We start from the raw sequence: 70,957 nt of genomic DNA on the forward strand, positions 1-70,957 counted from the left end.
CAACTCAAAAACTCACAGTATATGCCCATCCCTGCTCAAATTAATGATACGTAAATAAATCTGATGAAAATCACTCACTCTGCCATCTACTGAGCCCTATCATACCAGAAAAACGTCACCTTTCGATGTCGTTTCGAGCTCGAATTTCGACGTCGAATGGACACTGCGTGTCGAAAATCGACACTAAATTCTACCTGGGTTCAATCCAGGTTTTAACTTATAACGCATCAATCAGTTTTTCTAGATCACAAGATGCCCAAGAGTGTAAACAAAGTAATGCTGTGATTGATTTATCACTCAAACGGCCTCGAAGATGAGTAATAACCAGAGCAGCAAGAGAAAACAGGCGTTATATAGAGAGGGCAGCATTTTTTTTTGTTGTCAGTAAAAAAAAAATAGAGGGCAGCACCATTTTTGTGGAAGACTAAAAATGACGAGACTCTCGCCGAGATTCTCGGGCTATAAGAGTCTCGTCTCGGTCTCGTCTCGTTCCGTGAAATCACAGTCTCGCCTCGGTCTCGTCTCGTGCGCAATTCTAATGTTTTGAGATCATATAAACTATTAATAATTAAAGATAATTCACGTAAAAGTAATGTGTCTAAACTGTCAATAAAATTTTTTAATATTTTATTATCGTACTTGATGGTTCATATTATAATTAGGGGTTCTGTAATATTAATTTTAATTTGCTCTGTGATAGCTATTGATTCGTTCTTGTAAAAGCGCCAAAATCATTCTATAGTAGCTAATGAATTGCTCTTGTGTCTTCCACCAGGGTTGCCAGACGTCCAGAATTGTCTGGATTCTTCCAGACATTTTAGTGGCTGTCCAGAATCCAGATTCTGTATCATTTTTTTCCAGATTTTCTAGATTTTTTAAATTTTTCATTTTATTTATTTATATTTTAATCTTTCGCTAAACTTTTACAGATACCGATAAAAGATAACAACTAAAAGTTACCTACAAATCAATTTGGACCAATCACAATCATTATTATGGATTCCATGTTTGTGGCGGGATATTAAATGACCAGAAATTTTTTGTCGAAAACCATATTTTATTATTCATATGGCATCTAAAAATTTCAAAGGTTAATTTTGAATTGAAATTTTATAATATATATTCATTTAAATTTCTTATCTAGGATAGCTATAATATGTATGATTCTTTTTTATTAACCTTATCTACTTTACCATGTGGACTATATACCTATATTAAATATTAAGTAGCAATATTAATATTAATGTTAAAAAAAAAAATTAATATATTTTTTTTTACATATTAATAAATATCTTTAAAAAATTAATAGGAGAAAATTTTGCACTAATAGGTATATTCCGTGTTTTACACAATAAAAAATTTAATAAAATGCTAGGGTTTTTAATTTTTTCTAAGCCATCCAGATAAATCCAGACTTTTGCTCAGCCCCCTCCAGACTTCTCTTTTAGACTGTCTGGCAACCCTGTCTTCCACCAGGGTGCACCATATCGGCACGCACTCAGGTTGACCTGTTTTTGCTTTAGGTTTTCTACAATGTGTTGACCCAACAACCGATGCATTTGGAAAACTCGAAGCCAAGTTAAATAAAGTAAAATTTCTAGGAACTACAACGAGTCTGACGTGAATCTTTCTAGATTTTCACACTTTTCCACGTAGACCAAGGTGCCAAGGGCTCTGCCAGTACCTTGGACCTGTGGTCAAGTTTAATTGCGTTGGCGACATAGTTACATCTCTTGTCACTTAATATAATAAAATCAAATTTTTGTATAATTTATAAAATTACATAATACAATAATAATATAGGATTTAATTAACTTTGATATATTCAATTTAATAAATTAATATTTTGAATAATTAAATAATAAAATAAAAGAACGACTTAAGTAAAATTTAATAAATTGTTTTGAATAATATCAATAATCATTCAACCTTATATACCTTATTATCTATATATACAAACGTATGTATATAAACAACCGTTGGCAATAGCCCAGAAAAACCAAATTTTCGAAATTTTTATTTTTACTCTTAAAGCCACCGCGATATGTTCTAGCGAATATAACTACCGATGACGACAGTCGGTTCGTTCACTGATCTCACACAAAACCGACACACAAACGACAAACAAATGGCAAAATAGACAAGTCATAAATCTTGATGGTAAAAAGCATTTGAAGAATAAAGCTATATGTTAAATGATTTATAAATAATATTTAAATATTTTTCCCGGATCAGGACTTAATCAAGATAAAAATATCAAATTCATTCAGTCTCTAAATATTTTTACCTTGATCGAGTCCTGATTCGGATAGAATCAAGCTATCACTTGTGGTTTGGCTAGCTTGATTTAAATCGATTAAGCCAGCTCTGTCACATCCTTAAAAGCGATAACCTGATCCAATCTGGATCGGGACTTAATCAAGATGAAAATATGAAAATTTATTTGTTTTACAAATATTTTTAGTTCCATCAAATCCTGGTGCGGATTGGATCAGGCTATTTTCATTAAGAATGTAATGCAAAAATATATTTCAACATGAATTTTATATAAAAGTTCTAATTATTTTTTTTTTACAATTGACAATGTAATTTCTATAATTCTAAATAAAATTTTTATGTTAACGATTATAATTTCCTTAATGAAATTTCCAACTTAAAAAGTATATAAAAATATAAAACAAATTTTAATTCTTCACTTTGTCTCATTTAATATTTAAATCTCGTTTCAATTCAATGAGTGTTACTGAAAGATTGATGTGATAATCATTCAACTGTCGTAACATTGAAATTTTTTTTTTTTCAGTTTTCATCAATAGTCGACAATAATTTGTTGCTTCCGTTAAAATTAAAACTTTTGTTGCGTTTTTATTTGATTTAATAGCCGGCAGGAGACATCTCAACTTCTGAAATGCCATCATCAATTCATTTCGGCGTTGACGTTCTTTCAAACATTTCCCTCTATTATGCTGGTCAATGAATCTATATTTATATTGTTTTTGAGTTGAATTAATATTATCACAAGTACTCAGAGGGTCTTCATCATCGGAAGTAAGAGAAGCAATTTCAATCAACGATGGCATTGGCTTTAAAAAAATTTTAGTAATTTCCGGTATTGGCACTTTTTGAGGTGACAAAGTCAAATTTTTTTTTGTTTTTTTTTTGGTAGTTGCCCTTTTTTTTTTATGCTTGTTAGGAATATTCAGCGGTGGACTATAACGAAATAGAGGGCTTTTTATTCTACTTGAAAAACTCCCAGTCTTATGTGGTGTGATTTTTTTTTCTGCAGCAGAAGATGATATTCTTCCAGGTAATTCTTCCAATGTTTCTATGTCTATATCTATGTCCGTTTCCTCTGTAACAAAAAACATATTTTACATCATTAAAACTTTATGGCCACTAGAATATAAGAAAAGAAAAAAAAATTCTATATTTCAAACAGAAACGTTTTTCCCCAAGTCTTTTCTATTAATTTACAATTGGAATTTCGGCCTGCTTCAATTGTTAATCATTGAAGAACAATGAAAAAAAACTTACTTCGAAACTGCAAAATATCTTAAATCAAAACTTATTTCTCTGAAATCAAAAGTCTATTATCTTAATCCAATTATTTCCAAAACGATTTTATCTAACTTCAAAACTCAAAAATCTGAAATTTACAATGATTAAAAAAACGAGTAATAATTTTACACGTTAATCATCATCGATATTTTGTTTCTCAAACCAAAAAAACTTTGAAAAAAAATTGGGTTTTAAAAAAAAATTAACTATTGTGTACGCGATTTTTCAGGTTGCCTGATCTGGATTGGATTTAAAAACAGGTTTCCTGATCCGAACGTGACTTGAATTTTGACTCGGAATATAACTACTTAAAAATAAATACTATTTTTCCTTTTGATTTTTTGGTTAATGAATTTTGATAAATTGTAGATGGTACTTTATCATCAGGAATCAGAATCACTGTCGCTCTCTGGTATAATATTTAATATCTCTCCCTGAAGACCGGAGATAAAATTTTTCGGTCTCTGAACTGTCTCTGAGTCTCTGGGCAATATCTAAATAATCTCTATCACTCTCTAGCAGTATCTGAAGAATTTCTCACTATCTCTACGTTGTCTTGTGAGAGACGAATCATCTCTGAACGAGAGATCCGAACTTTAAAACAAATATTTGTTAATGGAAATAATAATTTCTTTGGGAATGGGTCGAAAACGAAGAAATGCCGGGGAATTTTTTCGACCAGGGTATGTATTCCAACTTGAAGATTGGACCGATGTCCTCTAGAATGTCATCGGTCAAACGCAACCCAAGTTTATTCTTCTGTCTAGTATTTTTTATCCATAATCTCTCTAGGGGGACCAATTTTCGACGTAGTCGAAAAAATTCTCCTACAACCCAGCTGCGTGAACCTGGCACCCCACTTTATCGTAGAGACTTGTAGTATGGCTCATTTTGAAGGTCTTAATTTGTAGTAATTTATAGTGAAAAGGGTTTAATTTGTAGTTCAAAAATTAAGGGTGAAAAAACGGTTAAAAAGTACTTTCTTCAAAAATTGACTTAGAGCGATGAGAGTAGGGCCAAAACGTTCGTTGGAATTTGTAGTAATTTGTAGTAAAAAGAGTTTAATTTGTAGTTCAAAAATTAGGTGTGAAAAAAGGGTTAAAATGTACTTTCGCAGAAAATTGAAGAAAAATAGTAATGAAGAGGTCAAATAGCTTTCTTAGAATTTGTAGTAATTTGTAGTGAACAAATTTTGATTTTGAGTTGAAAAATAATGACACAAAAAAAATTTTTTTTTTTGGAGCAATAATCATGATAAAATTGCATAACTTTTTTGTTGACAACCAGAAAAAAATTACGAGTAAAATAAATGGAGAAAAAATCGTGAAAAATATAAATATATTTTTCGCCACGTCGACATGGAAAACACTCGAAATCACACCGTCCACAGGGTCCCAAAATCCCTGTTTTTCTATCGATACGCAAAGGCAGTGGCCAAAGATAGAAATACCATGCGCAAAACATCTGCATCGATGAGCAAAATTTTTTCACATCGAAAGCCATCTAGCGTCAGACATTTTGCGCACAGGAAGTCATCTACCGGGAATACGTGAACTATATTTATGTATTATTATTATCATTATTATTATTATATTATCACTCATATACATATTATTTTTTTTAATATTGGGAAACGCACTGTGGGCGTGGCCAATCGCTGTAAGCAGTCGGCAAAAAAAGAAACTAAATACACACACCCAAGTATAACCCATTAACATTGAATTTTATTGTTTATTAAAAAAATGTTATTAACTATTGAGTATATACTTTCATGGGCACGAAAAACGAATTCCTCACGAAATTCCCTTGAAGAAAATCGTATTATATATGCGGAACATATTACGAGTATTGGTGTAAAAATTGATTCAAGTGATGAGTATCATGTGTTTGCCACTTGATATATTATCAAAATGTGATTTTACTTTGACAGGTTGTTGTTTGTCTAACCTCGAAAATGCATAGAAACTCAGATCTCTATTTCTCCTGGAATTACTGTTGCACCCAGAAACGTAAAGTCTTGTTTTTTATTTTTTTAAATCAATTTTGCGGAAAATTTTGTACCAGACCTTTTAAACATTTTGTAAAAATATTATTCGTTTATTAATTTAGCATATATACTGTGTATACCACATATGAATGGGTGTATGAAATAGTTTCCAGAAATTTACCACCAGACGTCGTGGTGAATTGTGCGTTTCCCAATATTCATGGTTAGGTTAGATACCATATGTCAACTGACCAAAAATAAAAAACAATTTATACATATGTGAAATTATCATTGACTTATTGTTTGAAAACTTGTTTTTAAAATTATTAAAAATGTGTAATGAATAAATAGAAATCTATAATTATTTACAAAAGTTAGTGGATGAAGCTGATACCACTGTCTTAGACATGTTGCCTGAAAAATCCAAATCAAAATGTCAAGTTTACATATAACAAATTTATTCAATGGACATATGACAAATTTATTCAATTTATTTATAATTTAATCAATCCCAGAAAATCACTGCACAACAAATGTGTGAAGATGACTTGTGTACTTAAAAAGATTATAACGTGCTGTTTGTTTTGAGCTAATGGCTATACATTGATTGACTGGTAATGTTGTTGATAATTATTTTGACTCTAAAGCTAGCACAGTCTTATGACGAAAATCTTAATTATTGTTAGTATCATTATTATTATTATTATTATTATTATTATTATCATCATCGTTACATGGTAGAATTTTTGAAGATAATTATTTCATAACAAAATGTCGTTTGACACTTGCTACATTTAATTTATATATATCATCAGTAACTGTCAATGATTCTATCAGTTTTTTTGTCGATTTTTTAATTAATTTTTTCAATGTTGGCTTTTTAACTTGAACATAAGCATTACTATTACTTGACATGATGTCTTCCACAACAAATAAAAAAAATAATAGTGTGAACCAAAAATTATTTTTAATAAAAAACAAAAAAAAAAAAAAGGTAAACGTAACCTAATTTATTAAACAACGTAAAAATGTCAAGGGGCGCAACGTTGATCGCTCAATATCGAGTATCGACGTTATTGTCTCGTGTTTTCCATGTCGTTTGTGACGAAAAATAGTGTTCGACACTCGGTGCCAAAACGGCGATCTGTGCATAGCGGATATAATCTTCTGGAACACTCGCCCAAAGTCTCAAAGGAATATGTCAGAAAAATAATTTTTCCGGACAAATGGTTCAATTAAAAATTCTAAATCCTCCACTACAAATTAGCTAGGATGTTTCCCTATCTACTCAATATTTTAGTTTGAATTTTGGTCAATAAATAAAAAAGTTACGCAATATTTTATTAAGGGAATATGTCAGAGAATTAATTTTTCCGGACAAATGGTTCAACTACAAATTCTAATTTTTTCACTACAAATTAGCTAGGATGTTTCCCTATCTATTTAATATTTTAGTTTGAATTTTGGTCAATAAATAAAAAAGTTACGCGATAATTTATGAAGGTATTATATGAGAGAATTAATTTTTCCGGACAAATAGTTCAACTACAAATTCTAATTTCTTCACTACAAATTAGCTAGGATGTTTTCCTATCTACTCAATATTTTAGTTTGAATTTTGGTCAATAAATAAAAAAGTTACGCAATATTTTATTAAGGGAATATGTCAGAGAATTAATTTTTCCGGACAAATGGTTCAACTACAAATTCTAATTTCTTCACTACAAATTAGCTAGGATGTTTCCCTATCTATTTAATATTTTAGTTTGAATTTTGGTCGATAAATAAGAAAGTTACGCAATATTTTATTAAGGGAATATGTCAGAGAAATAATTTTTCCGGACAAATGGTTCAACTACAAATTCTAATTTCTTCACTACAAATTAGCTAGGATGTTTCCCTATCTATTTAATATTTTAGTTTGAATTTTGGTCAATAAATAAAAAAGTTACGCAATAATTTTTTAAGGTATTATATGAGAGAAATAATTTTTCCGGACAAATGGTTCAACTACAAATTCTAATTTCTTCACTACAAATTAGCTAGGATGTTTCCCTATCTACTCAATATTTTAGTTTGAATTTTGGTCAATAAATAAAAAAGTTACGCAATAATTTTTTAAGGTATTATATGAGAGAAATAATTTTTCCGGACAAATGGTTCAACTACAAATTCTAATTTCTTCACTACAAATTAGCTAGGATGTTTTCCTATCTATCCAATATTTTAGTTTGTTTTTTGGTCAATAAATAAAAAAGTTATTTAGTATTCAATATTTTGGAGTAAAAAAAAAATTTTTTTTTCCACTTTTTTGACTTTTTTTTTTTTGGGAAACTGGTTTAATAAAAATATATTTATATTTTTCACGATTTTTTCTCCATTTATTTTACTCGTAATTTTTTTCTGGTTGTCAACAAAAAAGTTATGCAATTTTATCATGATTATTGCTCCAAAAAAAAAAATTTTTTTTTTGTGTCATTATTTTTCAACTCAAAATCAAAATTTGTTCACTACAAATTACTACAAATTCTAAGAAAGCTATTTGACCTCTTCATTACTATTTTTCTTCAATTTTCTGCGAAAGTACATTTTAACCCTTTTTTCACACCTAATTTTTGAACTACAAATTGAACTCTTTTTACTACAAATTACTACAAATTCCAACGAACGTTTTGGCCCTACTCTCATCGCTCTAAGTCAATTTTTGAAGAAAGTACCTTTTAACCCTTTTTTCACCCTTAATTTTTGAACTACAAATTAAACTATTTTTACTACAAATTACTACAAATTAAGACCTTCAAAATGAGCCATACTACAAGTCTCTACGATAAAGTGGGGTGCCAGGTTCTCGCAGCTCTACAACCCATAGAACATACTTTGGGTTGTAGGATTTTTTTCGCCCTGGTGGAAATAATTTCTCCGGAAATCCTCCGTAAAACTCCGAAATTGGCCAATTGAAATACCAGACAGCTCAAAAAGTGTATTATTCGTAATATTCATCAGTTTTTTGATACAACAATATTTAATTTTTGACGAAAATGTTTTATTCGTTTATTATCTTTCATTTAACCTAGTAACTAGTATTTTTGAAGTGCTACGAATTTCTCCATGTTTTTTCGAAGTGAGCCAATTCCGGAATAATCCGGAGCCATTCCGGAATACTCCGGAGTGGAGGAGTAATCCGGAGAAATACGGAATAATCTGGAGAAATCCGGAGAAATGATTTCCACTAAGGCGTCGAGAATTCACGCCCTGGGGTCCGTTCGTAATGGCAATTCAGCAGGGTTCGGGTTAGTAGAAATAAATTAACACCGAACCCAGTCTGTTCGTAATGGCCGGAGTAAATGTTTACTTAACCCTGGCATATAAACGAATCAGTTGATCATGTACAATTGTATCATGTTTACAACCCTTTGATATTCTTCGCATTTAACGATGGATAATAATAATATTATTTCATTTGTTTTTGTTTTATTTATTTATTTATCGATGTTGTTTACTCGTTGATGAGTGACAATTTCGTATTATTCTTTGATGTGGCATTAATATAAATTGAAATTAATAAATTCATTAAATTCCAATAAATGTAAAAAATTGCGCATTAATAAATAACTATTATTAAAAACATTTATAAATATTTAATATCTAGTAAAAATGTAGTATACGTTCACCTCCAATAACGGAATTAATTGTTTCGAAATTTGTTTGTTATACATGTTGACATGTTGTAAATATTATTTGAATAATATTAATAAGTATTGATGAAAAATGAAATACATATAAACGAATTGTGAGGAACTTTTTCTTTTAATTTTTTTTAAATAAATAATTGTCTCAATCCATAAATACTCATAAACATAAAATAAAATGCATCGCGAAACGGAGGAAAAAAAAAATCATTAAAAGGGTTAAAAAAATTATTAAAAATTAAATTGAATTGTAGAGCAATGCGGGGGCTGAGCGGTATGGGGAATACAGAGGGGCGTGAAAATAATAGAGTGATGGGAGTTTTTTATCTTTTTTTTCTCTATAGTTGTCCTCTTCTAATATAAACTCCAAGCTGACTGCCAAACTCCCCACCACTCTATTATTTTCACGCTCAGCCCCTGCATTACTCTACAATTCAATTTAATTTTGAATAATTTTTTTAACCCTTTTAATGATTTTTTTTTTGATTGGAATTTTTTTTTTTATATTTAAAATACATTAAAGAAAATTAACCTAGCTCGCCAATCAGTTTAGAGTTACGCTATAATTCATGTTTTTTTCAATTTTCAAAAATTAATATCTCGGCCGGATGATAACTTATTTGATTGGAATTTTAAAATTAACTTAATATAATAAAATTAAAAGTAATAAACAAATTCCAATCAATTCAGAGTCATATAAATTATCGATTTTTTACCTGGCTTACCTGTGGACGGCAGACAATAAAAATGATTGGAAATAGGTGCAACGTGTTCTGGGTCCTAAAGACTACCATTTAAAAGATATTTCGTTCAATTCAGTGTCACATCCTGTTTTTGCCTCTGTCTTACCGTCTAACTACTGTCAGAACAATACATGATTTCGGCTGATAACAATTCTAAAAAAGGCATAAAGTGAAACTGACAAAAGAAAATCACGAGGATCATTCAGTGCATGCGTGATAATCCAATAATACATATGATAGAAAGTTTGCCTGCGTATAGTCACACAAACATGTTATTGTCGTGATTTTTTTCTGCCAGCCTCACTCTAGCCGCAAACCATTTTAATGACCCAACCTAATATGAGCCTGGGTCGTGACTGAGAGCATAAGTCATAAGACCCACATCAGGTTGAAGAATTAAAAATATATCGAAATTAAAATGACAATAGATTGTAAAAAATTTATTATTAACTGTCTGAAACCCATAACACTCAAGCAATTGCATACTTCAAAAAAATTCTGAATTAACTTACCACGTTTGACTTTGATGATAAGAGAATCCGACATTTTTTTTTTTTTTTTTTTTTTTTAAGAGAAACTTGATATTTAGGTTAATAATTTTTAAAATCACTACTATCACAAAACTAGTAGTCACCACGTGTTAAAAAAAACAGATCTGTTCTTTTACTCAATCATAAAACCCATAGCTTATACACAATTTTGTTATTAGAAAAGTTGTGACTCAACAAATAAGAATTAACAAACTATCAACTTAAATTAGTATATGAATTAATTTTTATTGGAACTTTTATTGGCCCTACAAAGCCGACAAAGGCCACGTGGTCCAAACAAATACCAGTACCCCAATTCACAGGGCAATTCTTTTAGGATTTAGGGCTTTTTTTTGCCGCTGATAGCGCTTGTAAAAATTTTTTTTTAGAGTGGGTACAAGCACGCTGAAGCCATAGATGATTTTTACCTCGGAAGTGACGGAAATCTCTTATACCCACTCCATACGGCGAGCACAAAATGTCGGACTAATAAAACCTCTGTGGCTTCACTCTGCTTATACCCACTCTATTTCTTTTAATATAGACAAGAAGACTAGGAATACTTTTTAGTCTTCTTGAATATAGATGTCACATACGAAAGCTTCACAGGCGCCGCCAGTGGAAGAAAGAAGCCCTAAATTGTAAAAAATTTGCCCTGTGAATTGGACTGCAGCAGTCCAATTCACAGGGCAAATTTCTTACAATTTAGGGCTATTTTTTGCCGCTGATGGCGCTTGTAAAATTTTTTTTATATAGATTTTACATACAAAAGCCTCACAAGCACTGACAGTGGAGAAAAAAAGCCCTAAATTGTAATGCCCTGTGAATTGGACTGCTGCAGCAGTATTACAACTTCGGGCTTTTTTTCACCACTCACGGCGCTTGTGAAGCTTCTGTATGTAAAATCTATATAAAAAAAATTTTTACAAGCGCCATCAGCGACAAAAAAAAGCCCTAAATTGTAAAAAATTTGCCCTGTGAATTGGACTGCATGGGTGCATTCCTTTAATAAAAAATTTTTTTTCGTTTTGCAATTTCGCCCTGTAATACCGACTAAAAACTAGAAACAGAAAAAACGACAAAAGTGATAAATTTCTCTATGCAATATTCCAGGCTTTACAGTTTACGATAATGTGTGGTATGAGCTATGTGACAATAACAAACAATCAAAACAAGTCAATTTTCTATTTATTTCAGTTTGATATAAAGATTGAACAGTTATCCATCTAATAATTGGAAGCCAAAAAAAATAATGTCATGTGCCAGTACTGCCACTACACAAAACAGCTTTTTCCTATAAAATTTTGGCCGGTATTACAGGGCGAAATTGCAAAACGAAAAAAAATTTTTTATTAAAGGAATGCACCCCAGAGGATGTTCTCATTAGGGCTTTTTTTTCCGATGGCGGCGCTTCAAAAACTTTTTGTCAGAGTTCTGTATAAATCGTATTCTATGACAAGAGAGCTCATTTTCAATATATTTAATACTACTATATTGCGCATGGGGCTCGATTTTGCTGGTTCCTCAAACGGTGCAGACAATCTCTCTGTCGCAGTCCTTGGAAGATTTAAGCAATGACAAGAGTGGGGATTCGACAGAACTCGGAATAGCACAACACATATACAGCACCCGTATTCAGAGGATGTTCTCATTAGGGCGTTTTTTTTCCGATGGTGGCGTTTGTGAAGCTTTTCTATATGAAATCTATATAAAAAAAATTTTGTCAAGCGCCATCAGCGGAAAAAAAAAGCCCTAATGAGAACAATTTTGCCCCGTGAATACGGGTGCAGGTTTCCTCATATGTGAGATTAGCTGTGTATAAATAAACAATAGTCTGACCGAATTCATTTTTATTAATTACGTTTATTTATCAATATTTTAAAAGAATATTTTAAAAATAAAGAAACATGTGGGTGCATTCCTTTAATAAAAAATTTTTTTTCGTTTTGCAATTTCGCCCTGTAATACCGACTAAAAACTAGAAACAGAAAAAACGACAAAAGTGATAAATTTCTCTATGCAATATTCCAGGCTTTACAGTTTACGATAATGTCTGGTATGAGCTATGTGACAATAACAAACAATCACAACAAGTCAATTTTCTATTTATTTCAGTTTGATATAAACATTGAACAGTTATCCATCTAATAATTGGAAGCCAAAAAAAATAATGTCATGTGCCAGTACTGCCACTACACGAAACAGCTTTTTCCTATAAAATTTTGGCCGGTATTACAGGGCGAAATTGCAAAACGAGAAAAAATTTTTTATTAAAGGAATGCACCCTGTTAATAGTAATATTATATGCATCATATATTTAAAAACAAAAATAATACGCACACAAAAATTCATTGCGCATGCATGTAAGCCGAGTTCTGCCGAATCCCCACTCTTGTCATTGCCTAAATCTTCCAAGGATTGCGACAGAGAGATTGTCTGCACCGTTTGAGGAACCAGGGGTACGTTCCAAAAATCACTCGGAAGCCCGGAAGCGGCGCAGTAGACTCTAAAATATAGGGATAAAATAAACTGAAAAGTTACTAGAGATTACGGTAAATATTGTAAACTTTAAAAACAGTCATATTGCATATAAAAATTCATGAAAAAAAATCATATGTACCACAACGAAATATCAAAAAATTTCTATGATCACAATCTTGCACTTCCGGGCTTCCGAGTGATTTTTGGAACGTACCCCAGCGTTCCACTTATGGGAAAGCATAGGCGATGCGCAATATAGTAGTATAGGGATCTGACCTATGGGCGGGGTTTGGTCGCTCACATTTATTGTGTAAAAGCTTATCTGTGAGGCAATATGGCGCATTCCAGACCGTTTTACTATAGAGTGAAACCGGCAGAAGAAGTTCATGAGAAACCTTCTGCACATGCGCGAATATTGAAGCACACAGAGGCAAATTGTATATCTGTGTGTAAAAGAATTGTGAGTGGGAATGAATCTGTTCACACAGATATACAATTTGCCTATGTAGAAGGTTTCTCATGAACTTCTTCTGCCGGTTTCACTCTAGTATGCTATCGTCAACAAACTATACCATAAAAAATTTTTTCATGTAGTTTCAATGGTCTGGAAATAGTTCACTGTGCGCCAACAGATGCCATGGTGAATAGGTCAGATCCCTATTAAATATATGTCATTTTCATGCTGCCGGGCTAGGGTTCACATCGATGTATTGGGAAACGCACTGTGGGCGTGGCCAATCGCTGTAAGCAGTTGGCAAAAAAAGAAACTAATTACATTCAGTCAAGTATATCCCATTAGCATAGAATTTTATTGTTTATTAAAAAAATGTTATTAACTATTGAATATATGCTGTCATGGGCACGAAAAACGAATTCCTCACGAAATTTCCTTGAAGAAAATCGTATTATATATGCGGAACATATTACGAGTATTGGTGTCAAAATTGATTCAAGTGATGAGTATCATGTGTTTGCCACTTGTATACAAACAACTCATCCAAAAGAACCATGTCATGATATTGAAGGCCGATTTAAAAAAATTAATGGTGAAATATTATCAGTAACATGTTCATGCAAAGCTGGTCTAGGAGAAAAATGCAAACACATCCTTGCTTTTCTTATTTACTGTTCTTTGTAAGTTTTATTTTTATAAATATGTATTTCGTTTACACGAATGACAGCCCGAAGAACGAAATTTATATATAACTTTATATAATTGTATAAAATTTTATAAAGTTGTATAAAGTTATATATGGTTTTATATTGCCACTTTATTTATAAAGCTATATATAACATGTTGTATAAAACTTTATATAACTATATAAAACTTCATACAAAGTGTATAAAGGTATATAAAATTGTATAAATGTATATATAACTGTATTTTAAAATGGTCAAACGCAAAATTTGCTTTGTTGATAAACGCTCAAAAAAAATATTATAAAGAAATGTTCTTTTTTTTTTTTTTTTTTTTCTACATTAAATACGTAGACATTAAACTGTCCAGGCTCAGGGCTTGAACCCCATACCTTTCGGTTACCAACCCTACGCAGTATTCGATGCGCCACGATAACGCATGTGAAAATAAAAATTTATTTGTTTTACATCAACAAGCAAAAGTCACGCCTGCGCAGTCGACTAAAAAGTGGGGGCAGTTGACATTTCTGAGTCCGTCATCAATTTTGCTATGCCCCATTGTAATTTTAAATATTTTGCTTTGTATTTGTTAGTGACACGTACAGGAATGCCAAGAAAGTTATTAAAATTACTATGCTACATTGTAAATTATCAGAGGATCATTTTAATTTTGTCCACAACAGCAGAGTAAATTTTATAAATATACAAAGCAAAAAAAAAAAAAATATTTTTTGCTATGCTGCAATGTAATTTTTAGGCTGGATTATTTTAAATTTTAAATTTGGTTTCTGTAAAAATTTCTTTATGCGTTGTAATTTTTTCATCGGGAAATAGCAAAAAAAAAAACGTAAGAAAATTGCTATGGTACATTTTAATTTTTCAAGACTACAATTGTTTTTTTTCGTTAAAATGATAGTAAATTTTTTAATAGTCAAAAGATAGTTCTTTGGTAATGTGGCAGCATAGTAAAATTTGATGAAATTTTTTTTCCGTGTAAACTCTATTGACCTTATTATACCTTCTTTGCCCACCTCGAAATATCTAGCCGTACCTTATAGAGTCATATAGTTTTCATGTTACAGTGAGTTGAATGTTTATGTGATTCTATCAGGCGATAAAAAAGTTTCCTTGTTTTTATCGGACGCTATGAGATCGACAAAACGCTTGTTAGAAATCGATGAGAATGTATGGGAACTACTAACTGTTGAGATCTTATAAGTCCCAAAACTTATAAGTTTGAATAAGAAAATTCTCATTGCGCTATATTCCTATAAGACTGTAACAGAAAATATTCTTTTTCAAACAATAAGATTTTATGATGTTATGAGTATCAAGATTTTATAAGAGTGTATCAGACATTAAAATGATTTTAATGAGTTACAATAGGTTTTATTTAATTTCTCTATGAGGTTCTATGAGAAATTGATATCTCATATGAATATTTTTTCTATAAGATTGAATAAGGAAAAAACGACAAATTTCCATATTAAGTCTTATAAAAATTTGCTTGCATACTTAACATATTATACTTATTGACCTTTTTTTCGATAATAGCCTATCATTTTTCGTTCATGATGCTGTTGGAATCCGAATAGAACACATTATTCCAATTAAAGAAGCCAGCGAATATATGTTGATCAAATTCAGTATGGTACAGAACATAAGACTTGTCATACGGGTCGGTGACTATGTCTATAAAATACCACGTTTTATTAGAAAGAATATGTGATACATTTTTTATTAAAATAGTATTTATGGTGTAATGTGACTTACATTTTAATAAATAACAAAGAATCTTTGTTACACGGAGAAAAATTTACATTTTTTTTTAAGGTACATTCTCAGCTAGATTTTGTGGGCGTGTCCTAAATAAAATCCTATGCTTTTTACATTGGAGATTTTGTCCTACCAACCCCAAAAAACCAAAAGTTTGAACTTTTCGTGATCATTTTTTTTGTGTTAACAATTTATTTTTTCCATTATTAATTAATCTTATGCAATATATTCCAATAAAAACCAATTATATATTGATAAAAACAATTATTCTATAATATTTATTCATTTCAATATTGCACACAAAAATTTTTTTTTGTTAGTATGCATCACTGATTTGTATCAGTATGAAGTTTTTTATTTATATCCAATTAATATTAATATTTATTATCAATCTCAATTTTATATAGTTAATAAAAACATTTTTAATAATATTTTCATTATAATGTTTGCATTTATGATGCTCCATTATTTTGTAATCAAATTTCTTTTATGCAAGTTTAAATTTTCCCGCTTTTTCAATATTATGGCTCTTCATTAGAAAATCAGTAAAAAAACAACTTTTTACCACATATTTTTAATTAAAATAACGAAATCAGTTCTCTAACCCCATATAAACCAGGTATTAAAAAATTCCTTATTATTTTTACTATTATCTATCAGTTTTTCAATAAAATTTTATATTTAGAAATGTAATTTAGTTATGATCAAAAAAATTTCAAACATCCCCTCCCATAAGAGCCCATGTTTAACCTCTCTAAAAGTAGCTTTAATTAATTATTATAAAAAAATAAGTCTGTAACATAATATATATTTCACGAAATGATTTATCAATATTTCAATTACATACTGTATAAATTTCAAGAAATTTTTATATTCGGGTAGCTGAGAATGTACCTTAATATAATACCATAGCAATTTTTGCGTTGTGTTACAGTAAGCTGGAACCATAAGAGCATCATATTAAATTTTGAGACAGACCATAGCAATTTTCATTGAAAAACGCCACTTACTGGCCGTGAGACCTTCCGCAGTGTACCATAGTAATTCTTGCGATGGGCAAACGCAAAATTTATTATGTTCATAAACGCTCGTAAAAAAATATTGTAAAAAAACATTTCAAGCCTAGGATTTGAACCCCATATCATCGGGATACAAATCCTACGAGTTATCCGCTGCGCCACAACATCGTATCTGTAAGGGAAATATTATTTGTTTTACATTAACAATTTGAAAATAAGCAAAGTCACGCCTGCGCAGTCGACTAAAAAGTGGGGGCAGTTGACATTTCTGAGTCCTTCATCAATTTCGCTATGGCCCATTGTAGTTTTAAATATGTTGCTTTGTATTTGTTAGTGACACCTACAGGAAATCCAAGAAAGTTATTAAAATTACTATGGTACATTGTAAATTTTCAGAGGATCATTTTAATTTTGTCCATAACAACAAAGTAAAATTTTAGAAATAAACAAAACTAAAAAAAAACAAAAAAATATATATATTTTTTGCTATGGTGCAATGTAATTTTTAGACTGGATTATTTTAAATTTTAAATTTGGTTTCTGTAAAAATTTCTTTATGCGTTGTAATTTTTTTATCGGGGAATAGCAAAAAAAAAACACGACAAAATCGCTATGGTACATTTTAATTTTTCAAGACTACAACTGTTTTTTTTCGTTGAAATGACAGTAAATTTTTTAATAATCATAATATGGTTCTATGGTAATGTGGCACCATAGTAATCAGAGTTGCCAGATATGGCTCTTTAGAGCCAAATTGGCCCCTTGAGAACCATTTTGGCCCTCTCTATTTTCTGTTTGGCCCCAAGGGGCCATGTGGCTCTTTGACCGGTAGTCGATACAATACATACATTAAGAGGGTGCAATGTAAACATTAGGGGCCGGTTTTCGAGTCCACTAGAGGGCAGAGTCCACAGTTAAAGGGCCAAAGAGTTCTCTTGAATTTGGATACCGTATCAATTTGCGGTTAGAATTTGAACTAAAAAAATCGAAAAAATGTATCGTTATATCGAGGTTAGAGTCAGACAACGGGGATACTATTCATCACTTTACCGAACACTTAAATTTTAAATTTGAATGATAATTTTGAAAAAATTCTGAAAAAATTCAACAAAATAGATAATTATTCTGGCTTTTATATGAGACCAAAAATTCAAAAATCGTATAGTTAGAAATTCTATTTACATTCAACCTTAATGATGAGGCTGATGAGTAAAATATATCCATGTGATAAATTTATATAAATATTAAAAGTTAAAAAAATATATATATTCTATATTAATATTAAAAGTTTTTTATAATGAAAAAGATCAACAAATTAGCTTAAATATTATATAAATAAATATATTTAAGATTGTCATTAATTATAATAAAAATAAAACCAAAAAAATATTTCTTCTATATTATTTCTTGTAATTTGAATTTTGGCTCTTTTTATGGCTCTTTTGATTTTAAAGATGGCCCTTGTTGGCCCCTTCAGCGCCACTCGGTGGCTCTTTTACTGCTCAAGCATCTGGCAACTCTGATAGTAATATTGAGTGAAAATTTTTCTCCGTGTATAAATGAATTAACGCGTAGAACTCGCTCTATATTATTATTTGTAACTTTGGTTCACTAATTTATAAATATTATGTTCTATGAAGGTTAATATAATTATATAAAACTGTACATGTAGAAAATTTATTTATACTGCTATATATAGCTATATATAACCTTATAAAGGTATATAAAGTTATATATAGTTATATACAATTATATATAGCTTCATACAATTGTATATAACTATATATGACTTTATATACCTTTATAACGATCGTTCCTTGGGTAAAAATATCTTTGTATATTCATATACAAGTTTATATACTTTATCGCTTTACTTATATACTTGTATCGCTTTTTTTTTACAATGCGCACAATGCAAACATACTCTGACAAACACTAATAGAGCATTATACACATGATGTTTGTCAGAGTATGTTTGTATGCGCTAAAATACAAAATCACACCCACGTTACCGTGGTACTACTAGCGCCCCTCAATTATGCGGCGATCACATAGCGGAACGGTTTTTTGAGGCAAGTTCGTCCTCCTGTATTTTTAGTCTTCTTGGGTGCATTCCTATAATAAAAAATTTTTTTTCGTTTTGCAATTTCGCCCTGTAATACCGGCCAAAATTTTATAGGAAATAAAGCTGTTTCTTGTAGTAACAGTACTGGCACATGACATTATTTTTTTTGGCTCCCAATTATTAGATGGATAACTGTTCAATGTTTATAGGTGCGTTCTTTCGTCAATTTTTTGTTGGCGCATCATGACCACGCATTTGCGCAGAAGTCGAGGAATCAAGTAAAATTTTCAAAGTATGTATGTGTGCGTTACTCACACATAAAAACAATTAAAAACTTACGTGCTTTTTCAGCTTTGCGCAAATGCGCGGTCATGATGCGTCAACAAAAAATTGACGAAAGAACGCACCTTATATCAAACTGAAATGAATAAAAAATTGACTTGTTGTGATTGTTTGTTATTGTCACATAGGTCGTACCAAGGTCTGTAGATTAATAGACGGCTGGGATCAGGTCGTCGCACAAGGTTCAAACATGGCCGACTTTTAGGCGCGCATTATTTGAACCATATTTAGAGCTTACATCTGGTCTATAACAGAAACAGTATATAACAAGAAGTTAACACTTAATTTTTTTCAATTAATAATTAATTAAATATTCTGAAAAATTGACAAAGTTAGCAGACAGTTTAATATAAATAGTTGTAAAAAAGTGAAACAAAAGTTACTCGAAAAATATAATTTTTTCTTTTTTAATATAAGAATAACATAATCGAATACAATTTTTTATCCGACAACAAAATATATTTTTCTGGCTTCAGTAGGCTTTTACCTGTCGCATACTATAAATAAGTAAATAAAATAACTCAATTAAAAGGTTTTTTAAAAATGGACAATTTTTCGAATACATTAAGAAGCTTGTTAAACTTGTTTTTAATTTTTTCTCGTTGTCTTTCTGTATCCTTTTTTCTTATTCAAATCGTAATTCACAGTCTAAACTAATATTTATTTTCTTTAAGCTTTCTACTTCCTAGTTTAAACTCGAAATTTCTTGGTGATTAAGACGATGTTGATTTTAAAGCATGAAATTAAATTGAATAACTCCTTTATTATATTTTTTCATTATTTTTGCTTGTAATTCATCAGCAAGAATTGATGAAAAACTGTTGAAAGTGTCAGGATAAATATTATGAGTAAAAATTGATACTAAATGATCCTCATCCAAGTTTACTAGTGGCAATTCAATCTGCTGCTCATCACTTGGTAAAGATTTGGTATTATTAGACTTTGGTAACTTGAATAAACTCTTTTTGTTGTCAGTGGTATATTCATCTATAATTACATCAAGCAATGGTCTGGTAAAAGATTTACCTAAGTTTATTGTTGACAACTGCTTTAGTGATTCAAATGAAGTCCAACTAACATCATGTACTAAAAAAAAAATAACTATTAATATTTTTTTATCAAGACAACTTTAATATAAGTTAAAATTCAATGTTTATTCTTACACACGTTACTTTTATTTTGGTGGATTTTACTCGAATAATCTATCAAAACATCACCAAACAAAGTTGGTACTGCATTTAGTTTTAATTTTTTTTGAGCCATCCTGACGATGTTGTTCATATTGAGATTCATCATAATGGATCTTCATAAATATATCTGTAAATATCAATATTTTTTAACTAGTAAATTAATAAATTTGATCAGAAAAACAAAAATTATGTGAAGAAATAAACTTACATGACATAACCTTGAGCATGGAATTGAGAATTTTATCACTTTTGTCGTTGTTTCTGTTTCTAGTTTTTAGTCGGTATTACAGGGCGAAATTGCAAAACGAAAAAAAAATTTGTATTAAAGGAATGCACCCCATGTCGTATATACATCGATGTGAACCCCAGTGAACCCCAGCTCGACAGCATAAAAATGAGCTCTCTTGTCATTGCTTGTCATCAAGGTCTGTAGATTAATAGACGGCTGGGATCAGGTCGTCGCATGACTCAGTGCGCATGCGCGGTCAGCCATGTTTGGTGCTATTCCTCACTACTAATGTTCACCACATAATGTAAACAAACAGTGTATGGCATGTCAAAAAAATTTCCAATTGAAAATTTAATCATTTATTTATTGAATAAATATTGTACGTCAATGTTGTGCGATCGGTTGCTTTCCCCATTAGTTCAGATCGTCGTCGTAAATGATCTATTGGTGCTGGTATGAGTCAAATAAAACCAAGCTCAAGGTTATGTGATGTAAGTTTATTTCTTCACATAATTTTTTTTTTTCTGATCAAAATTATTAGTTTACTAGTTAAAAAATATTGATATTTACAGATATATTTATGAAAATCCATTATGATGAATCTCAATATGAACAACATCGTCAGGATGGCTCAAAAAAAATTAAAACCAAATGCAGTACCAACTTTGTTTGGTGATGTTTTGATAGATTATTTGAGTAAAATCCACCAAAATAAAAGTAACGTGAGTAAGAATAAACATTGAATTTTAAATTATATTAAAGTTGTCTTGATAAAAAAATATTAATAGTTATTTTTTTTTAGTACATGATGTTAGTTGGACTTCATTTGAATCACTAAAGCAGTTGTCAACAATAAACTTAGGTAAATCTGATGTGCAAATACCGGTATTTTATTTTTTGAAATTCAGTGAAATTTTCGATACCAATACTGTATTTACAACTATAGAGATGTTACTCATGGTATTGAAAAATAAAAAATATATGAACATAACTTGATTTTATTGTATAAATAAAAATAAATACATACGAAGTTATAGATGATAAATAAATTCAATAAATAAATTCAGTAAATAAATTATATAGCAAAATTAAAATATAAAAAAAAAAAATATTTGTCCTTAAAAAAATAAGGTTTTTTTAAATAAAAAAAGTTAGTATTATTGGAAGAAGTATTTATATTAATAAATTTTCATTACACTTAAAAAGTTTCTTTGTTATTATATCGGCTTTTAAAATAATAATGTCAATGTCAATGTGGAATGTGCAATATAATAAAAACAGCTGAGCAATTGACATTTGACAATAAAACAAAATATCAAATATGGCCGCTATTAATGACCAGTGCCACTGTTGATAATCTAGAAACTATATGAAAAAAAAAAAAAAAAAAAAAAATTTTTTTTTTTTTTGCTGGTACCAAAAACAGAAAATACCGTATTTTCACCTATATAGTTGTAAAAATACCGTATCGAAAATTTTACTCGTATTTTACGGTATTTACATGGAAAAATCGGTAAAAGGCATATTGGTATGGTATTTCAATTTGATACCAAATACCGTATTTTACCGTATTTAATACCGGTAAAATACCAAATACCGTATCAGTCAACATCACTAACTGGATTTCACATAGAAAAGCTCTACAAACGCCACCATCGAAAAAAAAACGCCCTAATAAGAACTCTGCACCCGTATTCAGAGGATGTTCTCATTAGGGCGTTTTTTTTCCGATGGTGGCGTTTGTGGAGCTTTCCTATGTGAAATCTATATAAAAAAAATTTTGTCAAGCTCCATCAGCGGAAAAAAAAAGCCCTAATGAGAACAATTTTGCCCCGTGAATACGGGTGCTGACAAAAAGTTTTTGAAGCGCTGCCATCGGAAAAAAAAAGCCCTAATGAGAACATCCTCCCGCAGTCCAATTCACAGGGCATTACAATTTAGGGCTTTTTTCCTCCACTGGCGGCGCTTGTAGAGCTTTTGTATGTGAAATCTGGTGAAATCTATATAAAAAAAATTTTACAAGCGCCATCGCCGGCAAAAAAAAGCCCTAAATTGTAAAAAATTTGCCCTGTGAATACGGGTGCTGAATACGGGTGCAGTTCATGGTGGAAGTACTACAGGTATGGCAGTAGTCCATGCTTTTTTCGTCGCGTTCTGCGCAGCCTTATTTTTTCAACCAATCAACAACGCGCCATCGAGCTGTTTTGCTTTTCTTTCTAACACGCAATCTCTATTATAAGAGCCTCTCTCTCTAACATACTGTTTTGACAACTATTTTTTATATTGTTGTAAATACTAATAAATGGAGCATGTTTATAAAAAATCAGAAAAATAAAAAAACCAAGACAGTTTAACAAATAAATTATAATATTTTCATTATTGTTGTTTTTTTTATGCCACAAACAATGGAGGTTGTGTTGTATTTATTATACTTGGATTTATTTATTTAATATAAATAATTAATTTGTATTTTTGATGTATGTGAATCATTATAAAATATACCAAATCTAGTTGAATAAATATGATAACTTTTGAAAAATTTAAAAAAAACTTGAAAATTTTCTTAACAAATTTGTATCGCGCGCGCATAAAGTCTTCCATTTTTGTGGCGAGAAGGCGACGTTTTGATTGGTCGATTCACAACGGCCAAACCAGGCTGCGCACTGCCATACCTGTAGTATTTCTACCATGGGTGCAGTTGACTTTAAAGTATGATACGCATTATACGTATGATTGTACGATACACCAAAAATCGTCGAGTTACCCATCACTAATGTACATATAACTTAACTCGACCAAATTAGATAAACAATATTTATTAAATACAATATTACAATTAAAGATAATATAAAAGATGGTAATTCAAATTGGCCGAGTGATCGGAAAAAATTTAACTTTTTTAAGTGCATCAGCATCAGCATGTCAATTGCAACAAAATCGTTTAACACAATCTTGGCGACTTATTGAAAAACCAAAACCAGGAGTTGATGGTAAAAGTTATCGTAGAATTGTACATTTTACAGATGAATATACAGTTAAGCCTTTGCAGGTTACAAATCTTGCTGGTCGTGATCCAGTTACCGGTAAGTTAGTTCTATATATTTATTTATTTTATCAGTAATTTATCAACTCGACCTATTATCTTCAACAAGTATAATATGAAATAATTCTACTCAAATTATTCACAAAAATATAACATATACAATTTATAAAACAGGTAGAGTGGTAGCAAAGGGAATTGGAGGAGGCATAAAACACAAATATCACTGGATTCATTGGATCAGAGATGGACCAACTGATCCCAATGAGCCGCCAAAAGAAGAAAAAGTACTCGACATATTTCAAGATGGTTGTCGAACATCGTATGTTGCTCTCGTTGGTCATGGTACTCAATTAAAATACATACTTGCAACTGAAAATATGAAACCAGGTCAAATAATAAAAACATCAAAAGCAATACCGCGTATGCCAGTTAGAGCATTTGAGGGGGATTGTTATCCACTTGGTGCCTTACCTATTGGCACAACAGTTCACTGTGTAGAAAAATATCCAGGTTTTGGTGGTATGCTAATACATGCTGCTGGCACATGTGGCACAATTGTCAGAAAAGATGGTTTTGATCGTGTTATTGTACGAATGCCGAGTAAAAAATTATTTAGTCTTCACAAAACTTGTCTGTCCTGTGTCGGACGTTTATCAAATATCGAACATGGAAATACACCAATTGGCAGTGCTCAAAGAAATCGTGAACTTGGTAATAGACCAAGAAGTGGTCTTTGGCAAAGAAAAAGTGGTAGACATGGTAGAAAAATTTATCCATTACCTCCAGTTAGAGCTTTTGATGTCAACGGAAAAGAGTATTCTAAAGAACCAATCTTTATGTGGGACTCTGAATTTAATACCAACGAAGATGCTATCAGAAAACCTCTCACAGTCTATCAAGGCCATAAAGCATTGCACAAAAATATTGAGTCTGATTGAAGTAAGATTCTCGGCCAATATTAATATTCATTTTAATTGTATTTTCAAGATGAAGAAAATGTAAACATCTTCAGAATATTAAATAAATTACATAATAAATAAAATGTTATCGTACGAGTGCGTTTTATTTATTGTCATAACTTTTATTGTATTGAGCACACATTATATTATCATTATTATTACGATATACGGCTCAACCGCATCACACTAGTTATAATTTTATTTTATAATATATGCAGAAAAAAATTCTTCAAAATTTTTGTCGAGATTCAACAAATAGGTACATAAATTTGTTACAATAAAAAGCAATATGATAATTTAATGTCAACCGTTATTGAAAAAAATTAAAAACTTGAATAAATAAAAATCTTTTGTTATAAATAACTTGAGTAAATATTAATTTTTTTTCTTACAGAGAAAAATATTCAATTTATGAGAGAAAAAATAACACATATTATAGCCCCTTATTATAAACAAGAATTTTAGCATTTCTATCACAGGCGTGTATTTTTTCTTTTACGTCAGGTTCTAGATTATCAATTGATATTGGTACTTGTTGGGCAAATAATGCACAGCATAAGGGAGTCGCAAATGTCAGACAAATGCCACATACAGCTAACTGTATTGGAGCTGCTGCCCATTTAGCTCCGACAAGTAGCTTTCGACGATCCAAAAAATTCATCAATACTGGTGCCAGTGCTGAAAAATTATTCTGGTAAATTAAATTTCATGCTAATGTGATTTTAGTGATTATATTAAATTTATTTGACGTACTCATACTGGGTGCTGACATGAGAATTCTTGAAAGTATAACTGATGATATTGCTTCTTTTGCTGCTTTACGACTTTTACCAACGTATTCACCTTTTTCATTTTGTAAATCGATACCATATTTTAATTCTGTAATTCTCATTAATGGTATATTAACACAGTTTGCAGCAGCAACGGCTGCCAATGGTACAAGACGTCCAGCTAATGGTGATGCTCGTTTAGCAAGACGATTCAATGTTAATGCTGTTATTACAGCACCACCGACGGCACCAACATAACTCTGTGCAAGTGTCTCCACTGGTATTGGACTTGACCCACTTCGGTTAGTGTAATTAACGACTGCATTAAAAGATTGGTTAAACCACTGCCAAAATATAACAGCTGGTGTTGACCTGTATAAAATTATATCTATTAGCGGAGGCCAAGGAATTTTTATTTTTTGTTTTTTTTTTTTTTTTTAAATCTAATTTTAATGAATTACTTTTACTGATGAAAGAATTTTACTACTCATGAATTTTTAATGCGGCAAACTAAAAATTCAGCCTTTTTTACTTCATTCATTCATTGATTTAGAAAAAAATATATAAGTATATATTTCTTATAAAAGTATAAACAATTGTTTTTGAGTTAGAGCAACTTAAATTGAGTTAAAAATATAAAATATAATCTCAAGAGATAGAATTTATAAGTAAAACATTTTCGAATAATCGTCATACGGATGAATATCAGGTTTGAAAGCTTTGAATTTTTCTTTTTCATTGGAAATTTATCTGTAATAATTCACTAAAACGACTTTCAAAATATATAGGTACTTGAAAAAAAAGGAAAATTTTTAGTCCCTGCTCATGCTTATGTATATGGCTTTTTCAGTCTAGTAAAGCCTGATCGGTCAAATGATAGATGTCTGTTATTATTAATTGGAATATTTTTGAAAGGCTATTCGAATACTGTATCAGTAAAGTTTGAACTGACCCTGTAATCGCTAGTTTTTAAATTATTTAGTAGAATTTATAATGTAGTTAATTCAAGATATTATTAAATGAGGCAAAATTTGTATTTTTATAAAATTTCTAGAATCAATTTTTTTCCATGTCTCCGGGAAAAAATCCAAAAAATACCCGATTTAATTATATCTGTTAACACATGCACACAGATCTTCGAACTTACCCAGCCATCGTAGCATTGGATTTTATATATACCGCTGAGAATCTTTAAAAATACCCGAGAGAAAATTTCGAAGATACCTGAAGATACTCTGTTTGGTCATATATGTGCAGACAAGCACAGATTTTGTCAGATGTTCAAAGATACCCAGCGATCTTAACCTTATACTTTACACATACTGCTGATTACCTTCAAAAGTATGCAAAGACTTAAAGGCCTGCGAATGTCTTCAAAGATAAAACCAATTAGGGTATCGGTGGGTATCTTCAGGATTTTTTCCTGAGTTGTAAACTTGTAACAACCCAAAACAACACATTAATAGAAAAAAATAAAGCTCTTATAAATTTGGTCGATTTATATGATATTTGGTTTTTGTGAGATAACTTTTAAACCTGTGAACCTGCAATTCGGGTTCATGTAGTTACGCCTTTATTATTTCGTTCTTTTTTCCAAAAAACAGCGTGATTCTTTCCTAATAGGCTTCAAATCTCGACTAGAAATTATCTAATTAATTTGAATAAGGTTCCAAATAACGACGCTCCATGAGTATATATAGATTCTAGGATAATTTAAATTGTTGTAATTCATGGGAACTTAATAGTGAATCGATATTTGTCTTTTTTGACTACATTATGTATGAATAGCCCCTCAGATTATTCACTCATTTACACACAAAATGAAATTACATATACATATATATTTTATTATATGATTATATAACTTATAAGTGAAAAATCAAAAATAATTCCATGTATTTCATGGGATTTTCCGTAATTGAATTTTAGAATTTAGATTTCTCTATTTTTTTCAATCAGAAGATGTCATTCGATTGCGTGGATTTTTAAAAAGATTTCCTAGACTACAAGAAAGATTTCATATGATTTCCGCCAAAGCATACAATTATATAAAAGATTTCCTCAATAAAGAGCCCCTCAAAATATAGTAAAATAAAATTCACGACAAAAAAAAGTAAAACTGCTGTGAACAAACAAAAATGTAAAATTTGTGAAAGTAATTTTGTGTTTTGCTTTTTAAAATAATTTTATTGTAAATTTAAAATTTATAGATAACAAAAACACAGCTTTATCGCGAGTTTTTTTTTAATTGGTAATTTTTACTTTTTTTTTGTCTTTGAATTCCTCTTTGGCTTGAAGAAAACTAACTTTTACTATTTTTTTAAAGAAATTTTACTTTTTATTTTTCTTCTCAAATTTTAACGTTTTTAATCGTGTCGTTCTGTTTTGGAAGACGACAAAATATATTTTATAGAAATCTATAAAGTAATTATTGTTGTTGAAACGTATAGTATAGATTATTCTTAATTCACGTAATAAACTTATCCATCGATAATAAGACTCATGAACGGAGTCAAGGTAACACTCGTAAAATATTTTAAAGAATTTTTATTTTTTATGGCAAACTTACTTGTAAAAGGTCATCATGCAGCCAGTAATAATCATGTTCATGGGTACTTGAGCACTCATACGACCAATCAATAACATTTTCTCACCCGTATCAGGATGATAAGCACTATCGTAAAGATATTTATTTGACCATAGTTCATCTTCAGTGATTTTAAGACCATCCAATGATTTTTCTTTTCTTGAAACAAATCACAATATTTATAATATTATAATACAATGTTTATTTTTGAAATAAATTTCTTTTATATAATTTCTTAAAAATGACTTGTAATTTTACAGTGTAGATCGATGACCCTGGCATAAATTGGCTACTTGAATTATGTTAAATTACAATAATTTAAAATGTTAATTATTTCTGGAAAAGTTTTTGTTAATATACTTAATTTTTTTGTATGAAATTATTTTAAATAATGTTTTGATGAATCTTTTATTACCTGTATTGTGTGATGATTTCTCGTGCACGTTCCAGCTGTTCATTTGATGCAAATGCATTTATTGGATTTGTAAGATTGAAAAAATGTTTTGCTCTTCCAATGTATGTACTTTGATTCCATCTTGGTTTTTCAATATCAATTTTTTCGTAGTTTGATATAGACATTTGTTAAAAACTTCAAATTAAAACACTATTTTTAAATTTTATCAATTTTAATCACGATTTGATTTTAGTTATACGTTTTTGTAATTCAAATTTGTATTTCGTTAGTTATTTTAGCCCATTTACTTATATTTTTTTGAGTTATATATAATTAAATAGAAATAAGCAATAATGTTGGTTTCAAGTCAACGTCATTCAGCAAATAATAACGCTTTGCTTGTTATTTGTATTATCACTCAAGCTGTCACACGTTAACTGAGTTATAAATTTATTTTGAATTACAGAAATATTGTTTAAACATAAAGATAAGGGGATAGTACTTTTTTTTTTGTATATTATAGCTGTTCAATAACCGCACTCGTCTCGCACTCAGATCGATTTGGCCCGCGATAACCGTTGCGCATGTGTATTTTAACTACTATTATGCTTATTTTTGTTTTTATTATAAATGTTTTTTGCATGTAAATGTAAAACTGGCTCTTACGCGTATACATATGAATTTACTACATTATTTTAACAATCCTTATAAAATGCCGTAGCTTAGTTTTATAATAAAATTTCATAAGACAAAATTTCAAATTATAAAAAAAAATGCTTTTGATATCAAAATCAAATCTACATTATTAAAGAAAAGTTTAATAAGTTACTTGAACATGAGCAAAATTTTTTGTGTGATTTTAAAAGATTATTTGATAAATAATCATCATATAGCAAAGAAATTGGTCCTTAAAAGATGAACTTATTTTTTTCTATGGTTTCCCAGAGCCTCTGGAAAAGAGTGTATACATTCTGGTTGAGATTTCTGGATATCCAGGTGTATCATATTTGGATAAGTTTGGATATCCAGTAAATATGCAGATTTTATTGAGGAAATTTTGTCTTATCCAAGATATGTCCAGCGAATACCCTACAAGTTCGTTCCACTGGAGGTCCTAGAGATATCCTGCAGGTTCTATCCACTTGCATGGAGTTTAACACCTCCATGTCCACTTGATATATAGTCCGGACTCCGGATATATTTGAATTCAATCCGATATTTGAATATCTGGGAAAAAAATTTTCTGGAAATGTCTGACTCACGGCGATACGGATCCAGCCTGATCTGAAAAACACCTCCATGCTATGGACTATAAAAGCCGGCCTATACAGCACCCGTATTCACAGGGCATTACAATTTAGGGCTTGTTTCATCCACCGGTGGCGCTTGTGGAGCTTTTATATGTAAAATCTATATAAAAAAAATTTTATAAGCGCCATCAGTGGCAAAAAGAAGCCCTAAATTGTATAAAATTTGCCCTGAGAATACGGGTGCTGGGTTAAGCGGTGTCTCCACGCTATAGAAATCTCATGCAAGTTCTTGCAACAAGATCTTGCACTGTCTTGCACGAAAAAATGGAACATGTCCCATTGGCTGCAATAAGGGTGCCCCTTTTTCGGTTTTCAAAAGTGAACACAGCCGAAAGTGGCTCGTTTAGGGTCGGTTTTGTAATCCGCAGTCAAGTCAACATGGTATAGTACAGTATAGTATAGTATAGGGAAGCGAAACGTTTGACTATACCAAAAAACAAAACCGGCCCTAAACGAGCCACTTTTAGATGTGTACGCTTTTTATGTGTTTACTTTTGGCTGTGTTTTCAGGACATGAAGCGGCAAGATTACGATATCCGAGACACCCCATTTTTTTGTTGGTTTCTTAAAGGAAATTTTCTCAGGATTACGGGAAAAATACGGAAAAAATTCCTACGAATGCGCAAAGTGGTTAAAAATTGAGTTTAATATGAAAAATACGGCTATTTATCGGTTATGTAAACATACTTTGTAAAATATAATTATTTCTATAGAAATCTAATAACGGCATTCGATGAAACTCGTCCAGTTAAAGAAAAAAGTCGAAATAAAAATTTCAATATCTCGAATAATGCGATAATTTAAAAATTTCGATATATTGATTTTTTTGAATTTCAATAATGGAATTCGATAGAACTCGTCGAGGAGAAAAAAAAATCCCATATAAAAACTTCGATATCTCGAATAGTTTTTAGATTATTGACTAAGTGAAATATTTTGGCTTGTAAAAATATGTAGGTATTGTTTGTTTATCTATATTAAGACTAAGGAAAAGATGTAGCTAAGGAAAAAATATAGCTAAGTAAAAAATATAGCTAAGTAAAAAATCTAGCTAAGTAAAATATTCAGCTAAGTAAAATACCTAGCTAAGTAAGATTATGTAGATATTGTGTGTTTGGCTTGATAATTGTGACTGAGTAAAAAATATAGCTAAGTAAAATATTTAGCTAAGTAAAATTATGTAGATACTTTGTTTGGCTATAATTGTAACTAGGTAAAAAATATAACTAAGTAAAAATAATATAGCTAAGTAAAATATTTAGCTAAGTAAAAAATATAGATAAGTAAAATATTTAGCTAAGTAAAATATCTAGCTAAGTAAAATTATGTAGATATTGTGTGTTTGGCTATAATTGTGACTAAGTAAAAAATATAGCTAAGTAAAATATTTAGCTAAGTAAAAATTATAGCTAAGTAAAAAATATAGCTAAGGAAAAGATGTAGCTAAGGAAAAGATATAGCTAAGTAAAATATTTAGCTAAGTAAAAAATTTAGCTAAGTAAAAAAAATAGTATACATGTTTCGAAAAATATCGATGGCTCGAAAACTATTCGAGAGACCGAAGTTTTTCTATAGGCTTTTTTTTCTCCTTGACGAGGTTTAGCAAATTCCATTATTAAAATTTAAAAAAAAAAATCAATATATCGAAATTTTTAAATTATCGCACCTCGAAAACTATTTGAGATATTGAAATTTTTATTTCGACTTTTTTCTTTACCTCGACGAGTTTTATCAAATGCCGTTACTAGATTCTGGAAATAATTATATTTTACAAAGTATATTTACATAATCGATAAATAGTCGTATTTTTCATATCAAATCCCATTTTTAACACTTTAGGTACACTACTCACTTTGCGCATTCGTAGGAATTTTTTCCGTATTTTTCCCGTAATCCTGAGAATATTTCCTATAAGAAACCAACAAAAAAATGAGGTGTCTTGGATATCGTAATATGAAGCGTCCATGAGGCTTGAAAAAACCGAATTCGAACCGAGCGCAAAGGAACCATATATGTAATACTCCTATATTGCTAACGTCCTATCTCTACAATAAGTGGATTTCCTCCATGGGCAATGGTGCAGACTCTATCGTCTTCCTTGTCGTGTGCCTACCAAAACGACGCGCGCATGTGACACTCGGATAACGTCGGATGTAAATACATCAAATGTCGTAGTGTGAGTGAGCTTCCGACGTTCTCCGAGTGTCACATGCGCGCGTCGTTTTGGTCGATAGCGATAACTAAAATTTACTGAAACATTCGTTATTTATCAGTCATTGTGTTTATTTTGTTAATTTAATAATTTTTTCTCTGACGCAAGAACAAATTACCAATTAATAATAATGAAAGAGAGCGAAAGAACTGGAAAAAACGAATAGCAATAAATAAATATAAGCATTTAAAGTATAAACAATCGCCAAAATAATTGTTTTTCAATTTTATATCACTATATGCCAGTTGACTCTGTCTCGACACCGTTTCTATCGCGTTTCGACAGCATTTCGACCGCCTTTCGACAGGCTTTCGACACCGAATTGAGAGCTGTCTAATTTATTCATTTTTCATTGTTTTAAATTGTTCAAACATTATAATGGACTTTATTAATGATAGATTAGTATTTTTCTATAAAAAAATAATAGAAAATAAAAAAAAACTTGTAAAAATTAAAAAAAAAAAAATTTTTTTTTGTTTATAATTTTTAAATTAATTGTTAATAACATTTTTTATATATTCTATTAATTTTTTCATTGAAAAAATGCATATTTATCATTAATACAGTCCTTCATAATGTTTAAACAATTAAAAAGAATAAAAAATGAATAAATTAGACAGCTCAAACGGTCGAAAGCCAGTCGAAACGATCGAAATCACACGCGATCGCTGTGTCGAGAAAGTCAACTGGCATATAGTGATATAAAATTGAAAAACAATTATTTTGGCGATTGTTTATACTTGCTTAATTATACTGTTTTATTATGTTTTTTACATGGAATTGTTATCAACAATTAATTTAAAAATTATAAACAAAAAAAAAATTTTTTTTTTTAAATTTTTACAAGTTTCTTTTTATTTTCTATTATTTTTTTATAGATAAATACTAATCTATCATTAATAAAGTCTATTATAATGTTTAAACAATTTAAAACAATGAAAAATGAATAAATTAGACAGCTTTCAATTCGGTGTCAATCAAATCTTATTTGAGCCAGATCAAATTAGATCAAATTAAATCCTCATAATTAGATCCTCCGTGATTACTCCGATTTTCTCCGCGGTTACTCCGAATTTCTCCGCGATTACCCTGAATTTCTCCCAAAATGACCCATGCGGAGACATGAGAGGAGAAATTTTCTCTTCGTCGTTTATTTCGGAAGAATTTCTCCGCTGTAAAATTATTTTTTTCCCATGTTCCTCCGCGTGTGTTTTTTTTCGCGGAGAAATATTTTCGAACGTTCTCTTACCGAAGTTGATCCGGAGAAACGACGGAAAAATTTCTCCTCGTCATTAATTTCAGAAAAAATTTCTCAGCAGTAAAATTATTTCTTCACACGGTTGGAAAAATAGCGGACAAATCTCTCCACCCTTTTTCCAACTTTCTCCACCATTAGTTCAATTTTTTTCCAACTTTTTCAATTTTTAATTTTTCCGAAAAAAAATGACTAATCATTAATTTTTACATAACGCAAAGCATAATGTTGTTTATTTTTTTTCAAAAAGTTGATATACCTGAGGTACTTTGTCTACAAAACTCGTGATCGTTTCATCAAATTGATGAATGTGGGGAAATAAGTGTAAAAATTTTCTCTCGTCGTTGATTTCGGAAGAATTTCTCTGCGGTAAAATTTTTTTTTCACGCGTTTCTCCACCCAAGTCGATTCGGAGAAAATTCGTGTTACGTCTTGGTATATTTTTAATTAATAATCGATAATAAATAATAATTTAATAAATTCAACGGATGCCGAGCAAGCAATAAAATTTTTCTTTTTTTATTTTTTTTATTTTTCACACGGAATTAAATTTAAATTTGGCATTTTTATAAAACAATTTATTTTTTCCTTTTTTTTATATAAATTTTGGTAAGCAGTTTTCAAAGTCACCTCTGCAACGCGAGACGCCACATCCGTTGAAGTTGCTAAATTATTATTTATTAAGTGTTTAAACAATTACAATATGCTGACTACCATGGGAACCCTTAAATCTGATTGGTTCAACTATGGTACCACTTTTTGTCATCCCTACCTTAGTTATAATTTTATGGGAATTTTTAATTAATAATTTTTAAGGAGCTTCACTCTCGTGATAACTTTTATTCGGCCAACATCTAACTAAATTTAAAATCATTTTAATTGAATTAAATACTTAGTAAAATTTCATAAATTTATATTAAAAATTATTGATCATTTTAATTGATAAGAATTTAAACAAAATAAATTTAATCCTTTGAAGAAGTTAATAATAAACAAATAATATTATCAGTGCATAAAAAAATTTAATTAAATAACTGTGTAAAATAATTATTCCTACAAAATATACCCTTCCTAAATCCTAACATTGACTGTGAATTTTTCCGGGGTGTTGTTTTCTGTGCTACGAGTTGTGTTACCTATTGGATTATTCGAAAATTATCAACATCATCAGGCGACCATCCGAATTGACACGCTCTCTATAAATTACTTTTGGATAAACCACAACAACAAGGTAGAATCTACAAAAATTACACATTCCCTCCTAACCCGTTACCCTGTAGGGAATAACAAAATACGAGGATTTTAAATAAAACGTTAAATATCAGGTTGATTGAATTAAATTATTCTTAATAAATTATATTATTATTTTTCAAGTTCAATATTCTTCTTTTCTTTTGTTATTTCATAGACTAATTTAATTAAATCAACCTGGTACGTAACATTCGTAAAAAATTTCTCCGCGTAAAAGACACGCGGAGATAATTTCTCGGCGGTACAATTTTTTTTTTCACACGTTTCTTCACGTATTTTTATTGCTGAGAAATATTTCCGAACGTTTCTCCATCTAAGTCGATTCGGAGAAAATTCGTAAAAAATTTTGATACCTTTCTCCCCTTATTCATAATAATATAATAATAATAAAATAATGAAATTTAAGTCAAGAAAATAATGCATATTATTTTAATGATAATTACTATGATTTTTAGGTATGGCTACTAAAATAGTATTCGGCTATTGACATATATAAAAAATAAACTTTAAAAATGTTTTTAAACTATAACAATATCAACAAATTTATTATATTAAAGGTAATTTACAATTATTTGTAAATAACAAACTAAAACAAATAATGATTAACATAGTTCAAAATTTGTTTTTAAATTACTTTATTTTTGTTATTATTTGATAGATGCTGAATTGTTAATATTGGAGTCAACATTTTTTCAAAGCACTTATGAATTGAAATATAGAAAAAATTAATTCTCAAAATAACGAACATGTTTATACGAGTATTGTATTTCCGACAATATTATTTTTTTTTTTAAATTAATTTTAATCAAGATTTCTTGTTCGATATGAATTTAATTGATAAATATTTTTATTATTGAATCATGATCAACCTTGATGATTTTTTTAATTTTTTTTTATAATCATGTATACTTTCGCGGATACTTTTTCCGTAAAATTGTAATTTTTTTCTTTAATCTATTCAATATAATTGTTAAAAGTTATCAAATATATTGTTTAATAAAAAAAACATTAACTTCACACATTGATATGATCAACAATGATAAATAAACATAAACATTGCACCTATATATGTAAAGATACCGTTTCATATATTATCACACGTACGTAACCACCACAACTAAAAGTGGTCCAAGCCTCACAGCAGAGCCATCTACAGGCCAAAATAGAACTAATTCACCTTGTTGGTTTTTGTAGCGTTTTTGGCTCGATAGCCCCATTTAAGTTTGTCCCCCTGTTCTCTATTCTTCATGTTTTCAACATAGTCCTCGGCGGCCATTTTCTAGTAAATTTTTAGTGAGATATAGTGGCATAAATGCTATGGCATAGAACTTGGTCGAAAAACATTAGGTGCTTTCTTTTGTGTATTAGGTGCTTTCTTCTGGGTGTTTATTTTTTTTCCTGTTTATTTTCACGCATGCGCAATCGAATGCGCAGTCAGCAAAAAGTCAGTTTGCAACAGCGTAGGACATGAGGGGCTGGATCAGCCATGTTTCAATTCTTATTTTTTAAGAATTATTTGTTTGACGCCACTGTTCTTTCATCAAGTTTGCATGACAGGCGCATGTGCATGATCATGCGCATTAAAGTGAAAAAAAATAAATACACAAAAGAAAGCACCTTATGCTAGTGGCCACATGCCTTTATTTAACTACGTTAACTACCTAATAGGGGGAAAAGAATATAAACACCCAAAAGAAAGCACCTCTTGAGAAAAAGAAGGGATCTAGTGGCGGCGGGAATCTGCCATGAAAGAATATCCCTATGGAATTGTCGGAACACATGTGTCATCATCGGCATAAATAGGTACTGAGTTGCTCTATTCCATGAGCTTTCGTGAAAGCAGATAGTTTACCCTTCTTGTAGACCTCCATGACCCATGCATGGTACCCAATGGTACCTGTAAGGCATCAAGCACGTTTGAAGTACGGTAAACTGTAAAGTACTCCGCTGAACGATTGTTTTGCTATTACAAAAAAATGTTTACAAGAGGATATGACTTCGGTATATTATTAATAAGATAGTGTTTTCATTTCATAATATCCGTTAGTTATTTATGATTGATCAAATTAATTTTGAAGACTTAAGAACATAACCTACAAAGATGACAAATTCAGTTACACATTTAACTGAGGCTGATCTCGATGATCCAAAGTATCGAATAAAACCTTATCAACAATTGATTGCATCATGCACTGGTGCTCTAATAACTTCAATTTTTGGTAAAGATCTTTTATTTTATTTAATATAGAATAATCTACTGGGTTTACACATCTAAGATAACGGATGTATGGATTTTTACTTAGTTTAAACTGTTTTTTAGCCAACAACCATTATTTTATATTATATCTCCATGTTTTTTTTTTCAATCAATTGATTTTTTTTAGTTACACCTCTGGATGTTGTTAAAACTCGTCTTCAAGCACAACAAAAGGCAATGTTATCTAACAAATGTTTCCTTTATTGTAATGGACTCATGGATCATTTGTGTGCTTGTAATGGAAAAGTACCGGCTTGGATTCAAAAAAATGGAAAATTTAATGGCACTTTGGTAAATTTTATACTTAATTTTCTAAATAATGTAAAACAAATCCTGTATTTACAATTCCTTTTTTTATTTTGTTAGGATGCTTTTGTTAAAATTGGGAAAAAAGAAGGAGTATTTTCACTTTGGAGTGGGTTGAGTCCAACCCTTGTTCTAGCTGTACCTGCCACAATAGTCTATTTTGTATCTTATGAACAACTCAGATTATATCTGAAGGTAGAATTCAAAATTTTAAAAATTCGGCTTTACAATACATAGAAAAGTAAAAAAACTTGCTTAATTGTGACATTTAATGAATTGTTAAAACCTTTATAGGATACTTATAATAAAAATAGAAAAACTGAAGATGGTAGTTTTTATGACGAGCAGCCTTATTGGGTACCAACTTTAGCTGGTGGTACAGCGAGAATTTGGGCTGCAACATTAGTCAGTCCATTGGAGTTAATCAGAACAAAAATGCAATCACAAAAACTTAGCTATGCAGGTTTATTTTTCAAGAAATTTATATTCCAATAATGATTATTTTATTATCTTTTTAATTTTTTTTATAATAAAATTTTAATTTATTTTAGAAATGGGGCAAGCTTTGAAAATTGTCATGAAATATAACGGAGTTTTTGGACTTTGGATGGGATTAAGTTCAACTCTACTACGAGATGTACCTTTTAGTGCTCTTTATTGGTTTCATTACGAAACATTTAAAAGATCATTTCCTGCTTATGTGCATCTATTCAGTTTTAATTTGTTAGCTGGTGCTGCAGCTGGTTCTGTAAGTTGAAAAACTTTTAACAAAAATATACATTAATAATAAGCTATTGAAATTTTTTAAATATTTTTAGGTGGCTGCTTTTGTAACTCTTCCATTTGATGTTGTGAAAACGCATCGACAAATAGAAATGGGAGAAAAAGAAATTTACACAAGTAAAAAATGATTTCATCATTTATAATTTTACTTTCATTTGTTATCATTAACTAATATTTTTGTTACCTATTTTTAGACAATCCAAATGGCCGCAGCAATACTGTGACTAGCATTATTCGAAAAATTTATAGTCAAAGTGGAGTGAGAGGATTATTTACAGGACTTATCCCACGTTTAGTTAAAGTTGCACCAGCTTGTGCCATAATGATTGCAACATTCGAAGAAGGAAAACGTTTTTTTCATTCTCACAATAAAACGTTGGCACTGGAAAAAGATGTACATTATAATAGTGATAATGAATAATCAATTATTATTCAAAAATTATGAATACTTTATTACGGGTAATTAATGTAACTATAAAAAATTATATTATTGAAATAAAATAAACTACATTAAAGAAAATTGACAAAAAAAAAAAAAAAAAACGAAAAAAACTTATCAATCGAGAGAACAATTATTTGAATAAATATAAATATTTATAAATGTAGGTATATAATTGATAAATTCGAATATTTAGCGCCAAATGTGTTTTCTTTCTCTCTTACACACTTGAATTTCGCTACATGCCATGGAGTTTAACTTCAATGAAATTCGAGAGATTACCCTCCTTATACACCTCCATGGCTACATGCTTTTTTCGTCCACCATTACAGTTAACTGAGCATTAACTAACTTTAACTAACTAACGATTAACTACTTATCGATTGATATTTTCAATACTAAAGCATATAAAAAACGCAGTCGGTAACCAAATCCTTAGTTAGTTAACTAGAGTTTGTTTATTAACAGTTAGCCGACAAGTAATGGGCCGACAAAAAAACAATGATTGTAGCTGATTGTACTTGGATTGTAGATGATTGTAATATATTTAGTTTTGTTTGTCAACCCCCTAATTAATTTTAATTAAATCATGAATATTTGAAGTTGACAGATAGCCGACAATTCATAATTTTCAAATGGCTGATATTTTTATAGTAATAAGATGCTTAATCGATAGCAAATCGTTTGTACATCATTATTTTTTGTTTGTCATAGTTCATTAATATTTATTTTTTTAAATATTAATTAAAAACCATTGTACTATTCATCCCCCTGTTAATTAGTACTTGCGCATGCGCGGTTACAGTGATAAACACAAGCATGTGAGCCTACACACTAACACAACGTTGCATGATGGCTCACATACACATACAGCCGCCATTTTGATGGTTGAGAGAGTTTGACACTCCGAGTGTTCTTTAATAAAAGCAATAAAAAGTATACTTTGGAGTAATTTATTGAACATAAATAAATAAATCTGATAACTATGGAATAAAGGTCATACGTAAAATGTTTTCTTACTAATTATTTCGCTAATACTCGACGACAAATGGTTAAAACGAGCGAAAAATTTTATTGTTTATATCCAAATAATTGAAACGAGTAATAAAAAAACTCAAGTTAATAAAAAACTAAAAAATAAATAAAACAATTAAATAATAATAATGTCAGGAAAGGGTAAATTAAATATTAAAAAAACTCCAATAAAAGTACGTGAAGGTGGCAAATCAGCTCAATCATCAATTCAAAATTCTGAAACAAGTCCAGAAGGTGGTACTGAACATTCAACAATAACATTGCCAGTTATAAACGTATCAGAAAATGCTAAATTATTGCCAAAATATACAAGTATATTACAGAGAACAACTCAAGAAGGTGTTCAACTTGATGAATTAGATACTTTGCAATTAGAATTAGAAACATTATTGTCATCAGTTGTTGTAAGATATCGAATGTTACAAGATGAAATTGTTTGTTTATCATCAGCTGAAGAACGTCGTGATAAAAAAACAAAAAGTGGAAAGGGCATATTAATTTCATCGATTGATAAAAAAACACGTGACGATAAAATACGTTCTCGTGATACTAATATAAAAACAAATTCATCACCATTACCATCAAAATTATTGAAATCGAAATCATCATCATCTAGTAGTAATAATTTAATTGTTCCAAATCCACATGAAATTGCCAGAGTTGAAGGATCAAAAACTGACATACCCAAGATACTATTACCAAAAAATGATACTACAAATAAATTTTGGGCATCTGTTGATCCATATTGTAATGATATTATGACTGATGATATAAACTTATTGCAACAACTTATTGCAACACATTCGGATATAAATGATTTTAAAAAAATACCTCCACTTGGACGTCATTACAGTTATCTTTGGGCACACAATGATTTATTACAAGAAGAAGAAGCTGGTAACAAAGAAAAGAAAAAAAATAAAACTGATATAGTATCATTGATAACGAAAGGTGATAAAAAAACAAATGGTATTGCTGGACCATTAACACAACGACTTGTATCAGCATTTCTTGAAGAAAACGTCTATGTTGCTAATAATAATACTGACAATAAATTGTTTAGAGATGGGGATCCACCAGTACTTCGTGATCTCTCAATACAAAATTCTATGAATCTCGAATTACGTATGCACAAGGAATTAGTTGAGCAGGGTATTTTAGATCCTGATTTAAACAGAAAAAATCAAGACGATGATGAAATACTTGCTGAAATAAAACGTTGCCAGCAAGATCTTATGGCTTTATCTAGTCACAATGTATCTCAGTTGAAAAGACTCATGAATCTTGCCCAAGAAGAGACCAAAAGACAAGGATTAAAAAGAAAAATTGATATTGCTGATGGAGAAGTTGTTGAACATTATAAAAAATTAATATCATCAAAACAAAGAAAAGTACCACTTACAAAAAAAGAACAAGAAAAAGCTTGGTCTTGTTTAAAAGAGCGCGAAACGTTGCTTCAACAACTCAACATTATGCCAAGTAACAATGTTGGTGAACCGCAGACTCTAATCACTACTCAGCCTACACTGTAACCAACTGATTTATCAAAAAAATCAATAATATTTAAATAAAAATTTGTTTTCTTAATAATAAAAAAATGTTCTTGTAATTGTTTAAATCCCTATTAAAAAGTAAAATAAATTATGAATTATAAATATATTATTAACATTTTTTTTCAAGATTTCCTATATGATAGAAATCCACATGGAATTTATTCAAACAAATACCAGGAATTGAAAAACTAAAAAAATTGTTTTTTTTTTTTTTCTTTTTTATGAAATACTTAATATTTCATTAAATTTTTTATAATTTTCATTTTTCAAGTATTTTAGTTTGATTAAAGAGACAATTTTATAAATAAAATTAATTGACTACTTTTTGGCAATATTATTCAGCTTTTTAAGTAAACTTCTATTGGTTTTTTTTTTTTTTTTTTTTTTTTCAAATACAATAAATTCAATTATTTTATAACATTATGTAAATTTTCGCTAGACCATGAAATAATTATGAAGCTGGCAACCCATTCTTGCAAGATCTTCAATTATTATTTAAAACTTATTGAAGAACAATAAATGAAGAAAATGAAGCCTTATTTCAATGTCAGAAAATTTGTCAAGTCCTTTTTTTTTCCTAAACAAATTGGCTAAATGTATAAAAAAAAAAAAAAAAAAAGTTTATCTTAAAAGAATAATTCAAGACATTTTTATTAAGTTTTATCTTTATTAATCAACGGCATCTTTAATGATTTCATGGACTCCCGTGGACCAAACAGACAAGTGTCATTACTAGTCAACAAGCAAAGATGATTTTCTGCCTCGGCAGTGACGCACTAACACTAAGGGTAATTTTATCGTTTTATGGAGAATTTTATTTTATTTTTTTTCTTTATAATTTTTTTCAAATATGATATTATTATGAAAATTATTATTACAGCTTAGAAAGCGAACAAGAGCAAAAAAGCCATCATAAGACAGAAAAGACCCATGGCTTCTGAGAGGGCAAATCCAAGAATGGCGTATGAGAAAAGTTGTTGTTTCAATGATGGATTTCTGGCATAACCAATGATCAAGGAACCAAAAACAGATCCAATACCAGCACCTAAAAAATTCAATAAAAATTTATTTTTAAATTGTCATTAATTATTATATGAAAATAATAAAATGAAAGTTAATCACTTGGAATCAATGAAAATGATTGATGAAACTTGTGTTGAACAGGATAACTTTGGAGAAGGAACAGGAAACATTTCATATTTTTTTTTATTTTTGAATTAAAAAGCAAACAATAAAAGAAAAGCAATCATGAGACAAAAAAGTCCCATAGCTTCGGAAAGTGCAAATCCCAAAATAGCATAAGTGAATACTTGTTGTTTAAGGGAAGGATTTCTTGCATATCCCATTATCAAGGAGCCAAACACTAATCCTATTCCAATGCCTGGAATAAACGGAAATTTTACGGGAAAGGATACTATGAGATTAGTTGTTGATGGTTTCAATTATTAAATGGTATTCAATACAAAGCAACTAATTAATTTGTATAACTAACCAGATCCAGCAACTCCAACTGTGGCAGCACCAGCACCAATGAATTTGGCAGCTGAATCAATGTCACGACTGACTGTCGAGGTCTGGAAATTACGGATGATTGGAGACTGAAAAAAAAATAAATAAAACAAAAGATGAAAAAAATTAAATATTAATTCAAGGGAAGTGGAAAGTTGTTTGATTAACATTGATTATTATGGCTATAATTGTCATTAAATTAAAAAACAATTTTTCTGACATTATGTAACTTATACAACACTATTATGTAATTGGCTTTTGTTCAAAAAACACAACTTACCAAGCTAGCTGGAGTGTGCTTTTGAGTTTCCTGGAAAGTCTGGCTCTGTTGCATTACAGCACTGCTTAAAGGACGCAAGTAACTCTTGCTACCGGCGACAATCTAAAAAAGTAAGGTTAATTTTTTTTTTTAACTCATCGATTAACGTGCAACGGTTATGTAATATTGGAATCAAATAAAAATAAATATAGGTATAATACTTACAGTCGACCTGGCAATTGGAGCAATGAATCGAGTGCAGGCAAACATTTTGAAATAAGATGTGTTTTTTTGAAGATGTCTGACGACTCAAAGTATCTACAAAAAAAAAAAAATATATATACCAATAAATATATTAGAATTGTAAATTGTTTAAAACACTCAAATCCTAGAACAATTAATTATAAATTTTTTTTATAAAAATAACTGATTGCCAAAGCAGTGAGTGATCAATATTCTTTATATCATGTCCAAGAAAAATTACTCCCTAAAAGTTTGATTGAGATTACGTAACGCCCAGAGAAAAAAAAAAAAAAAAAAATTTATAAAACAAAAATTAAAAACCACAGAAAAGACAATTGTGTAAATCAATGATATATTAAAAAATAATTCGTTATAATTTTCCAAATCTTCAAATTAATACCCAAATGTAATTATTATTCAATTAAGTTTTTTTTAATAAAACTCGAACACGCGTTATGTGTTGCCGGACACACGATAAAATGGCCGATATGTCTACCATAGTCATTTCCGTTACGCGGCACAAAATATTTTATTAATTATATTTCAACGACAATTCATCACATGAAACTTATGAAAAATGCATACCAATTATTATTTTTAAATATATTGACAAATTAAATTACAATTCTACATTGATATAAATTTATTTTTATTGAACATAACATATTTACTCACTTGCTCGACAGCAGGGTAATACAGACTTACAATGCTTACCAGAGAGCAGTGTCTAGGCAAAAAACAAGGGGAACTCAAACTGTACAGTGCTGTACAGTAAAACTCTTGATTGCAATGGTGAACGAAGCAACTTACGCTTTCTCAACCAATCACAGCCATTCTTTTTAACAAGTAATGGCAACTTCGTGCAAGTAACCAATCAGAAGTTAACGTGCAACCCACTTTTAGCTAAATACACATTTATCGACCAGCCGAGTCGATCCGAATATTACCGAGTTGTATTTCACGATTCATCCCCACAATCGTCAAAATAGTAATCAATTTATGACCATTAACCAGTCATTTAACATCAAATCAGCAACCGTTTTTTATAAAATGTAAAAAAATTGTAATATTTGTTTTATTTATTTTTTTTTATTATATAAATAAATTATTGATGAATGGAAAAAAAAAAAAAAAAAAATACAATAGCCATAATAAAACTTTTTTTTTGTTTAGACAAGTTTTGAATATATTCGTATCAGACATTGAGAAAGACTTGTTTTTTTTTTTTTTTTTCTTTCTTTGTAGATTGCAGTAGATTGTCATTTGACTCTGGTTGGATTTAGAATTTCCATTGGATATGGCTGTATTTATGTTGAATATCTGCAAGTTTAATTCATGTGGATTAACATTTAAAAGCCTTGGACATTTAATTCAACATATCGAGGAAACACATATTGGTAATTGCGATTTATTATATTATTTGTATGATAAACATTTTTTATTTTAATTATGTCGTAATTGAGGTTAGAATCAGTCAGCCATCTTGATTTTTTCTCTTTTTTTTTTTTTTTTTTTTATTTGAACATTTTTTTTTTTTTAATTTTTCATAGGTTACAGGTATATATTATTGGGTATATATACAGCTGAATATATAAATATGTATTTTAAAATTTAGATGCTATTTGTTTTAACATTTTTTGTAATAAATATTGATTGAAAAGTGAAAATTCATATATAAACTAATAGAGTTTTTTTTATCTGTATTTTAGTAATACATAATGAATATTTATATAATTCAATTCGTTGCAAAAATTTGCAAGTTTTTTTTTTTTATCATGTTTTTATCCTAGCACAAAGTTATATTTGACATTATTTCAATTGCGAAGGACGCTCGTTTGTTTCGTTACATAATTAATTTGTAATATCTATTTTTGAAATAACTAAATGAATATTTTAAAGCCATTAATCTATTTTATTTAGACGAATAAAATTATCATTAAATACAATGTAATTTTTTTTTTTATATTTCTGTAGATGATGATCCAGATGTTGAACAAACAGATCAACAACAACAATGTATACCCTTGAGTTATGCTCTTCGTTTTTTGACAGATTCAGCAAAACGAGAACTTTTGAAAACAGGTGATTATGTACGAACAATCAATCAAACAACAGGATCCTTGACAAATGATAATAAAATCATTACACCAGCTGGTAAAAGTTTAATATTTCATTAAAAAAAAAAATTTTTAATATGCTAATAAATTCTTTGTATTTTCAGGTAGTGAAGCAGACGAAGGAGATCTCACTAGTGAACCAGAAGACAGCAACGATTCATTTGAGGAATTGTCATCAGATTACATTCTTCGTCATGGCACCAGGTATCAATGGCGCATTGTGGATAAAATCACTTGATTAATAAAGAAAAAAAAACAAATATTTTTTTGATCAATGCTGCCAATCGACTCTTCTATATTACCCTTCTTATTCTCAGGGTAATCAGTCAAGGTGTCAGGGTAATCACCAAATCGAGTAACAATGCAGACAAACCATTTGCTTGTCCAGTGGAAGGATGTAATAAACGATATAAAAATGTAAATGGTATAAAGTATCATAAAAAAAATGGACATAAGAATGATGGCAAGTAAGTAAAAAAATTTAAAAAAATACCAAATGTTTTGTTGAATGAAACGCATTGAATTATGATTTTTTTTTTTTAGAATTTACAAAGCATTCAAGTGTGCATGTGGAAAGAGTTACAAGACTCCTTACGGACTGAAAAATCACGCTGCTGCACAGCACAATAATTGTGCATCAATGCAATTAAAATCACCTCAAGTGAATAAAAAATCAAAAACTGTTAATGAAAATGAATATGTTCGTCCACTTATTGTTAAAATACCAAAGGTAAAAATACCAGCAATTGAAGATCATGGATATATAAAATCTGATCTGACAATATTGACTGAAACTGATATTGAAAGTGATAATGAACTTGGAATTCTCACCCCAGCCTCGTCACCATCACTGCCAAATAATAGTCCTATTAAAAATGAACAAAAAGTAATTCCAGCTAAATTTGAACAGATGCGAACACTTCAAAAATATTTGACAACAATTCCATCAAATTCAAATACACAACGTCGTAATGTTGGTAGTAAAAAGTGAGTTCTAGTCATGACTGCCAAAAAAAAAAAAAAAAACGATAATAAAAAAAAATTATGGAAAAGTATTCCTGGAGTTCAAATGAATTTGTGATTTTAGTCAGCCATATTATTATTGTTATTATTATTATTATTATTATTGTAGTTAACTAATTTTTTTTTCATTTGCCATGAGTGAATAGTAATAATAACAGTACCTTTTTTTTTCAATCTTGATGATTGATTATGAAATTTTCTTTTTTTTTTTTTTGAGAATAAATTGAATTTTTCCAATAATGAAAATATAAGTTATAAAAGTGCACTTAATATCGAAAAATATATTCGAGTTTAGAATATGTAATGTTATGAAAAAAAAAAAAAAAAACACCAATAAATTAGTTCATTGGTTATTGTGTCAATTTTGTTACGAAAATGAATAAAAAAAAATAAATTTAAAAAATTATTTAGTTCAATATTTTTTTACGGTGTTATGCTTCGTTTTTTTCTCCCAAATATATTTATTATAATAATCTACGTGTAATGTAAATACAAATACAAACTAGAATATTAACTCAGACGTGTCTAAATTGAGATTTCTTTTTCAATAATGGTTTTATGAAAATATTTTTTGAGCCTGGAACACGTTAGCATGTGTTATCACAAAAAGTGGATTTTATCTTTTTTTTTTCGTGTCTTTTACTGATGAAAGTATACACAGAAAGTTGGATTTAATTTAATGTACGATTATAGTTTTTTTAAACAATTTTCAACTGAATGACAATTGTGTCTGGTCAAATCAAAATTCTTTTGATTACTTGCCCCTATCATTAATACTAATAATTCGCTGTCAGTCTTATACAATTCAAGGAAGAATAACGGAACCAACCTTGTTGCGATGACACAGGTAAATGTGTCACGGGTTTTAGGGTCATCACTTTTATGATTCCATTAGATACAAAAAAAAAATTCATTCAAGTCTTATAAATCAAAACGCTAATTAAGAGTACTCACATAAATTCTCATGTGACGTAAATATATTACGCGCTCCCGAATTATGATGAATAATCAATAAATATTTTTCAAATATATTAAGACTGTTACTGACGGAATATTTTAAACACACTAATTTTACAAGCATTGTTTTTATGTCTTTATTATTTTTTGTTAAAAAATTCAACTGAGTAATTAATTAAAACAATTGGTGAATTTTCACTGTTTTTTCTTGTCTTTTTTGCTATTAATTTTTTGCACCTATAATCATATCATTTATTTATATTTCCAATGGTTTCCATTTTGCTCGTTTTTTCTGTTGGAAATTGTGTAAAAATTTACTTATTATGTGTGATATATCAGGTTGATTATAATAGAAAAATATCCTATGCCTAAAATAAAATAAATAACTTCGTCAATATCATATTTATTAATTTTTTTTATTTTTTTATTGTGAGTGTGCTCTTTTAAGATTTTTATATCAGCATATTGCCAGTATGCTAGTAATATCTGAAAAATTTAATGAATATCATGAAAAATAATAAAATGTTATTCAAAAATAAAAAAAAATAAAATTTGAATTACGTTTAAGAAATTGGATAATAAGTACTAAAGTATATTATTTTTCTCATTCATGAAGATTGGAAGAAAAAATAAACGCCTAAATATTTTAAAAGTCCGAAATATGGAAGACACCGATGCAGAAATAAAAAATAACATTCATTAGCAATGAAATTTTTAAAAATTGTGTTTTTAATAAAACAAAAAAATATATTTTATATAAATATGTACGTATTGATAGATATCTTGATTAATTAACAAAAAATGATTAACTCGCGATGGAAATTCGATGTTAATTATAATTTTGGTAATTATTAAAATAAATATACAAAAAGAATTTTAAAAAATGTGTACGCACGTCACGATTACTAAGAATGGTAATATGGATTACCTAGAAAAAGCCATGAAACATATAATGCAACAACGACTGTAATCAATAATGTTATTATTAATTTTTTTAAGGAAATTTAAATTATTTTTTTATTGTTTTTAGAATTTTTTTTATCGTATAGTTCAATTTTAATCAATTAACATTTATTTTTATTAAAAAAAAAAAAAAAAAAAAAAAAAAGAGCAAGTTTAATTATTATAATATTTTGTTTTTTTGTTTTAATTTTTATAACATTAGAGAAAAAAAAGAAATAAATAAACAAATTAAAGTGCAATTTGTTATCTAATTAATTAATTGATATATAATTAAGTTAAAATAATAACGCTCGCATCGTTTTATCACTCGTGACTGGAAAGCTTGAGTACTCAGCAATTGCATTGCCAATAATTTTTGAATAAAATAATAATAATAATAGTAACTCGCAACACTTATGACAAAAAAAAAGTATAGGCATATAATAAAAGAAAAACAAGAAGCAATACTGTAAAATTTTTTTTAAGAAAAAAAAAAAGTAGTCTTTTTCTTACTTTTTTAGTTACATCTTTTTTTTCTTTATTTAGCTTTTAGCTTTTGCTTTGAACCAGTGGTATGTTATCACGAGAGATACGGAGTTAACGATTTTGGCAAGGTATTTTTGACTATCAGTTATACAAAAAGAAAATTAAATAGCAAAATATGCATGAGATAAATTGTAATACCATTCAAAAAGAATGTTTTGTTTTTCCTTGATTTTTAATGAGTAATAATGCCTGATATATTCGTCGTGAAACTGGACAATAAACACACAGTACTAATTTTTATATTTCATTGCATTATTTCTTAGTAATTATTAACTACTCATTAAACCTATGATTGAAATCACCCATCAACGTCAGTCATTGTCTAAACAACACTCCCTTTACTCAAATATATATAGAAACAGAAAGAAAAAGGAAAAACATATATATACTTGAAAAAATATTCTTAATAATAAGAATGATAAATAAACAAGAACTAATAATATAATAATAATTAAAAAAATTATTTTACTTTTTCGCTCGGACTCTTTCTCATTTGTTGACGGAGACCTTATTACTTTTTTTTAAAAAAAAAAAAACATTTTTTAACAAACAAGATCCAACTGACTGACTGCACCAAGAATTTATTACTTGAACATTAAATTTTTTTTTCATATAAGTGTATGTTGTAATTGTATTTTTTTTTCTATTCTAGCTTTACCTACGCTTTCCACTGATGTTTCCATTTTCTTTTGTTGATTTGTTTTTATTTCTTATTAGTTTATATGTTTTGTTTTCGTTTAGCGGTTTTTGTCCAATAAATTCGTGTTTTTTTTTAAATTTATTTTCGTTCAAGTAAATTAATAAACATAACATAGATTTATAATAATAAACCATAATTGTAAGAATATCAATAGGTAAAAGTAGTAAGCTGACAACACTTAGTAATCAATTCTTTTCTGTTCTTTTTTTTCCATTATCGGTTTCTATTTATCTGTGTATTCTTTAAATTTCTATCAACTCCTATTAGATGACAATCTGACATGGCACTGACATTCAATGTTTTAGATTCATTCATAACTTCACACACATATAAATTTATATAGTATTTTTTTATCTTTTTTGTTTAAAATCAAATATTAATTTACATTTTCTATTTTATTTTAATTTTCTAATGTGTCAAAAAGTTTTACACGCTCCTTAAAATCATTTTCATTTATATTACTCACTCAATCATACACTCACACACGTAAATTACTTTATTTATTTAAACATTTTTTTTTTTCAATCTTTGCATATTTCGTCTTTGTTTTTGTTAATGTCTCATTTCTCGATGTGCAATCAGCTGCCAGACAATTTATCTCGTTACTTATTGATTTATTTATTTTTTCTTCATATATTCTTTTTTTTTTTTTTTTTTGTTCGTTTTTGTTTTTTTTTATTTTTTTTTTTTTAAATTATATTTTCGTTTTTTTTTGTTTTATTTTAATATTTTGTTTACATAGTTATATAACCAATTTCCCAACGATTACACACTAAAATAGTTCAAATTTTTTGCACTTTTTCACCAACAACAACTGGATTATTACGCCGTATTTCTTGAGCTCCCATTTCTCTGTAATCAAATTTGCAATCGTGCTTGTCACTGTATCGATGCACAGAGCAGAAAAGTCCACCGCAACGACATTCAAATCCTTAAAAAATAAATAAAAATATATAAAATTGTTATTTTAATTATTGATTGAATAATTATTTGGTATTGTTATTATTATTATTTTTTTTTCTTATTCTTACCAGTTAATCCTACTTTTTTACGACAAAGAGCACAACGATTTTTCTTCTTTTTGGATTCTTTGTCAGTCTCTTTACCATCAAAACAGTCATCTGTATCACCACTGCTTATTGAGCCTTCAGCAGCTCCACTACTTGCTCCAACTTCATTTTCTTGATCGTCCCTATTTACCTAGTTAACATATAAAGTTAATTGAATATTTTTCCGTATAAACATTATAATTTTTGTTATATTAGTTTACTCAAAATTTGATCATGTTAAATATATATATTTAAATTTATTCGTAATTATTAAGCAGCAGTAATATGATCATGATTATAATTTTAATTTAATGCTCAAAAAAGTTGTATGTAATTCATAACAGTTCATATGATACCAAGTAATAGTTTTTGAGTCTAAGTCATAATATATTAATCTTAAATCACTCGTGTAATTTTATTTCTATTTTTTCTTGAAATTAAAGAGAATTGAATGAAAAGGTCTTTATCGCTTAGTAAGAAAAAAAAATCAATTAAAAACTTACTTCTTTGGAAATTGGCAGATCTGTTGTTGATTGTGGAATCGTAGGGATAGTAGGCTGAGCTGTTATTCCAGTTGATACCAGATTACTAAAATTGCTTTGCATAGTGCCAGCATTGCTAGATACACTTTGTGATGCTGATACAGTTGGTGTTGATACCGGGGGTTGTTGTTTTTTCTTGAGATTTTCTTTGAAGCAAAGTGAACAGAGACCATCAGTTGCTGGTGAACCATAAAATCCACATCCACTGCGACACAGCGCTTGCATTGGATTTGATTCTCGTTCCATCTTTATTTTTTTTTGTTCTCGTTATTCTATTTATTAATTAACTTAATTAGTGTTATTTACTCGTCTATTTAGATAAGAAAAAAAGTTTCTTTTATATATTTTTTTCCTTAGTTTTATATTTATCACTCAACAGCTGATTAGATAATTTTGTTTGTTCCGTTAACAATTTTCTATATATGCACTGCCTTGAGAAAGTATAAGTTTCAATAAAAAGTTGTTATCATCACTTTGTGATTGACTATTTATTTAATGCTTTAATTAAGGCTTGTCCCGGCGCTGTTGCCAAATTTTTTATCTCCACAATGACTGTCACCATAAATCCAGCTGAAATTTAATAAAAAAACAAATACAAATTTATCAGTATATAATTTCAATAAAAAATATGATCGTTACAATTTAATAGTTTTCATTTTCAAATCACTTTTTGTTTTGACGTAAAACGATTGTCAATTTTAATATAAAAAAAAAAGTATTATTTATTTTTATTAACTTATTATTTTCATTTTAACCAAACTTCATGTTCCGTCATTATTTATAAAAAAAAACTCATCTAGAAATATCTATATTTAAAAAAAAAAACCCAACGATAGGTTGGTTTTTAGAAAGCGATGAAATATGAAGAAAGTTTTTTTGCCATCACAAATAAAAAAAAAAAGCAATTGCTTTATATTAATAAAATTCAAGATTAAAAAACAAATCTCTTGATGTCAATGATAATATTAAGTGATAATGTTGAAATTTTCCAACAATTTGATGATTTAAGATGATATTTGTGAGTTGAAAAAGAGTGATGTTAAGAAAAGAAGGAGAAAAACGGGGGTGGCGATATTAAAAAAGAGGGGTGGGAAATTTAATATTCTCAACGGGAAATAATCGAGAAAAATAAAAAAATATAACTAAATGTAATAAAACATGAGGTATCGCCCTGTTGAGCACGCAATCATTGTATGTTGCAACCAATGCACAACATGGAGTAAGAGAGTTTGTCTTTCAAGTTTCACATAAGTAGGCTCATACGTATTTTCATATACACTCATATCCCACCAACATCGTTGGCAAGTTATGATAGATACATCAAATTGCACAAAATTGTACTCACACACTTAAATAGTTTGCAATCTTAGTTGTAAATGTGCATTTGTACTCTTCTTCCTTTCGCAATAAAATTATTCGTCCATTCCAATGAAAAAAATTAATTAAAACCTTGCTTGATTTTTTTTGTTTTGAATAAAAATAGTAAATATTTTACATGCTAATATTAAACTTATTTTTTTAAATATATTTTTCACTTTGAAAAAAATATCATAGGATTCTATCAAATAGAAACTGTGTATATTATGTATGTATTTAAAAAAAAATAATATACTGTATGCACAAACGACTCACTTCACTCTGCTCAACATTTCCTGGCATGAATATGACCACCATTACCACAATTTTCACGTACTCTTTTTGTTATAACAAGTTTCTTTGATGTTTGTAGAGTCACTGATGATTTATTATTATATATATATATATATAATTAATATTAAACTAAAAACTTTTTGTTGTGGTTTTTGAAAAGAGGAAGAGGGGCGAAATCTGTACCCTCCGTGGATCGGTGGACTTGTCGTCGCCGCGCGTCCAACTAGATAGGCGTTCGATATTTTGACTCGTTGGGTATGTATCATGGTAGAAATATACAGGTAGGTCCATGCGCATACGTTTTTTTAAGCCAATAAAAAGTGCTGACCACCGGTTGCCATATTGGCTAAAGTGGCGCGACTTTATTTAAATCATAAATTAAAATACATATTAAAGATGATCTTAATAGAAGATTAAAATAATAAAAATACATAAACACATGATTAATTATATAAAAAATAAAAAATAAAATACATATTAAGCTTTGTTACATATTTTTTTAACTTATTTTTCTTTTTTTTATTATCTTCTATAATTTGCTCATTAAAAACTGAGTCAAATGTACGTACAAGTATGTACCAAACATTGTATTGCATCCAGTGCAATATTTATATCGTTCTTTTTATCCAAACTTCTAGTTTGTTAACTAAATATGTAAAAATTTCTTTTATTTTTTCAAATTGTTTTTTTGTGAAAAAGTAAAAGTTCAATTTCTAATTGTTTTGCAACATCTATAAATACGTAGAATTATCAAATATTATTTTTAAAGTTTTTATTTATGATTAATGTAACTTTTAAGCATGCCATACATAAATAATTAATAGTACAATAATAATAATATGACGGACACACAGATTTACACACATGCAAACAAGATGGCCGCCAATGGTCTGCGCAGTAGATTTTTATTTTCGTCCGAGGCATGGACATACCTGTATATTTCTACCATGGGTATGTATCGTATATTCGTATGTATGTTTTGCATTTGAATATGTGTGAAGGTAAACGCAAGGACGGGAAGAGAAAGAGAGAAAGGGACGACGATAGTGACGACGACTACGAACGACGAACGAGTGATGGCGATTGGATGATGGTGCTTAACGACTAGAGCGCTGTGTGGCCATTTTCGACAATAAAAAAGAACAAGGTTCATTTCCATTGAATATTAGGTGTATTCTTTCATTGCGGATTTTCTGGCGGATTTCCACTTCCACAAGATGTCCCTTCTTTTTTTTACCCCTACTTTGAGCGTTTGAGCTCCTCTTCTCAACTAATTATGCTCAAACACTCAAAGAAGGGGTAAAAAAAAGAAGGGACATCTAGTCGAGGTGGAAATCCGCCAGAAAATCCGCCATGAAAGAATACACCTATTAGGGATATTCTTTCACGGCGGATTTCCACCTCCACTAGATGTCCCTTTTTTTTTTACCCCTTCTTTGAGCGTTTGAGCATCATATATTTAATACTACTATATTGCGCATCGCCTATGCTTTCCCATAAGTGGAACGCTGGTTCCTCAAACGGTGCAGACAATCTCTCTGTCGCAGTCCTTGGAAGATTTAGGCAATGACAAGAGTGGGGATTCGGCAGAACTCGGCTTACATGCATGCGCAATGAATTTGTGTGCGTATTATTTCTGTTTTTAAATATATGATGCATATAATATTACTATTAACATGTTTCTTTATTTTTAAAATATTCTTTTAAAATATTGATAAATAAACGTAATTAATAAAAATGAAGGGGATATTATCATATCCGAGACAACATGTTTTTTTGTTGGTTTCTTATAGGAAATTTTCTCACGATTACGGGAAAAATACGGAAAAAATTCCTACGAGTGCGCAAAGTGGTTAAAAATCGAGTTGAAATATCAAAAAAACGGCTATTTATCGGTTGTACATCGTATAGACCGCACGACTCTAGCGCTTCCTTGCATAACGCTCCGTGCGTACTGCGTACGCTCGGTGTGAAAAGTGAACGAACACACCTATAGTAGTATTAAATATATGTTGAGCATAACTAGTTGAGAAGAGAAGCTCAAACGCTCAAAGTAGGGGTAAAAAAAAGAAGGGACATCTAGTGGAGGTAGAAATCCGCCATGAAAGAATATCCCTATTGTGATGCGAGCGGCAATGGAAGGTCGTGAAATGTGAATTGTGATAGTAGCTGTGTTCGATGATCGTCTCGGCTCAGTTCCGTCTCACTTACGGCTCACTTATGGCGCTAGCGACGTACGGTTGTTTGAAGAACTACAAAGGCACAAAATCTCAATACAGGTGCTTATCTATATCATCACTGTATTAATGCCCCAATAAATATTGTTTATTTACTTTATGCAAACAGTGTCATCATAATAATCTATTACAATGAGTTGATAAATATATAATCAAAATGAATCTAGAAAATATAATTCAGGTGAGAGCAAATAGTGAATGAAAGAAATAAAAATGAAAATACAAATTTTGGAGATGGAATTATTATCTGTGCCATTGAACAATAATTTTTTATCTTTTATACATAGGAAATAGATGAAAACAATCAAAATAATATTATGAACTCATTTTGTTATTACAAAATTAAAGTTTTAATAAATAACAATAAATTTTGAAACGACAACGAACAACAACAACAATCGTCATTTCGTCAATCAACATTCAACAATATTTATTGGGGCATTGATACAGTGATGATATAGATAGGCACCTGTATTGAGATTTTGTGCCTTTGTAGTTCTTCAAACAACCGTACGTCGCTAGCGCCATAAGTGAGCCGTAAGTGGGCTTGCGGCCCGGAGCGCTAGTTTCGGTTACACCGTTCAGGGTGAACATCCAAAAAATAAAGTCTCTTTCAGCTCATTTAGTCCGTAATAGGGATATTGAATGTTGGTAAATATCCAGTTGGCACTATGTCCGACTTGAATACTTTACGTAAATCAACTTTTCCTAATTACATATTAAACTATTTTGCTTTTATCCGATATAATGTTATGCCACAAGATGAATGATAAATAAGATATATTTATTATGTTTAAGAGTTATAATTTTCGATGATATATTTTTTTTTATTTTCTCGTATTTTGTAATAATAAATTTATGACACTATGTATTTCTATTAATTAGCATATTTTAATTTTTTAATTTTTTAAATTCATGTTATTACGATATTTATCATAATATATGAGTCACCTTTTAACGAAAAATAATATTCAATAATTATACCGAATACGATAAAAATCACTAGTAATTTTTTACGAGTTTGTGTCTATGAGTTTGTGTCTATTCATCGTCTGAAAAATAATCCGTCTTATATTTATATGTAGAAATAGATTACAGACAACAAATAATCAACGGTAAAATCTATCGTAAAAAAATTGGTTCATCCATATACATAGAGTACTCTTATTATCAAATTCCGCTAGTACGAATGAGCCAAAAACGATTTTATTCAAATGTATATATAGCTAATTCTACTTTTCTATATTAATATTATTGTCCGTTTGATTGATATAGCCGAATAATAATCTATGTATATTATTTTACAACCTCTTTCTGTTTTCAGATTCAATCAGCTAAGCCGCTCAATAGCTTTCTGAAGTTGTATCTTTATTGTCTAATCATATATTCATTTGTTCTATATTTTTCGCAATGTATTTTCTCCGTTCGAATATATTAACCATTATAGAGTTTCTGAAATTTAATAAAACTCTAGTGATGATTCCATCATAATTATGTAACACTAGATTTTTACAATGCTCAGATTTGCATTTGTTATTAAAACGAAATACTAGAAATCCTGATTCATCCGCAAAATTAATCGATAAATAGGGCCCTGTTTTACTAACTCTTTTGGCACAAGATGGCGACACCATTCACATTTATTTAAAATTTATGTTTGTTATTATTTATAACATAAAAAATTTTTTATTTACAATTTAAGGCTATGTATAATAATAATAATAACAACAACAACAATAATAATAATAATAATAATAATCGTAGAAAAACTGTACGCCTAAAATTTCTGCCTCATCGACGGTATTTTTTGGGTGATAAATCATACGGCGGATGAATCAGGATTTTCACACTTTGGATTTTGTAGAGAACCGTTTAATGAAAAACCATTATGTACATATTTGTATTAACGTTGCATGCACACAAGCGGTCAATAATCTGATTATATTATTTTCACTTTTGACTATTGTTTATTCTTAAGATTGAAAACTTTAACGACTCAGGGTGAGAGATGATTTTCAGTGTCGTATGGCTATAAAATTGGTGTAACAATACAATAGGCCTAAGGTACAATTATACGATGCTTAAAAAGTTCCATAGCATTTTTATAGAATTGTTTATTCGGATTAACTTTTTTTGATTGTGCACAAAAATAACAGCTTCCTATTTTCGAAAATTGGTGTAGAAATAGAATATTAATTTTATTGAAACAATATTTGCGGACACATAACTATTTGGTTGTTAAATGCAAATTCAGAATTCTATTTTATTATCGTTTATAAAGTGGCATTTAATTCTTCATCAATATTTATTAAAATGATAAAAAGTTGTAGAATAAAATTCGCTTTTATCACCAACTCGTATTAAGAGAATCAAAAGTTTAGTGTGATAATATCATATATTTTCCAAATATATGAACAAAAAAAAATTATACTTTTATCTAATAATATTTTTAGTAAATATTATCAACTCACATGAAACATAATTTTTTTTTAGTAGAATTCAGTAAACGGCAAAAAAATGTTTATCATTTTCAATATAATGCAAACAACAATATTCGAAATCTTTAAATTCGTCCTAATCTAATTTATGAATGATAATTATATACGTTAATTAATAATTTCTATTTTTAAGAGTTCGGCCCAACTTAAGAAAAGTTCATTTACGAAGCTTACACTTCAGAATTTGGAAAGATCCGCTAGTCGGCTAAAACATTACGGCGGCAACTTGTTCTAGCTCACAATAGATGGAATCGCAATATTATGTCAGAAGGACTTTTTCATTTACAGTGTTTTCTGATTCCCGAGGATTGAGACATGGCGCTGCAGGCCGCAAGCCCGTAAGTGAGACGGAACTGAGCCGAGACGACCATCGAACACAGCTAGTAATGAAGAGGGAGAGAACTGAGGAGAGCGAAGAAAGAAAATACCAGTTATTCGCCTGGGGTCACGTATGTATTCTACTCTATCACAGTTTTCCAAGAGCAACGTAGTAGGAAGAAGAACAAAAATTGAAAAGAAATGAAACATTTTTTTTCACTCATGGTATCTTTTTTCATGAACTAGAAAGTATTACAATTCCCGTGTCGGTTGTGCATTGCGTATATAATCTAACACAATACAGACGGGTGTCCACTATGCAAGTTTTTCGTGTAAGACTATGGGTGCATTCCTTTAATAAAAAATTTTTTTTCGTTTTGCAATTTCGCCCTGTAATACCGACTAAAAACTAGAAAAAGAAACAACGACAAAAGTGATAAATTTCTCTATGCAATATTCCAGGCTTTACAGTTTACGATAATGTGTGGTACGGCCTATGTGACAATAACAAATAATCACAACAAGTCAATTTTCTATTTATTTCAGTTTGATATAAACATTGAACAGTTATCCATCTAATAATTGGAAGCCAAAAAAAATAATGTCATGTGCCAGTACTGCCACTACACGAAACAGCTTTTTCCTATAAAATTTTGGCCGGTATTACAGGGCGAAATTGCAAAACGAAAAAAAATTTTTTATTAAAGGAATGCATCCAATACATTACCAAAAGCAACTACATTTTTTAGTGATATCTCGAAAAAATCAAGTCGTTTCTAGTAATGAAGGGTCCCGTATGCAAGTTTTCCGTGCAAGCTACACGTTCACTTGCACGGAAACCTTGCATAAGGAACACTCCTTTTAATAATTATCATATATAAAAATAACGACACGAAAATTAAAATTTTTAATTTGTTAAGGAAGTTCGAACAAGAATCCAGAACCAGCAAGGGTACCCCTCCGCGCATCTTATCGCCATATTAAAAATTTATCAAATTTTACGCGGCACCCCTCACTTTTTCTTGCTTAGACGATCCTGTTTTCTTACAATACATATACACTTGTGTGTACCGATATGCATCACTCATCAGCCGTATTTTGTTGCCACTAGTCCTCTGCTCTGCCACTCCAAATTGCTGATTCTCGATGAAATTAAACTTTTTTTTTTTTTTTTAAACAATGATTGTTTAACTTTCTACCTGGCAACTTAAATTTTTTTTTTTTTATATAATTTTTCCAAAACTGAAGTTTTAGAAAAGCAGTTTTTTGTTTAGCTGTCAAGACAAAAATATTGTGAAAATTTGAGATAAGGTAACGGTAGGGGTAACTGACCACGAAGTAATTACTGACCGTTTTAGGCTAAAAAGGTGTATATTTAATTTTTGCCACTTTGACAGATGTAAAATCTATTTTATAACGAGAAATTAATTCATGCTGCACCTCATTAACAGGATTGAAAAATATTTTATTATTTATAAGTATTTTAAAATTAATTTTCAAAAGTGAGTGCCACTGATTGAACAACATCGGCCATTTTCGTAATGGTGGAGCTAGGTGACGATCTTGTTTTGTTAAAACAATATTAATTATGTGGGTGTTAAAAATAACTTCAAAGTTATCTTAATATTAATTAAACATATTCAGTTTTTTATTTAAAAAAAAAAAAAAAAAAAAAAATTTTTAGTAACGAATTCGTTCTATTGAAAATTGAAAATTTTCAAAACTCCGGCGAAAGCCCGTGTGGTTTATCTCGATTATTCCAAATTCATTACAGTTTAATTTTTTCTACAAGTTTAAATTATATGATTGATTTTTTTTTTTTTTTTTTTTCCCTGACGTGCGCTGTCAAATGATGTACACAAATCAAAATACAGATAAAACAAATTTGAGGTTATACTTCATGTAGGTATTAATATCAATGATTCTATTAGATTTGTTCAAGAAATAAATCAATACAAATATTAAAAAAATAAGTCGTTGAATTTACTTTTTTTTTAACTAAACAAATTTTTTTTTTCAAATCATTTTGTCTAATACTTTTATTTATAAAAATTGTTCCGTAGCAATTTTTTTTTTTTTTTTTAATGTGATAATTTAAATAACTATTTTATCGATCAAGCGCAAATTATAACCACAGCAAAAAAACTTTTACGCATGCGCGCATCCCTTTTTTGTCAAAAAACAGTGTTGAAATTTAAATTGTTAGTTGTTTATACTTTCAATAACTTTTGAACAAATTAACATAAAAATATTTTGTAAAGCCCAAAAAATTCCTGATTAAATTTCTGAGAGCCACACTCTCTTCTAAAAAATCGTTAAAAGTAATCCTTCATGGCTATTTTTTTATTAGAACATACCAGACCCTACTTATTATTATAAACAATTGTTGATAACTAATTAACGCGAGTTCGGAGCGTTTTTGATCAAGACAGTGTGGCTCTCGGTATTTAAAAAGCCAACAATATGAGACCAAATGGAAGTATATAAGTTAATTTTTTAAAAAGTTATGCCAGGTATAAAAAAACGCAAATTTTGTTTTTTTGTTAATTAACAAATTTCTAACAATAGCAATAATAAAACTACCTCTTAATTATATAGATTTTGCAATTTTAAATGTCTAAGCGAAAAATCGCATCCACGATTTGTTTTTAGTTTTCTTAATATTCTCTATTTAAAATTTTTGGAAATTCTTCTTTTGTTGATAACTAATAAATAAATAATTATAATAATTTATCTCATATACCGAATTATAGCATTTTTCACAACCTTTAATTTGGTTCTAATACGAACTTTCTAACTATATTATTTTAGGAGATATGAACATTTTTCTAAATTCATATAGTGAAAACGATACTAGTAGGCTTCCGCCTACGTAAAATCTTTATTTAATGTGTAAAATGGGTAGGTCGTGAAACTCCTTCACGTTATTTTGGTCGTGCTACACTTCATGACCTATTTTTTTCCTGACATCTAACCTCACTTTTTATCTTATGTTTACTTGATTTGTATTCATAAATATTTGATTATAGTTATTATTTTCAATTAGCTTATAAGAGTTCTAAACAACAGAAAGTAAAAAGTAAATATATATTAAAATGTTTAATTTTTGATATTTTGTTGTAAAAAGTTTTAAATTTTATTTATGATGATTAACAACTTGAGTACTTGATCAATTAATAAATCTAATGTAGGTTAAAAATGACACCCTTGTGTGTTTTTTCCTATATACTTGTACAGTCGATCAGCAACTACATCACGAACGGTCACTAACTTTAACACTCAATTTTCTGACGGTCAGTAACTACTTCATTTATGGATAAATATAAAGAATTTTTTTTTAATACTAGCTCATACCCGCGCTTTGCGTGGGTTCCTACGTGAGTTTTTTTTTTTAACCAAAAATTATAGTCAAAAATAATAGTGAAAATAATGATACAGAAAATGAATTGGGCTCACTAATATTCAAATAAATTGAATAAAATTAAAAAAAAAACCTCATTATCTCGAGAATTCAACAACTGATGATAGTTAAATGGAGACAAGGGCGAATAAAGGGTCTCTGGGAGCCTAGGTTTTTTTAGAAAACTTTATATTTCATGATTTTTAAATATGTTTAAAATTATATGATCCCAAATCACGTTTGTACCCCCGACATCATGAGAATACAGTTTAAAAATGGTAGCCACGTATGTTTGAGTCGAAAAAAAACCGAATTCTAGTAAATTATAAAATCGGTGGTTTTAATAATTTTTTTATGCCTTTGACTGGTCAAAATGTCCTTAAAAAATTTCCCGATCACGTCTATACCCCCCGAGAACATAAAAATATAGTATTTAAAACTGGCAGTCACGAATGAGTCCCGTGGTGGAAAGAATCTTTCTGGATGTTATCCGAATTGTGTACGAATTTCTCCAGATTTCTACGTCATTAAGACCTCACAAGTTCTTTCGAACATTGTCTGGATTTTTTGGAAAAATATTTCCTATTTATTGCGTAGATCTGGAAAAATCAGGAGAGGTTTTTTCCACCACGGTTAAAACAAAAACCGAAATCGAGAAAATCATGAAATCCACGGTTATTCTCTCCCCTTTTGACATTTTCAAATATCCTCAAGAATCACGTTATAAAAATCGACAACTAATGACAGCTTAAAATTGACAAGAAAAAAAAAAAACCCAAAAATAAGAAAATCAAAAATTCAAAAAAAAATGAAAAAATTAATTTTTCAATAATTAAAACTAATACCTCAATGAATAAAAACATCCTAATAACTTAAACAATAAACTGAAAAAAATGAAAAAAAAAAAAACAAAAAAAGTAATTCTTAAAAGCTTAATCAAAAAATCTAAATAAACATCATCAAGGAATTAATACGAATTGATCGCTAACAAAATGGAAAATAACAAACTATTTTAACAAAAAAAAAACAAAATAAAAACGTCACTATATTTCAGTGTGAAGTTAGCTAAAATAAAGTGATTTTTTTTAATAGGATTGAATAAATAAAAGCTATTAATTAAATTTTATCCTGTTTATTATGACCTAAACTACCCATATCAATCACTGTTTTTAATTTTTTTGTCAATGGGAATTAATTACGCATGTTTCAGTCAGATTTTTTTCGTAGATGAGTCAGTTACTCCTACCATTACCTTACGTTGTTTTTTTTTTTAACATTTTTTCTCTCTGCCGTTAGCATGTAGACTTTGAACATCAATAACTTTTTACTATCTGGGATAGACTTTCAAAATTTTGGCATAAAATAAATAACTATTTCATAAGCCTACTTTAAAAATTAAAAAAAAAACGACAAAACAATCAAATTTGGTTCGACCTCCCTTAACACTGAATAATTCTTAGCTAATTTTTAATCAAGAGGCACGGTAGTGCCTCGAGTCAAGTATGAGAAAGAAATATATATGTGTTGATGAGAATATGTGTGAGATGAGATTAACTACTACTACCGTGTCTTATTATACATCAAATATTTTGTCCCCTTCCGCCTCAAATCTTTTAAAAATTTAATTAAAATATGATAGAGTTGAATGATGATGTTGAGGTTTGGTAATGATCCCATAAATCGATGTCAAGCTTTTTTTTTAAAAAAAAATTAGATTTTTTCATTGCGGTAATATATATTTAAAGCATAATTGATATTTACGGTCTTTGTGTTTTTATCAAATCGACCAGATTTCTTACGTTCAGTTGGTAAAACTTGACAATTACTTATCTTCTCTTTTTTTAGTGTTTATATTTTGGCTGCACTGCAGTATGTTATTATTTGTTTGTATGCATGACATAACCTCTAAACTAATTTGACAGCATACAGGCGAGCTACTGAATGTTTGGATCTGAGTTTTTTTTTTTCAAGTCTATATTTCCCTTTTCATGCATCCCTCAAATCACACACACAATTAAAAGAAAAATAAACGATGTAATCCGAGTGCTTCCGAATTTACTTCGAGATAGCTGAAACCAGCTGAAATTAACATGCTCGGCAGCACTCGGTTTACATCGTTTATTTTTTTATAAATGTATGTGTGACTTAAGGGACGAATGGAAGGGGAAATAAAGGCTTCAAGATAAAATACTCAGATCCAAACATTCAGTAGCTCGCCTGTAAATAAATTGTTTACTCTACAAAAAGATGTGATATCTCAACAAAAAAAAAAAAACAAGTTTTTTTTACAAAAAAAGTGTCAAGTATTCGAAATCGTCACTAATTGTGTGTATATTAATTAAGATGTGATACCAGAAAGACAAGAAAGAAATATATTTTTGACGTTGTAATTAAGTCTGAACTATTGAAAAAAAAAAAGTTTTAAACTTGACCCCACCTGGTTTTTCCCAAATAAAATTTCAGTATTTAATAGACATCAAGTTTAAAATTTTTTTTTTTTCAATAGTTCAGACTTAATTACAACGTCAAAAATATATTTCTTTCTTGTCTTTCTGGTATCACATCTTAATTAATATACACACAATTAGTGACAATTTCGAATACTTGACACTTTTTTTGTAAAAAAAACTTGTTTTTTTTTTTTTGTTGAGATTAAATTTTAGAGCTAAAATTCACTTTTGTATTCAGGTTTTAATCATAAACTTATTATACATATATATGTTTTTTATAAATTCCATTTCACATCTTCCATCAGGATTCGAACTCGGGCCTTTCTGGTTGGGAGGCAAGTACTTTACCTCAAAGCCACAAATCTTATGTTAGATTTATGTAAAGATATAAATAAGAATATGACTTTTCTCAATTTTTTTACTTTGCTGTTTTAATCATAATTCTATTACCGACTTTTATTCAAATATATAAAATTTTAATTTTAACATCTCTTTGTTCATATTTTTATGAAAAAAAAGATAAAATCGGTATTAAAACCGCAAAGTAAAAAAATTGAGAGAAGTCATATTCTTATTTATATTTTTGCAAAGATTTATCATAAGATTTGTGGCGTCTAGGGCTGGATACAAAACGAAACGATACGAAATTTTCGTAAATTTCGTTTCGTTTTCGTTGAATGCAAAAAATTTGACTTTCGTCTCGTTTCGATTTCGGTTTCGTCACGTAAAATTTCGTTTCGTTTCGACGTCAAAAATCTTAATTTCGTTTCGGTTTCGTTTCGTTTCGGTTTTTTTTCGGTTTCGTCTGTTCATTGGCCTGGAAAATATGCAATAACAATATTACTGTAAATAAAAAAAAAAAAACTATTTTTAGTTATATGAAGTATTTATTCATCACTTATTTGTTTTATTTATTTATTTATTTTTTTTTTAGACATTTAAAAAAAAAAAAAAATTTACATAGAAATTAGAATACAAATAAAATGATCGGCTTTTGTCAGACATATTTGTTGTATTTTAATTGATTTTCAATTAATATATAACTAGTAACCACGTTATTACTAAATCACGTTATTACTAATACTATGAAAATTCACCTCCATGCGCCTAGCTCATGGAGAATCGAAACAGGAGCACGAACTCGATAAGCTGAATATGCGCCCAAAAGTGAACTGCTGAATTCGTCTTAAAGTTGAATGTAAATACGATTTGCCTCTACTCAATTTGACTATTTTTTTTTTAATCGCTAGCTAGAATACTTGTCTAGCCGGTGGATTTTTTTCAAATTTTTCGATAGTGAAATAATTAATTTTAATTCAACACAGCAGTTAATGTATGAACTCACGTTTTGATCTGTATCTGCTGTACCTATTAAGGTTGTTTTTAAATGAAATTCCCGTAATTTAATTTTCGATTTTTTTTTTTTAATGTTTAAATGAAACAATTATCTATTTGGTGGAATTTTTTCGTAATTTTCCTCTGCGTCAAAATCCAAATAATTAGTGTCAAAGTTGACAACTTTAACACGCAAGCATAGGGAGTATAGGTACGTTTGCGCTTGTACTTTTAAAACTCTTAATTTAAATTTTGATTTTTTTCTACAGATTTGTACACTTTACAAATACGAAATTAATGAAAAAAAAATTATCCATTTTCTCAGTGCCGTTTAAAAGATATTGGCTAATTACTTTTTGAATTTACGGGTTTCAGCCGGCTGAATTACATTGAAAATTTGGGGTACGTTCCAATACCGTCGTTCGGTTTTATTCTTTTAGCTCTATCCTTCTCTCTATCTCTTCTGGCTCAATCTTCTATCTCTTCTTCTATCCTTCTCTTACAAGAAATGTACGGTTTTGGAACTTCCCCCTGAATGTTTATTGCTAGAGTAGTATTAGTGTCTGTAAATATAAGCCGGCAACACTCACACTACTTATGACGCATCAGTAAAGTGAAAAGATTTTAGGCATGAGGGGGCGCTATAATTTTTTTATTTAACATGCGTTTGTAAGTACCCTTGTGAACCCAAAACGTCGCCCGGTCATGCGATTTAAAAACAACCTTAAACCCTATACTTGAAATTACGAAATTTAATGAAAATCTGTTCTTTTTTAAGGTTGAAAGTGAATAGAATTTCCAACTATACGATTTTCGAATTTTTGGTCTCATACAAAAGCCAGAATTATTATCTATTTCGTTGATTTTTTTTTCAGAATTTTGTACCGTGTTTTTTTTTTAGATAATTAATGTCAAAGTTGACAATACGGATTTTTTAAGCCCACAATGATAATTTTCTACTGTGGATTTTAAAAAATATTCAATTATCAGAATCAAAATTTTTTATCATTAGCGGTCATGGGGTGCATTCCTTTAATAAAAATTTTTTTTTTGCTCTGCAATTTTGCCCTGTAATACCGACCAAAATTTTATAGGAAAAAGCTGTTTCTTGTAGTGGCAGTATTAGCACATGACATTATTTTTTTTGGCTTTCAATTATTGGAAAAATTATCTAAATGACTGTTCAATATTTATGTCAAACTGAAATAAAAAGAGAATTTACTTGTTGTAATTGCTTGTTATTGTCAAATAGGTTGTACAGGATATTATCGTAAATGTTCAAAGTCTGGAGAATTACATAGAGGATTCTATCACTTTTGTCGTTGTTTCTGTTTCTAGTTTTTAGTCGGTATTACAGGGCGAAATTGCAGAGCGAAAAAAAATTTTTTATTAAAGGAATACACCCATTCTCTTTCTTTTATTCGACGTGCTGTCGCATGTTTCTTGGCTATAGGGATCTGACCTATTCACCATGGCATCTGGTGGCACACAGTGAACTATTTCCAGACCATTGAAACTACATGAAAAAATTTTATATGGTTTTATAGTTTGTTGACGATAGCATACTATAGTAAAACGGTCTGGAATGCGCCATATTGCCTCACAGATAAGCTTTTGCACAATAAATGTGTGCGTGAGCGACCAAACCCCGCTCATAGGGCAGATCCCTATGGTAGTATGTGTGTGTCTATCCAGATAGATTACATACACGCATGCTACCAAGAACCTGCCTAAATGTATTTTTGGGCAGAGAAGCACTGAAAAGATTTTATGTTACAAGGGCAGTGGGAATAATGTGTGAATTTCCAAAGCGTAAGAGGGGTAGTGCGCTTTTTGGAAATTCACACATTATTACCACTGTTCCTAGTAACATAAAATATAGTTCGTTACATGTGCCCAATCAGAGAGCCCGCTCACAACTCATTTGGAGGGGAAACACTCGCCAAGGCTCGTGCTTGCCCCTCCAAATTCGTTGAGAGCACACTCTCTGAGTGTGCACTTGTAACGAAATATACTATTTTAAAACCATATACAGATGCGCACCTTTTTGGGCCCAAACTTTGTTCGACGATGGGATTTACTTTCAACTTCAATTTGTACCTTAAAATTGAAGGTTGAGAAACGGCTAAAAATAATTTTTTTTTAGGTTCAGTGAAGTTGGCGCGCAACTTCAACCTAGAAACTTCGTATAGGGGTTAAAAAAAAGCTCTAAATTAGAAATATTTTGTAGTAAAAAAGTTGGAATTTGTAGTTCAATAGTTTTCTCGGAAAATTAATTTGTTTGTTGAGGTCTTTATAAACAAGTTGAATTTCCGTGAAAGCTATCGAGCTATAAATTTTGATTTCTTCACTACAAATTGCAGTAAGTCTTCCTGCATTGAATAAATATTTTAATTTTAATTTTGGACAATAAACAAAAAGTTTTTACAATAGTTATGTTGAAAAAATTCGAATTTCTTCATCTAAAAATTAGAATGCGCCATAGCAATTTTTTATCTACTACATCCGCGATGCTCGTTGTTACTGACTGCAGTATTCAAAAGTCCATGTTCAAATGTGTTCAGTGAAAATTCGAATGGGCCATAGTAAAAAAAAAAAATCGAATGACTGCGCGTCAGTTATTCTGTGCATTGGAAAATCCAGATGACTTTTATCTTTGTCTGCCTTTGTCGATAATTGGCTTTTCGTGTCAGATGTGGTGATAAATTGTAACAGCGAAATGTATAATGTGTGTTATTCAAAGTCAGTAATGTTATACTTCCATTGAAGTTTTCATGGGATTTTAAAAGTAAATTTATTTTAATTTACAAGTAAAATTTTGATTAAAAAACAAAAGTTAATGATATATGTAACTTATTTAACTTTCAATTTATTTTTTGTTAATTTATTCTTTGCAAGTTTTAAGGTTAAGTTTTATCAAAATAAATTTATGTAAAAATATTATTATTATTGCTATTAATAAATTATTGTCTAAAAGTTATCAGTGCATTTATTCGATTTTTATTCTATTATAATTACTATCTATTTACCCTGCACCATGCCTTCTCGCCCCTTTGTGGGAGGGGGGGGGGGTTACGGTGCAGAGTAAACAAAGCCCCGTCCATATTTTGTAATTTTATTTAAAACAGAGAATACTGAACATGCATACAATATTATGCTGAGAGAAGAGCTACGTTGTAGATTTCAGACCCCTACGCGACGTACAAAGGCCACCCACTACCCCTTTTCCGCGATTTTCCTCGTTTTTTTTTTTCAATCATTTTTTTAGTCGACTTAAAATATTAATGACCGGGTTTTTTAAATTTTATTTGCTTTAGATCTAGTTAGATAAGCTACAGTTAAAATTCCAAGCCCCTACGCGACGTACAAAGACCATTCACCGTCCTTTTTCCGTGATTTTCCTCGTTTTTTTTTTTTAATAATTATTTTTTTAGTCGACTTAAAATATTAAGTACCGGGTTTTTTAGATTTTATTTGCTTTAGATTTAGTTAGAGAAGCTACAGTTGAAATTCCAGGCCTCTACGCGACGTACAAAGACCACCCACAACCCTTTTTCCACGATTTTCCTCGTTTTTTTTTTCAATAATTTTTTTAGTTGACTTAAAATATTAATTACAGGGGTTTTTAAATTTTATTTGCTTTAGATCTAGTTAGAGAAGCTACAGTTAAAGTTAAGTCGACTAAAAAAATTATTAAAAAAAAAAACGAGGGAATTCGCGGAAAAGGGGTGGGAGGCTATGTTTAAAATTTCTTTGAACATAACTAATTTACATTTCTACCAATCACTTTTTTTTCAAAAACTAATCAATAATAGTAAAAATAATAAGGAATTTTTTAATGTTTGGTTCACATGGAGTTTTAATGCTGCTTTTTGAGTAATAATTAAAATTATCTGTCAAAAACACGGATTTTACTGATTTTTCAATGAGGAGCCATGATAACTGGGCAATATTGAAATAGCGGGAAAATTTAAACTTGCACAAAAGAAACTCAATTACAAAATAATGGAGCATCATAAATGCAAGTGTTAATAAAAATATTATTAAAAATGTTTTTATTAACGATATAAAATTAATATTGATAATGAATATTGATATTAATTGGATATAAATAGAAAACTTAATATCAGTGCAAATCAGTGATGCATACTAACAAAAAAAAATTTTTGTGTGCAATATTGAAATGAATAAATATTAGGGCTTCATGCGGTACCGAGACTAGTCTCGGTCTCGCATGTCGTAACGAGACCGAGACCGGAACCGAGACCGCCTTGAATCAATAAAACGATATCCGAGACCGAGACCGAGACTATCGTCTGAAAGTCTCGCTAGTCTCGCGAGACTCTGAAAATTTAAATAATATTTTTTCCCTCTTACCGTATCGAATCATATTGAAAAGAAAGAACTGTTATATTCCTGCACAGTAAGACACTGCACAGTAGGGCACTGACGCCAGAGTCACAAGATATTTACAAGCCTTATGTATCAATGAAAATTGTAAAGACTTAAGTTACGCCAATTATATTTTCCTCAACTGATATTTTTTGTATTTGATGTTTCAAAAGCAATGATTTACTTCTTGGAAAAAAATACATATCGATGAAGTAAAAGAAAAAAAAAAAAAAGAAAATATACTATTTGTTTATGGCATTTCTAAAGACTTTTCTCAGACTAATTTAAAAAACTTCGGTTTAGAATCAGAAGTTCAAGGTATTACAACTGATAACGCCTCTTCAAATATGACGAAGAACTAGAAAATGAGATGGAAAAAATAGGATACTCGATAAAAAACAAACGTCGTATATAAAAATAATTCTCGTCATAATTTGGTATGATTAATCAATTTTATTAATATTAAAATTAATAATCAATTTATTAATTAAAATAATTCAATATTTATTGCATTATTTTATATTTTATAATTTTAAAAAAATATAAAATATTAATTGTTTTTATTTTACACGAATTTGATATACATGGTATTATTCAATCACTTTTTTTACTTTACTTGGACGAATAAATATTAGTATAAAAGCGAGACCCGGCGATACTTGCGAGACGAGACCGAGACCGAGACCGAGACCGAGACCGAGACCTAAAATCTTAAAATTGCGAGACCGAGACCGAGACCGAGACCTGGTGCGAACGAGCGAGACCGATACCGAGACTCGTCGAATCTCGTCTCGTCTCGTACCGCATGAAGCCCTAATAAATATCAGAAGATAATTTTTTTTATTAATATATAATTGGGTTTTATTGAAATATATTGCATAAAATTGATAAATAATGAAAAAAATAAATGGTTTACGCAAAAAAAATAATCACAAAAAGTTCAAACTTTTGGTTTTTTAGGGTTGGTATGACAAAATCTACAATGTAAAAAGATTTTATTTAGGACACGCCCCCAAAATCTAGCTTTGAATGTACCTTAATAATTCTCTAATTATTTTAACGATTTTAATCAATTTCTACTAATTAATTATCGAAGGGCCCTGGAACCTCAAACGCCCCTGACTCGGCCGCTGGCTTGGCCGCCAGCTTCAGCGTCATTGTCAATTACAGCTGAGATAATTAAGGTATAGGTGAATATGAATACTTTTATTTTTTTATTTATTATGTGCGTATAGTTGTGCTAAGTTAATATTAAAGTAGCACAATAATAAATAAATCAAATAGTCCAACAATAACTTGGAATGCTTGATAACATGAATGAAAAACCCAAAAAAAAAGCCCAAAATTATGGCCCCTATACTACTTAAATTTGTTTAAAATTGGTGAAGTTGTGCTAGCTTAAGTTTAAGGTAGCACAACGTTGCATAAAAAAAAACTATAATAGCGCAAAGTATCTAATATAACCCAAAAAAAGCTCATAATTCCTGTACTAGTAATAGTCCCAATTGTTTGTGTCCATATTGGTGAGCTAGCTTTATGTGTGTAGAATTTTGTCACATTTGTTGTCATTTCTGTTTCTAGCTTTTTGTCAATATTACGAGGCAAAATTGCAGAACTTGACAAAAATAAAAAAAAATAATTAATAATAATAATATTTATAAGTAAACTAATTCATCAATCATTATAAATTAGCAGTTAGATATTAATATGAATTGAGGTCTAAACAAAGTTAGAAATTTAAAAATTTTGATAAATATTTTGTTTAAATAAAATGTTTAATTAATAAAAAATAAATTGTGCATTATGATAAACTTTATTAACGTTCTCAATAATAAAATTTAGTCAGTCAGTACGTGATAAATAAATTAGTTTTTCCAAATATAAAAAGTT

The 70,957-nt window shown here is 29.4% G+C and overlaps 8 protein-coding genes and 2 long non-coding RNA genes across 22 annotated transcripts in view; 5 read left to right on the forward strand and 5 right to left on the reverse strand.

Annotated features, from left to right (window-relative positions):
• Positions 1–1,943: 1,943 nt before the first annotated feature.
• LOC122859524 lies at positions 1,944–11,038 on the reverse strand. 2 transcript variants are annotated; one of them, XR_006374354.1, is made up of 2 exons: positions 9,951–10,335; positions 1,944–3,352 (listed from the first exon to the last, which is right to left on the reverse strand). XR_006374354.1 is itself a non-coding variant. In XM_044163158.1 (2 exons), the coding sequence occupies exons 1-2, from the start codon at positions 10,521–10,523 to the stop codon at positions 2,703–2,705; spliced, it is 684 nt and encodes a 227-aa protein (XP_044019093.1). In that variant the 5' UTR covers positions 10,524–11,038; the 3' UTR covers positions 1,944–2,702. The 2 variants fall into 2 exon arrangements, 1 of the variants encoding a protein (XP_044019093.1); XM_044163158.1 differs by lacking the exon at positions 9,951–10,335 and adding an exon at positions 10,490–11,038.
• An 8,673-nt stretch (positions 11,039–19,711) lies between these two features.
• LOC122859533 lies at positions 19,712–20,957 on the reverse strand. Its single transcript, XR_006374355.1, has 3 exons — positions 20,726–20,957; positions 20,491–20,644; positions 19,712–20,413 (listed from the first exon to the last, which is right to left on the reverse strand). It is a non-coding gene; the product is annotated as an uncharacterized LOC122859533 (long non-coding RNA).
• A 64-nt stretch (positions 20,958–21,021) lies between these two features.
• Positions 21,022–21,951, forward strand: LOC122859534. Its single transcript, XR_006374356.1, has 3 exons — positions 21,022–21,237; positions 21,319–21,468; positions 21,549–21,951. It is a non-coding gene; the product is annotated as an uncharacterized LOC122859534 (long non-coding RNA).
• Positions 21,952–23,425: 1,474 nt separating this feature from the next.
• On the forward strand, positions 23,426–25,111 carry LOC122859510 (39S ribosomal protein L2, mitochondrial-like). 2 transcript variants are annotated; one of them, XM_044163136.1, is made up of 3 exons: positions 23,430–23,736; positions 23,796–23,829; positions 23,964–25,111. In XM_044163136.1, the coding sequence occupies exons 1-3, from the start codon at positions 23,734–23,736 to the stop codon at positions 24,725–24,727; spliced, it is 801 nt and encodes a 266-aa protein (XP_044019071.1). In that variant the 5' UTR covers positions 23,430–23,733; the 3' UTR covers positions 24,728–25,111. The 2 variants fall into 2 exon arrangements, with proteins under 2 accessions (XP_044019070.1, XP_044019071.1); XM_044163135.1 differs by having other exon boundaries at positions 23,426–23,829.
• Positions 24,840–29,829, reverse strand: LOC122859512 (sideroflexin-1-like). Of its 2 annotated transcripts, none has more exons than XM_044163140.1 (4): positions 28,521–29,829; positions 28,088–28,259; positions 25,502–25,890; positions 24,840–25,426 (listed from the first exon to the last, which is right to left on the reverse strand). In XM_044163140.1, exons 1-4 carry the CDS (start codon positions 28,576–28,578, stop codon positions 25,182–25,184), a joined length of 864 nt encoding a protein of 287 aa, XP_044019075.1. In that variant the 5' UTR covers positions 28,579–29,829; the 3' UTR covers positions 24,840–25,181. The 2 variants fall into 2 exon arrangements, with proteins under 2 accessions (XP_044019075.1, XP_044019074.1); XM_044163139.1 differs by having other exon boundaries at positions 28,088–28,264.
• A 6,334-nt stretch (positions 29,830–36,163) lies between these two features.
• On the forward strand, positions 36,164–38,368 carry LOC122859506 (solute carrier family 25 member 40-like). Its single transcript, XM_044163129.1, has 8 exons — positions 36,164–36,528; positions 36,606–36,746; positions 36,912–37,075; positions 37,151–37,285; positions 37,385–37,553; positions 37,642–37,838; positions 37,909–37,990; positions 38,068–38,368. The coding sequence occupies exons 2-8, from the start codon at positions 36,629–36,631 to the stop codon at positions 38,292–38,294; spliced, it is 1,092 nt and encodes a 363-aa protein (XP_044019064.1). The 5' UTR covers positions 36,164–36,528; positions 36,606–36,628; the 3' UTR covers positions 38,295–38,368.
• A 779-nt stretch (positions 38,369–39,147) lies between these two features.
• LOC122859503 (transcriptional adapter 3-A) lies at positions 39,148–40,963 on the forward strand. The gene has a single exon (XM_044163122.1). The coding sequence runs from the start codon at positions 39,476–39,478 to the stop codon at positions 40,877–40,879; it is 1,404 nt and encodes a 467-aa protein (XP_044019057.1). The 5' UTR covers positions 39,148–39,475; the 3' UTR covers positions 40,880–40,963.
• A 396-nt stretch (positions 40,964–41,359) lies between these two features.
• Positions 41,360–43,733, reverse strand: LOC122859532 (ATP synthase lipid-binding protein, mitochondrial). Of its 4 annotated transcripts, none has more exons than XM_044163172.1 (5): positions 43,626–43,733; positions 42,894–42,986; positions 42,690–42,791; positions 42,393–42,498; positions 41,360–41,945 (listed from the first exon to the last, which is right to left on the reverse strand). In XM_044163172.1, the coding sequence occupies exons 2-5, from the start codon at positions 42,936–42,938 to the stop codon at positions 41,782–41,784; spliced, it is 417 nt and encodes a 138-aa protein (XP_044019107.1). In that variant the 5' UTR covers positions 42,939–42,986; positions 43,626–43,733; the 3' UTR covers positions 41,360–41,781. The 4 variants fall into 4 exon arrangements, with proteins under 4 accessions (XP_044019107.1, XP_044019108.1, XP_044019106.1 ...); XM_044163173.1 differs by having other exon boundaries at positions 43,617–43,727; XM_044163171.1 differs by having other exon boundaries at positions 43,587–43,700.
• Positions 43,734–43,860: 127 nt separating this feature from the next.
• LOC122859511 (juxtaposed with another zinc finger protein 1) lies at positions 43,861–46,210 on the forward strand. 2 transcript variants are annotated; one of them, XM_044163137.1, is made up of 6 exons: positions 43,861–43,963; positions 44,157–44,308; positions 44,886–45,065; positions 45,133–45,232; positions 45,346–45,495; positions 45,572–46,210. In XM_044163137.1, exons 2-6 carry the CDS (start codon positions 44,209–44,211, stop codon positions 46,017–46,019), a joined length of 978 nt encoding a protein of 325 aa, XP_044019072.1. In that variant the 5' UTR covers positions 43,861–43,963; positions 44,157–44,208; the 3' UTR covers positions 46,020–46,210. The 2 variants fall into 2 exon arrangements, with proteins under 2 accessions (XP_044019072.1, XP_044019073.1); XM_044163138.1 differs by having other exon boundaries at positions 43,957–43,974.
• Positions 46,211–48,260: 2,050 nt separating this feature from the next.
• The window catches only part of LOC122859528 (AN1-type zinc finger protein 6), a 25,983-nt gene continuing 3,286 nt past the window's right edge, over positions 48,261–70,957 (reverse strand). For 4 of the 6 annotated variants that reach the window (XM_044163166.1, XM_044163164.1, XM_044163165.1 and 1 more), the window contains exons 3-5: positions 50,749–51,357; positions 50,228–50,396; positions 48,261–50,127 (exon numbers count right to left, since the gene is read on the reverse strand). In XM_044163166.1, coding sequence (XP_044019101.1) covers positions 49,979–50,127; positions 50,228–50,396; positions 50,749–51,033 — 603 coding nt within the window. In that variant the 5' untranslated portion in view covers positions 51,034–51,357 and the 3' untranslated portion in view covers positions 48,261–49,978. Of the gene's footprint in view, positions 50,128–50,227; positions 50,397–50,748; positions 51,358–52,134; positions 52,186–52,419; positions 52,675–70,957 lie in introns of those variants that run through there. The other 2 variants (XM_044163168.1, XM_044163167.1) reach the window with 2 other exon arrangements.

This window comes from Aphidius gifuensis, linkage group LG6, assembly GCF_014905175.1.
Source record: "Aphidius gifuensis isolate YNYX2018 linkage group LG6, ASM1490517v1, whole genome shotgun sequence".
NCBI classification, from domain to species: Eukaryota; Metazoa; Arthropoda; class Insecta; order Hymenoptera; family Braconidae; genus Aphidius; species Aphidius gifuensis.

Coding starts and splice junctions, on each gene's coding strand:
- LOC122859524 (XM_044163158.1), bottom strand. CDS start 10,523: ATGTCGGATTCTCTTATCATCAAAGTCAAACGTG. Junction 3,353..10,489: donor TATCATCAAAGTCAAACGTG/GTAAGTTAATTC, acceptor TTTTTGTTACAG/AGGAAACGGACATAGATATA.
- LOC122859510 (XM_044163135.1), top strand. CDS start 23,601: ATGGTAATTCAAATTGGCCGAGTGATCGGAAAAAATTTAACTTTTTTA. Junction 23,830..23,963: donor TGGTCGTGATCCAGTTACCG/GTAAGTTAGTTC, acceptor TTTATAAAACAG/GTAGAGTGGTAGCAAAGGGA.
- LOC122859512 (XM_044163139.1), bottom strand. CDS start 28,684: ATGTCTATATCAAACTACGAAAAAATTGATATTGAAAAACCAAGATGG. Junction 25,891..28,087: donor TGCATGATGACCTTTTACAA/GTAAGTTTGCCA, acceptor AATTTTATACAG/GTCAACACCAGCTGTTATAT. Junction 25,427..25,501: donor CATGTCAGCACCCAGTATGA/GTACGTCAAATA, acceptor ATAATTTTTCAG/CACTGGCACCAGTATTGATG.
- LOC122859506 (XM_044163129.1), top strand. CDS start 36,629: ATGACAAATTCAGTTACACATTTAACTGAGGCTGATCTCGATGATCCA. Junction 37,076..37,150: donor GAAAATTTAATGGCACTTTG/GTAAATTTTATA, acceptor TTATTTTGTTAG/GATGCTTTTGTTAAAATTGG. Junction 37,286..37,384: donor AACTCAGATTATATCTGAAG/GTAGAATTCAAA, acceptor AAACCTTTATAG/GATACTTATAATAAAAATAG.
- LOC122859503 (XM_044163122.1), top strand. CDS start 39,476: ATGTCAGGAAAGGGTAAATTAAATATTAAAAAAACTCCAATAAAAGTA.
- LOC122859532 (XM_044163172.1), bottom strand. CDS start 42,938: ATGTTTGCCTGCACTCGATTCATTGCTCCAATTGCCAGGTCGACT. Junction 42,792..42,893: donor CTCCAATTGCCAGGTCGACT/GTAAGTATTATA, acceptor TTACTTTTTTAG/ATTGTCGCCGGTAGCAAGAG. Junction 42,499..42,689: donor AGCACACTCCAGCTAGCTTG/GTAAGTTGTGTT, acceptor TTTTTTTTTCAG/TCTCCAATCATCCGTAATTT.
- LOC122859511 (XM_044163137.1), top strand. CDS start 44,209: ATGGCTGTATTTATGTTGAATATCTGCAAGTTTAATTCATGTGGATTA. Junction 45,233..45,345: donor ATTCTTCGTCATGGCACCAG/GTATCAATGGCG, acceptor TCTTATTCTCAG/GGTAATCAGTCAAGGTGTCA. Junction 45,496..45,571: donor GGACATAAGAATGATGGCAA/GTAAGTAAAAAA, acceptor TTTTTTTTTTAG/AATTTACAAAGCATTCAAGT.